Here is a 72089-nt window from a genome sequence, read left to right on the forward strand (position 1 = left end):
GCAATTGTCTTGTGACAGCCAGAGCGAGAGCACCAGCAGCAGCGAGTACTGTTTGTATAAAGCGTTTTTGTACTTATTTGCTGCGCTTAGCTTTTAAATAGTTTTTCTGGGAAAACCTAGCGTAGTTTTCGCGTCTCGTATTTCAGTGAGTGTTTCTTGATTATCAGAGTAGCTCATCAGAAGATTATCTTGGGAATTTGTCACCGTATAGAGTAGGGTAAACATAGTCATGTGTAGGGACTGTGGTTGTTGTGAGCGGACGCAAGGAGAATTGGCCACTCTTCGGGGGCAGGTGGAGGCTTTGTCTGTTAGGCTCATCGAGCTCGAGGCGCAGGCGTCGGCTCGTAGTGGCGTTGGGGCAACTGTGGTGAGACCTATGCCTACTTCGGTGGCCTTGGAATCACATGGAACCCCTGATGTCGCTGCGTCTTCCGGCAGTGAGCATCTTACCGGTCAGCCATCACTCCAGGGTGAATGGCGGACAGTGGTGGGCTCGCGCGTGCCTGGCCGAAAGGCGAAGGTGGGATCTGGCCGCGTGGCAGCTGCCTTACCCCTTTCCAACAGGTACGGGGTGCTTCCTAGTGGTGATGACATCGTTTCCGAGCCACCACAGGATGCCTCGCCTGTTGGGCCAGTGGCCGATTCTCCGGCAAGGTCCCGACAGTCACAGAGGGCGGGCGTATTAGTTATAGGGAGCTCCAACGTTAGGCGGGTTATGCAGCCCCTCAGGAAAATAGCGGGTAGGTCGGGGAAGAATGCCAGTGTGCACTCGGTGTGCTTGCCGGGGGGTCTCGTCCGTAATGTGGAGGAGGCCCTTCCGGCAGCTATTGAACGCACTGGGTGTGACCGGCTGCAGATAGTAGCACATGTCGGAACGAATGACGCCTGCCGCTTGGGTTCTGAGGCCATCCTTGGTTCCTTCCGGCGGCTGGCTGATTTGGTGAAGACAACCAGCATCGCACGCGGAGTGCAAGCTGAGCTTAATATCTGCAGCATAGTGCCCAGAGTCGATCGCGGTCCTCTGGTTTGGAGCCGTGTGGAGGGTCTAAACCAGAGGCTCAGACGACTCTGCGACTATAATGGTTGCAAATTCATCGACCTCTGTTATTGGGTGGAGAACTGTAGGGCCCCCCCTAGACAGGTCAGGCGTGCACTACACACCGGAAGCAGCTACTAGGGTAGCAGAGTACGTGTGGCGTGCACACGGGGGTTTTTTAGGTTAGAGGGACCCCCCCCTTGGGCGAAACGATAAAATACCTGACGGCTTACCAGAGAGGACATTATCATCGTTGATAAAGAACGTCCGTCCTCAGAGACCAAAAACAGGAAAAGTTAACGTAATATTGGTAAACTGCAGGAGTATCCAGGGCAAGGTTCCTGAATTAGTATCTCTTATTGAAGGAAATAGTGCGCATATAGTATTAGGAACGGAAAGTTGGTTAAAACCGGAAGTGAACAGTAACGAAATCCTAGACACAGAATGGAATATATACCGCAAGGATAGGATAAACGCCAATGGTGGAGGAGTATTTATAGCAGTAAAGAATTCAATAATATCCAATGAAGTTATTAACGAATGTGAATGTGAAATAATCTGGGTTAAGTATCAAAGGTGGGTCAGATATGATAGTCGGATGCTTCTATAGACCACCTGCATCAGCAACCGTTATAGTTGAGCGCCTCAGAGAGAACCTGCAGAACGTCGTCAAGAAGTTTCGTGATCATACTATTGTAATAGGGGGAGACTTCAATCTACCAGGTATAGAATGGGATAGTCACACAATCAGAACTGGAGCCAGGGACAGAGACTCTTGTGACATTATCCTGACTGCCTTGTCCGAGAATTACTTCGAGCAGATAGAGAACCAACTCGTGAAGCTAACGTTTTAGACCTCATAGCAACAAATAGACCGGAACTTTTCGACTCCGTGAATGTAGAAGAGGGTATCAGTGATCATAAGTCAGTGGTTGCATCAATGACTACAAGTGTAATAAGAAATGCCAAGAAAGGAAGGAAAATATATTTGCTTAACAAGAGTGATAGGGCACAAATCGCAGAATATCTGAGTGACCACCATCAAACGTTCATTTCTGAGGAAGAGGATGTGGAACAAAAATGGAAAAAATTCAGAAACATCGTCCAGTACGCCTTAGATAAGTTCGTACCGACTAAGGTCCAAAGCGAGGGGAAAGATCCACCGTGGTATAACAATCATGTACGAAAGGTATTACGGAAACAAGGAAAGCTTCATCATAGGTTTAAGAGTAGTCGAATCATAGCTGATAAGGAAAAGCTGAATGAAGCGAAAAAGAGCGTAAAGAGAGCAATGAGAGACGCATTCAACGAATTCGAACATAAAACATTGGCAAACAATCTAAACAAGAACCCTAAAAAGTTTTGGTCATATGTAAAATCGGTAAGCGGATCTAAATCCCCTATTCAGTCACTCGTTGACCACGATGGCACCGAAACAGAGGACGACCGAAGAAAGGCAGAAATACTGAATTCAGTGTTCCGAAACTGTTTCACTGCGGAAAATCGTAACACGGTCCCTGACTTCAGCCGTCGCACGGACGCCAAAATGGAAAATATTGAAATAAACGATATCGGAATTGAAAAACAACTGCTATCACTTAGTAGCGGAAAAGCATCCGGACCAGACGAGATACCCTTAAGATTCTACAGTGATTATGCTAAAGAACTTGCCCCCTTTCTATCAGCAATTTATCGTAGATCGCTGGAAGAACGTAAAGTACCTAGCGACTGGAAGAAAGCGCAGGTCGTTCCCATTTTCAAGAAGGGTCATAAATCAGATGCGAATAATTATAGGCCTATTTCGCTTACGTCAATCTGTTGTAGAATAATGGAACATGTTTTGTGTTCTCGTATTATGACGTTCTTAGATAATACAAATCTCCTTCATCATAACCAACATGGATTCCGCAAACAGAGATCATGTGAAACTCAGCTCGCCCTATTTGCCCAAGAAATTCACAGTGCCGTAGACACTGGCGAGCAGATTGAGGCCGTATTCCTGGACTTCAGGAAGGCATTTGATACGGTTCCGCACTTACGTTTAGTGAAAAAAATACGAGCTTACGGAATATCGGACCAGGTTTGTGATTGGATTCAGGATTTCCTAGAAGAAAGAACACAACATGTCATTCTTAACGGTTCAAAATCTGCAGATGTAGAGGTAATTTCGGGAGTACCGCAGGGAAGCGTGATAGGACCTTTATTGTTTACAATATACATAAATGACTTAGTTGACAACATCGGTAGCTCCGTGAGGCTATTTGCAGATGACACGGTTGTCTACAAGAAAGTAGCAACATCAGAAGACTCGTACGTACTCCAGGAGGACCTGCAGAGGATTAATGCATGGTGCGACAGCTGGTAGCTTTCCCTAAACGTAGATAAATGTAATATAATGCGCATACATAGGGGCAGAAATCCACTCCACTACGATTATGCCATAGGTGGTAAATCATTGGAAGCGGTAACGACCGTAAAATACTTAGGAGTTACTATCCGGAGCGATCTGAAGTGGAATGATCACATAAAACAAATAGTGGGAAAAGCAGGCGCCAGGTTGAGATTCATAGGAAGAATTCTAAGAAAATGTGACTCATCGACGAAAGAAGTAGCTTACAAAACGCTTGTTCGTCCGATTCTTGAGTATTGCTCATCAGTATGGGACCCTTACCAGGTTGGACTGATAGAGGAGATAGACATGATCCAGCGAAAAGCAGCGCGATTCGTCATGGGGACATTTAGTCAGCGCGAGAGCGTTACGGAGATGCTGAACAAGCTCCATTGGCGGACACTTCAAGAAAGGCGTTACGCAATACGGAGAGGTTTATTATCGAAATTACGAGAGAGCACATTCCGGGAAGAGATGGGCAACATATTACTACCGCCCACATATATCTCGCGTAATGATCACAACGAAAAGATCCGAGAAATTAGAGCAAATACGGAGACTTACAAGCAGTCGTTCTTCCCACGCACAATTCGTGAATGGAACAGGGAAGGGGGGATCAGATAGTGGTACAATAAGTACCCTCCGCCACACACCGTAAGGTGGCTCACGGAGTATAGATGTAGATGTAGATGTAGAAGAAGAAACACGAGTCTGTGTAGAAGAGAAAGGGAATCAGTATTAGAAGGAGAATTGAAGAGAGCTTTATAGGACGTAACATCAAATAAGGCACGAGGGATGGAAATAGCGAGAAAATGACTCTTCACATTCGTGTGTGAAATGTATGAGTATGGTGATGTACCATCTGACCTTCGGAAAAATTGTCATCTACACAAAGCAGAAGACTGCAAAACCGACAAGCGCCAGAGTTGTCGTACAATCAGCTTAACAGCTCAAGCACCCAAGTTGCTGACAAGAATAATATACAGAAGAAGGCACCAGTGAGGTAATTCTGACTTTGTGGTTGAGAATGGCAGCAAGACTAAAGAAAAATCAAGACACGTTCATAGGCTCTGTCGACCTGGAAAAAACGTTCGACAGTGTAAAATGGTGCAAGATGTTCGAAATTCCGAGAAACATAGGGATAAGCTATAATGAGTGATGTGTAATATACAATATGTTATAATAAGAGTGGACGACAAAGAACGAAGTGCTCGTATTAAAAATGGGGTAAGACAGAGATGTAGTCTTTCGCCCATAATATTCAGTCTGTACGTCGAAGAAGCAATGATGGATATAAAAGAAGGCTATCGGAGTGGAATTAAAAATCCAGATGAATGAATATCAACGATACGATTCGCTGATGATATTGTCATCCGGAGTGAAAGTGAAGAAGAATTACATGGTCTGGTGAATGGAATTAATAGTGCAATGAGTACATTATGTGGATTGAGAGTAAATTGAAGAAAGACGAAAGTAATGAGAAGTAGCAGAAATGCGAATAGCGAGAAACTTAACATTAGGTTGATGGTCGGGAGGTAGATGAAGTAAAGGAATTCTGCTACCTAGGCAACAAAATAACCAGTGACGGACGGAGCAAGGACCACATCAAAATCAGACAAGCACTGGGGAAAAGGACATTCTTGGCGAAGATAAGTCTACTTGCATCAAACACAGGCCTTAATTTGAGGAAGAAATTTCTGAGAATGTACGTCTGGAGCACAGTATTGTACGAGAGTGAAACATGTACTTTGGGAAAAACAGAACAGAGGAGAATCGAAGCATTTGAGATGTGGTGCTATAGACGAATGCTAAACATTAGATGGTCTGATAAGTTGAGGATTGAGGAGGTTTTACACAGATTCGGAGAGGGAAGGAATATGTGAGAAACACTGACAAGGAGAAGGGACAGAAATATAGCACGTCTCTTAAGACATCAGTGAATGACTTCCATGGTATTAGAAGGGAGCTGTAGAGGGCAAAAACCGTAGAGGAAGACGGAGAGTGTATACATCCAGCAAATAATTAAGGACGTAGGTTGCAAGTCCTACTCTCAGATGAAGAGGTTGGCACAGGACAGGAATTCGTGGCGATCCACATGAAATCAGCGAGAAAAGTGATGACTCAGAAACCAAGAAAGCATGTTGCTAAAAGTTTACAGATGGTTCTGTTTACAGCTAAACACTATAAAAAATTTCATTGCAAGACAAATGCTAATCACTACTAAAAGCTTCGCGCGCCTTATTGTAACTACTTCTTGTGGCCTTCTTTGCAATATGAGGAAAAATTGAACAATAATTACAAATGTTTCATATTTATTCTTTCACTGCAAATTTCTGAGAAAAGAGATTTTACTGCTACGAGAACCGGGCCAAATTCTACTATTGAATGAGTAATGTATTGTCTTACTTCATGCTATCGCCGCTAACAATATTTTCTTTAAAAATATCAGTTATAATTCTTCCTTATTTCATACAATATTCTTTAATTTGATTACTTTTAAATTAATTGCGCTTTCTTTTTGAAATGAATTTTTCACTCTCTCAGAACTCACAGATCAGATTAACACCGCACGTTGTGTCTTTGGCATACGTCAACATAGAGAAAGGATGAGACAATAATGAAAAACACATGTTTTGAAGTAGAACTGCATGTACATCATATTAATTATACATTTTAACACCCCTACGAGAGGTCACCAGTTTCATTGTACTGGAAAGTTAAAAAAATGGCTCAAATGGCTCTGAGCACTATGGGACTCAACTGCTGAGGTCATTAGTCCCCTAGAACTTAGAACTAGTTAAACCTAACTAACCTAAGGACATCACAAACATCCATGCCCGAGGCAGGATTCGAACCTGCGTTCTTGCGGTCCCAGACTGCAGCGCCTTCAACCGCACGGCCAATTCGGCCAGCCTGGAAAGTTAAACTGACGATGAATTGAAATATTCAATTAACTCGAAACATTATATGTTTCGGCAATAACTGACTTGGCTTCGTATTTTAGAGTAAGTGGAAGTTTGAAATATTTCAAAATCGATGATTTAATTCGAACTGGGCAATCAAACGTTTTAGTTAAATGAAGAGCAAACTCTAAACAATAATTACGACAATTCGTGGTTATCTAGTTGAGATGGCCATAATGGCTGCTGTGCAAACTTGGCCCAAGCCAGTTATTGCGATTTATACAACACCACTCATCCGGTTTTCCACTTGACAAACTGCTAATAACACGAGAGTGAGTAATGTCGAGGAATAATAAAGCAAAATACATTTCTGGTAGGCCTATAAAACAGGTAATTATTCGTACCAACACTAAGACGATGAGGACGAAAGGTGAAAAGGAAAATGACAGGTGAAGAATGTCAGACAAAATATGAATATTAATTTTACAAAGATGGTCCTATCACTCATTCAATTCCTGGGATGTTTAAATGACACGAATTTTATGATTTCACTTTTTACAGCCGTACGTTATTTCCTTATTATACCTAATATGCGGTCAGGCTTATATATCTGTTCTAGAAAGAAAGAAATTTCGTTTAAACCAGGCAACTAAGGAGAAAAACTACTATGTCTCTTTAATTTTGCAGTGACATTCAGTACTTTCAATCTTCGTTCCGAAACTTGCTTGCAGTGAGCGGTACAACGAGCTTTCAACTGTGGCAATAACTGCGCACGCATCAGTAGTATTTTCTAGCTTTATGCACTAAGCTTCGGCAAATGCGGTACAGCTTTCACGAGACGTAAACCTTTCTCCAGATGCACGTCCTTTCGAGTAACATTTCAGATATCCTGTCCACATTGCCAAGACATTAGTGTATTACTTTCAATGATTGTTTATTGCGAATCTAAATACGTACATGTGTAATGAACTGAGCTCACTATTATCCTTGTCTAATTTTATGGTAATCTGAACTGCTTTATCATTGCTTCGTTGGGTAGTGGTTTACTGATATCAGGTATACATGGCCAAGTGAAGATAATTAAGTAAAGATTCCAATCAAAGTACGTAATTCACACTTTCAAAATGGGGTGTACATTTACTAACCGAAGATCTGCTCGGGATACGATTACTTTCGGCCTTCTGACGGCAAAGTTAGATCTGAAATCTCTTTTCCGATTAAAAAGTGAAATTTTAATGAAGGATTGGCTTTTGTCATCCGAGTAATAAATAAGATAACAGAAATAAATTACTTTCAAGTGTCTGGGAAGTAAATGTTCCATCTGTTTTATTTCAAACATTGGAGGTTGGTATATGTTGATCGTTGTCCAGTTGAAGATCATTGTTGAACTTTTTGAGGGGATTTTATTATTTTTGTGTAATTTGTTTTTTTTTGTGTTAGGAAGACACTAAACAATAGTAGTGTGTATTAGAGAAGCGAGCACTTTAATGCAGGTTTATTACTTCGTTTAAATGTTGGAGGTATTCTAGTATAGAAATTATGTAAGGTATGCCCGAACAGAATTTGTTACTGGTTTATTATTAATTTTAAATATTAGAGGTACTGGAGTCTAGGTAGTCTGCGAGGCTGTGCAGAAAATTACATGAGCACGAGCTGGAAGTTCAGCGAGAGTTAACAAGGTAGAGCGAGAGCTTCCACTTAACTCGGAATGAGTAGACAGTGGATCAGATATGAAGGTTCACCAAGAGATTGTTCAACGTTTGGATTTCAGTGAGCCATATGGTGAAGAATCGGAAAGTGTAACGAATGTAGGAAACAAACAAAGTCATGCACAGATTAACGAGTAAACATCAGAAGTTTATCTTAGGAAGGAATCTGGTAGAAGAATTTCACGAGTAATGGAGATTTCACAAGTAAAAGGCCACGAAAACACAGAACACAGTGATGTAACTCATGAGCCCACATCTCATCAGACCGCAACATAACATCAGTAGAAGTTTCTAACTGCACAGATCAAGAAAAACTGAAAAATGTTAAGAAAAACGACGAGAAAAATGACGTGCAAATGAGGAAAACGGAAAATATGTATTAGAAAAGCGAGGAAAAAATAAACGACAAGTTTAAAAAATAGAACAATAATTCAAGACAAACGAATATTTAGTCAAGATTAGTGAAAAGTTACATATAAAGATAAAATTACATGTTGTGGAAATAAATAAGATAATCGACGAAAACGCACAGAAATGCGAAGAGCAAATTAAATTAAAAGCCGAGACAAAGAGACTGATAACCAGCTCATGAAGAAGGTAGTTGGGCGGCACAATATTTTAAAACGAAAATAGATACGTTGACATAGCATACAAAAGGGCTACAGATGGATTAAAGAAACTTATAGATTCAACGCACAGAAAACTGAATCGATCAAACCATGGAAAGAGGAGTATAAAAACACAAGAAACAGTAATTTAGGCAAAGTGATAGAACAAGTCGGGGTATTAGCCACCTCTGTCAAGCATTTGTCGACGCACGAAGAAACCACTTCTAATTGGGTAGCATCAGTAAGCATACGCAAGAATGAAGAGATTAAAGATGTAGTACAATTTAAGGAGACGTGCGCACACACCATCCGAAGGAACAAGAAAAGGTTAGATGTGCTGATGATACAGAAAGAAAGTAGTAGAAACTCGAGCGGTAACGGAGGACGGCATGAGGCGAACCAAATGAAGAACGGATATATCGGGAGGAAGAGGAAATAAGAGACATTACGGACGGGTTATGTCTCATCAACGTATTACTGAGGAAGGCCCGCTCATGTAAGTTAACACCATAAAAGGGACCGATGACCATAGCAGTCTGGTCCCTTTAATCCCACAAACCAACCAACCAACACCATAAAATGTCTAGGTGTTTCGTTCCACACGGATGTGCAGCGAGCAGCAGTGAATAACTACCGACGCATATTGAAGCTGATGCGGACAATGGTGCTACTATAGATGTTAAGAGCGTTGGATATGATTCAGAGGGTGACCTATGTTAACGTATACCTAGCCCCGAGACTCACTCACGCAGCGTATGTCCTGCCTTTAACGCGCACAATGGCATCACGGATACAAGCAACTTTCGGAACATCTGTTTAAGATCCAATACACAACGCTTACGCTACCACCTGGAGAGGCAAGATTAGTGAGAAGTTACATACGTATATGAAAAGGCACGGGCGTTATTCGTCAGTACGATTTTACGACAGTGGCGCGGTCAAGTTCGCAATATCTCGGGTGCGTTGGCCGATGTACTAGCGCCCACTTCAATGCTGCCCCCCAGTCAATGTGGGCCATATTTTACGGAAGATGTCACACTTCCAGTGTTTTTATTTATTTATTTATTTATTTATTTATTTATTTATTTTTTTGATCTTAGCTATGTCAGAGAATCCTTCCCAACAACACGACTACCGATGACGCGGGATGTATACCAACTCTTACCGCGCCTGTGCTCCAGGAATACCCTGGAAAAGAAGTACCCAGACAAGAACTGACGACAGATATGGCGCATTGTACGGAACGTTTACATTCCAACGTCGGTACGTCCAGCATGGTATGTAGTGGTAAATAGGAAGTTCGCAACGAATGAACGGCGGCACGCGATTTATTTGGCAGACACTCCATTATGTTTAAGTTGTGCAACAGTGGACACTGACGAACTTCGTTTAGCATGAGGTGGGGCGGCTCCGGTGTGGCACTTGGCACGACAGATATTGGCGTTCCTGTTACGCTCCGCCCCTCACACAATCATCAGACACAGTTTCTTTCCCCCAAGAATCTTATTTTCCGGTCCAAAAAAAAAAAAAAAAAAAAAAAAAAGAACAATGCAGTGACATGGGTACGGGGAATGGTTGTGGGCTACGTCTATAACGAATCGGAACAGTGGAATATGGATTTTTGGCAATTTCTCCTGGATGGACACACGAAACTGCAACAACATAAGAAACATAGGCAAGACTTCGCTAATTACCTGCGACTTACATTTACCGACCCGCCGGCCAGATGGGGTGTGACGGGTGAGAGATGAGATAGACGAAGAAGCTGAGATAGACATCGATCACACTTACGGACCCTTCGTTAATTTCGAGAAGACGACCCAGTCTTACACCAACGTCTGGAGAACGGGTCGATAGATGGCTTTCTTGCTCTATCCAACGTCGGGTCGTGAGCAGGTGTCGCCCCCGACACGAATTTCATTTCATTGCTAGAGGAGCATGTTTCTTTTGTATTTGTACTATCCGTGTTGTCCTCATGTCTTTTTCATTTAGACATTTTCAGTTTTATTCATTTCTTCACTTAATTCATTTTCTAATTAGCCACTATCTGTCAACATTTGGACATTGTAGACACTATTTACGCGGTAGTATAACAAAATGTATGTCAGCAAAGGTTGCAAGTCTAACATTGAAAAAAAAAAGTTGGTAGAGCACTTGCCTGCGAAAGGCAACAGTCCCGAGTTCGAGTCTCGGTTCGCCACTCAGTTTTAATCTGCCAGAAAGTTTCAGCGCACACTCTGCTGCAGAGTGAAAATCTCATTCTAGTAATTGTTTTGTCCGACTTGTTGCTTGAACTATGATCTTATATGAGGAATATGTACTTGCTTTAATGTTTGACTTCTCAATTCTGTAGCACTATTGACTTAATGTTTGACCTCCCTATCCTTTTATCCATATTTACAAATTATTACACCACTTTTGATGCCCAGTGACACAAGTGTCAAATCTTTATGAACAATCGGATTTTTGCATTACATATGCTTGGAGTTTAGTACATGTTCTGTCCTGTGTATGTTATTGTATATATGTCTATAGTTTCATAGAACTTGTGCTATGTACATTATTAGATGATAAATTACTTGCAGGCGTGTTTTATTATCTTTAACGTAACTAAGATATATTTGAAAAAAGAATTACTGATTAAATTTAGAAATTAGATTTTCGTGAGGGTAAATATTAACTGATGTTTAAACGATGAAAAATCGTAAGCTACCATTTCGTGCAGTCCTCTCATTCTCATTAGTGGATAATTAAATTCTCCAAACTCGCGTGTCGTGAGCTATACTTGTTTTTCACCTCCACCCGTTTGATAGGTATGTGGTTCTTGCCCCAATGCTAGAGACAGTAAGTAATAAGTAGCCCACGACGCATAATTATGTCATTGTATGATACATAGTACATAAGATATGACGTTATAAACACTGAGAGGCACGAAAGCTGTCGCATCATTCATTACACTTAAATTCATTACTTGTTTGCCACTAATTACATTGTCAACGCATTTTGGCTTAAGTATTCACATATGCCGGCGAATCTACAAATAGGGTTATCTGTTCTATAAGTTCTGTAAATAATTATTCTTTGTGTTGAGTTTATTTCCCATTGAAAACAAATGACATTACGAAATAAATAGATTAAAGTGTATTCACTGTTTTGTTTAGTGTATGATATTCGCCGCGAAACAAATCAAAATTTCCAAATAATATTTTCGAGTCTGGGACACTGTGTTTCATGATTCATTACATAAGAAGACGAAAAACTGGTGATTCCGACGTGAACATGACTACAGTTAGAGAGAACAGCAATAGCGCGAACAGTGACACGAAAATAGAAGTTGACAAAGCTAGTGTGAAAATCCCTCCGTTCTGGACCGACTGACATATATACAGGGCTATTACAAATGATTGAAGCGATTTCATAAATTCACTGTAGCTCTATTCATTGACATATGGTCACGACATACTACAGATACGTAGAAAAACTCATAAAGTTTTGTTCGACTGAAGCCGCACTTCAGGTTTCTGCCGCCAGAGCGCTCGAGAGCGCAGTGAGACAAAATGGCGACAGGAGCCGAGAAAGCGTATGTCGTGCTTGAAATGCACTCACATCAGTCAGTCATAACAGTGCAACGACACTTCAGGACGAAGCTCAGCAAAGATCCACCAACTGCTAACTCCATTCGGCGATGGTATGGCTGTTGAAAGCTTCTGGATGCCTCTGTAAGGGGAAATCAACGGGTCGGCCTGCTGTGAGCGAAGAAACGGTTGAACGCGTGCGGACAAGTTTCTCGCGTAGCCCGCGGAAGTCGACGAATAAAGCAAGCAGGGAGCTAAACGTACCACAGCCGACGGTTTGGAAAATCTTACGGAAAAGGCTAAAGCAGAAGCCTTACCGTTTACAATTGATACAAGCCCTGATACCGGATGACAAAGTCAAACGCTTTGAATTTTCGGCGCGGTTGCAACTGCTCACGGCAGAGGATGCCTTCAGTGCGAAACTTGTTTTCAGTGATGAAGCAACATTTTTTCTTAATGGTGAAGTGAACAGACACAATGTGCGAATCTGGGCGGTAGAGAATCCTCACGCATTCGTGCAGCAAATTCGCAATTCACGAAAGGTTAACGCGTTTTGTGCAATCTCACGGTTTAAAGTTTACGGCCCGTTTTTCTTCTGCGACAAAAACGTTACAGGACACGTGTATCTGGACATGCTGGAAAATTGGCTCATGCCACAACTGGAGACCGACAGCGCCGACTTATTCTTTCAACAGGATGGTGCTCCACCGCACTTCCATCGTGATGTTCGGCATTTCTTAAACAGGAGATTGGAAAACCGATGGATCAGTCGTGGTGGAGATCATGATCAGCAATTCATGTCATAGCCTCTACGCTCTCCCGACTTAACCCCATGCGATTTCTTTCTGTGGGGGTATGTGAAAGATTCAGTGTTTAAACCTCCTCTACCAAGAAACGTGCCAGAACTGCGAGCTCGCATCAACGATGCTTTCGAACTCATTGATGGGGACATGCTGCGCCGAGTGTGGGAGGAACTTGATTATCGGCTTGATATCTGCCGAATCACTAAAGGGGCAGATATCGAACATTTGTGAATGCCTAAAAAAACTTTTTGAGTTTTTGTATGTGTGTGCAAATCATTGTGAAAATATCTCAAATAATAAAGTTATTGTAGAGCTGTGAAATCGCTTCAATCATTTGTAATAACCCTGTATAGTTTCCTCAAGCTGAAGCATAATTTACAATCGGGTGAATACAGGCTGAAGCAAACAAATTCAATTTATTTTTAGCATAGAGCCCCGATTTGTAGATAGTATGTGGAATCTCTGGAACAACGAAGAAAGCAACAAATATTCCTTATCTGAAAATAGACTGATAATGCTTGTTAAGAAGAGTGAGGAACGTCAAATCAAGAAATTAGTTAGTGAATTAGAAATTGGTGATATAAAACCCAGTCAATAGCTTCCGAAAATGAAAGGTTATAGAGGAACGAACACTTCAGATAAAATTTTAAATACTCTCTGGCTAGACAATTTTCTGGTAGCGTGAACAAATTAGCGCAATTTGTTGATCGGATGACGGGAACGCGAAGCACGCAGAAACCTAACTCAACTGCAACGAAAGTGTCTCCTTTGGCGTATGATTCTTCTGTATCAGTCAAAACTCTTCTGGTAAGGATCAAAGCACTTGAAACTGACATCCGAAAATCCAGATCTAGGGAACAACAGTATCAATCACGGCGCGTCCATCCTGGTCAATAGAAACTGAGGGAAACTCAAATCGGCAGACATAGTAGATGCTGAGTTTCCTGCTGCAACGGTTGTATCATGTCGCTAGTATCGCTTGTCTGAGATAAAACTTCATGGTTATTTTTCCTGGTTGACAACGGTGCTTATGTTTCTTTTATACGAGTGTCTCCCAAGGACAAAGGTAGACCCCAGACTTCATGCTGCAAAGGGATCTGAGATTAAAACTCAAGTACCAAAGTTACTGAATCTTTATTTAGGGGTTAAAACACCTTTTTCAGTGGCCTTTCATTGTAACCAACACAAGAAAAGATATAATTAGTTTGACTTATCAACAGACCAGAAACTAAAATTATTAATTGACAATAGTAATCCGTTACTTGTGGATACTGTACAGTGTGCAGTTGATTTATTTTATTCTGTTAGTTCAGTCCGTGCTAACCGTAAGTGCTCTGAAATGCTTAAAAGCTTTCCTGATCTGACGAAGACAGCCTTATGCTGGGAGACATAATGCATTACAAACATTGTATTGAAACCAACAGTGTGGTGCCAGCGTACTTAAAATCCCTCAGGTTAGATCTACAGAAAATAAATTTGGGTAAACAAGAATTCCAGTTCCTAATGGATCGTAATAAAATTCACTCCACTAAATCTCAGTGGGCTAGTCCTCTGATCGTGGTAGAAAGCCCAATGATCAGTGGCGCGTTTGCGCAGACTACCGACGTCTTACTGGCTGCACCTTTCCTAATGCTACCTAGTTCTTCATATAAATTCTTTAAGACTCGTCCTTGTGCGCAAGAAAATATTTACTGAAGTCGACCTCCTCAAAGTGTAATACCAAATTCCACAAACTGAAAGCGATAAGGAAAAGAGTGCTGTTATCACATGAATTCAGTTTCACACTGTTTGACCTCAGGAATGCACCTAGGACGTTTCAGAGATTTATTAATGACTTTTGATGGATTTTGATTTCTGTACTGCATATTTAGTTTGTATACTGATACATTGTAGCCCTCCAAAACAACACACTGAAAATTTACCTACTCTGAACGACTGAAAAATTATGGTTTCAGGATTAATGTTGGAAAATATTTCATGTTTAATGTTGGAAAATATTCTTTTGGCGTTCAATGTAATAAACTTGTTAGGTCATGTGATTACTCCAGATTGCACTAAACTAGACCCAATCCGAGTGCAAGTCATAATTACTTTCAAATCTCCTTGAGCTCTTTTAGAATTAGGTCGTTTCCTGGGCATGGTCTTGTGTTATTTTTAGACGCTTCAGATTTTGCATCCGGTGCACTGCCACACGAAGGGACATGGAAACCAATTGGCCTTTACTCAAAAATGGTCTTTCCATCCCAGAAGGTATATTCTACGTACGATAGGGAACTTCTCAGCATGTACATGCCAATAAGAAGTTTTAAGTACCTCCTTGAAGAACGTTCATTTGCAATCTGTACTGACGATGCTACTTTCACATATGCTTTTAAACAATGAGACGATGAAGCAACCACTATTTAATTGTGTCAAATACATTTATATCACAATAAACAACAGATTTCAGACAGATTTCAGATAAAGGTAGTATGGCTGACAACATATCCAGAATGGAAGAAGCAGTACCAGTTCATTAACACAAGAAACGCAGATGCTCAAATGATTTACGAAGAACTCGAGAAATTTCGCTGTAGCCCTCATACCTGATTCAGCTTTAAACGGCATGTGAACCATGGTTGAGGATTATTATGGTGCGATGTACAAACAAATAACATCAATCCTTACACTCTTCAACAATTTACATACTCAGTTTTTCAGCATTACCACAGGGTGACACATACTGGTGTAAACCCTTTTGTGAAATTATTCAAGTCCAGATTGATTTGGTCGAACATCAAACAAGATATCAAAAGAATGTGCGATATAATGAATGCCGTGCGAAAGAATAATGTGATTAGACATACTAAATCTACTAATCATAAGTTTTCGAGCACAGATGGACTGTTTAAGGTGGTAAAGATCGATCTGATTGGCCCACTGCCTCCCACAGATAAATTCACATACTGTTTAACGTGCATCGATCGGTTCAGTAAGTGGACAGAAGTCATTCCACTACGTGATATTCGAGCAAAATTAGTGACATGAGCGTTTTGTAACCCCTGGAACACTATATTTGGAGCACCTAGCAAATAGTGACTGACGAAAGAGCACACTTCCACAGCTATTCCGTGCATTAGCTAAGATTCTTGGTTCAAAATTAAAACAAACTACGGCGTATCACTCACAATCAAAGGGCAAAACAGAGAAATTCCATGGAACTTTGATGGCAGCCATCAGACGACATGGTAAAAATAAATGGAGTTCACCCATTCCTATAGTTCTCCAGGACTGCGTTGCTGAGCGAGAGAAGAAAATACAAGCTGCGGAGATACCATAAGGCACATCTCTAACTTCTTCTGGTGATTTCACTGTGAGGTCGGAAAACAAGCAAGAAGTACATCTACCAGCAATCACCTTTCAATTACGTCAACATATGGATAAACTACTGCCTTCTGAATGTTACTACATGGTAGAAAAAACGTTCGTTCGTAAGTAAAGATCTGCATAACACGATTCACGAATTAGTGGGGAATGACAATGCTAAGCTACTTCCTCCCTACGAAGGCCCCTGGTGACACAATCCAGCTAGCTTCGGCTGTTACTGCTGTGCCGTGCGGCGTCAACAGGAACGGCTGGCCCACCTTGCAATCCTTTTGCGTATCTATTTTGTGACAGATATGTAGCCACACACTGCTTACTGGCTCACGGTTGCTACTAATACACTTTGTGGTAGTTTACTTACTAATTTCTCTCAAAATCTAGAAATGAAACTACACTGTCTAGACTAAAAGGCGGGAGTGCGAAGTGGGTAGACAGAGCGATAGAGTAGATGAACACAGATGAGTGGGAGGCAGAGATGGACAGACAGAGAGGCAGAAGGAAATGGAGAGTGCCGGTTGCTGTGACCGAGCGGTTCTAGGCGCTTTAGTCTGGAACTGCGCGACCGGTACGGTCGCAGGTTCCAATCCTGCCTCGGGCATGGATGTGTGTGATGTCCTTAGGCTAGTCATGTTTAAGTAGTTCTAACATCCAGGGGATAGATGGACTGGGGAAGTAAAGAGAAAGAGATGAACGGATAGAGCAGGAGGAGATGATGTACGGACACAGGGGGAGGAACAAATGGGCATACAGACAGGACATGAACAAATAGAGAAGATTGACAGACTTGAGAGGAGGAGCGGAACAGAGGGGAAAGGAGGAGTGGCTGGAGATAGGAAAGAGGAGGAGATGGACAGAGACAGCGGAGAGGAGAAGATGGGCAGAGAAACGGGGTGTGGGAAATGGAGAGAATGAGTGGTAGGAGGAGGCATAAAGATAGGGGGAAGAGGAGCTTAACACAGAATGGGGTAAGAGGCGGTAGAGTGGGTGGAGGAAACTGATTTAGATGGTGTGACGGTACGTCACATAAATGGACGTTTGGAGAAAGGGAAAAGAAGTTTTTGCTATGAGACGTGGGAACCATCAATTATCTAAAGGTTAAGTGCGGCTGCGCGATGTATAACAAATAATAAAGGTTGTATATTATTATTATAAAAGACACAAGTATCGATGTAATAAACAAAACACAGTTTTTTTGGTATAATCGTTGTGTAACATATGCCATGAAGATTAGAGACAATGCTTTGATTGAAACTGCTCTCCTGTTTTTGTTTCGTCTAGAGGTAGGCTGCCATTGTAGCGCTGGACGTTTTTCTGTATTTTTGCAAAATATAATAGAAATTGTTATAAGAAAGTGTGTGTTATTGACTTAGTTGTCACCTCTCATGATAGCAACCATTAATTATTATTAACAAAATTTTTGCAGAATTTCGTAGTGCAGGGAGATCATCTCCCCTAGCTGGATTTAGTCGGCCATTACGCTGACAGTATTATTAAGTAAAAATTACATTTTATAATATTAAATTAAATGCGAGAGACTTCTCAATTTTGATCTTTAATTAATTTCAAAGATAAAGACAGTGGTGATAAATTTCATTTACTAAACTTCACAGCACTGAAAGTGTTCAGTATGTCTTATTTTGGCCGCCTAACGGCAGATGAGATTCTCTCCAGTTTTGCCTTGCAAATAATGATCAAGAAATATTGAAAATATTTTCATTCAATAAGCTCCGCAATATCTCAGTTTATCTTTATGTAGTTTGGTACACAAATAACCAGTAGCCTCTGAGACCCATATTAATAATCACAGTTTGCGTAAGAATACGCATATTTTCTTTTCTAGAGAGCAGCGCTCACGCAAACTATTAATTAGAAGGCTGTGAGTCGCGTGTTCTGTTTACAAAATACTAAATCGTACATACTTCGGGGCAGCCGATGTTCGTAAGAGTGTTATGGCGGTATAAGTTAATTAAAAGTCTCATGCTAGCCCACAATATTTAAAGCTACCCCAGCCAGAATCATAAAATATAAGTATAAAAACAAAAATATATAATTATCCCGTGACAAAGTGCTGCCACATACATATAAACATATACCGTGATAAGTGGCGCTCAAGAACGTGAATCTAGAATTTTTATGTACCAACACTATGTACAGGAATATTGAGTACAGTAAATTAACTGAGGTAGTCGTATTTATCAAAAATTTTACAAAAATAGTCGGAAATATTTATATGTATGCAATGATGTTTATTATGCAAGAACTAATACCATGTATGTAACATTGTTCCATGTACCCAATATAAAAACTTTCACCTGTACGAGACTGAGGCAGTGCGGATTTATGGACCTGAATATGAATCAATATATATAATTGTCTCAACCGAAATATACTCAGCAGCAAGCAATACTAATTAGTAAAGGTAAGGGTGTAGCTACATGTGCTTCTGGGCTGGAAACGAGAAGAGGAAGGAATCCGGGGGCCATGCACTGTGCTGACTTTCTTAGCACAAATTTGCCATAATTTTGAATCACGTTCTTTTGCCACAGTGAGAGTTTGGTTAGATTCATTTACTATAACTTAGTACTAGTTAGTGAATCAGTGCTAGAATTTGCTAGACAGTGAGTAGTATTTGAAATAGAGGTCACACAATCAGCTGTGTGTATTTCAGATAAACTCAAGTGCAATTAACGATAGGTCCACTTGAGTGTACTGACACCAAAACAATATTTCAGTAGAGATAGATTTTTGCAGTACACGAGAAGTATTGAAATGAAAGATGATAGCTTCATTTGTAGTAAAATAGTAAGATATCACTAGATTATTTCAGTTTTTTTGTGTGTGTTTTGTATATATTGTGTATTTCTTGTGGGTTATATTTTGGGGGAAACAGATTTCTGTGTATACGTGTGTCCAGTTAGTGAGTTTAATGTATTCAAAGACGGTTAAGACACAGAAGGAAAAGCTAGTAGAGAGCGAGAATATGTCTGGGTATGATACAGACGATAATGTACAGGAATTTCCTACTCGAAATGTCAGGCTCTCAAACTCCTGGACAGGAAGGTGGGCAACCTGTGATAGATAACGTATCAGGCAATACTGAGGATCAGGCACAGATGAGGAGAGAAGTTCACTCAGCTGCTGGGACAGGGAAAGATGGTGCTACTGCACAACAGCTAATGTTGTGCAAATATCTGCACCAACAGCTGATTTCTTGACCGTACTTACGGCACCATTAGATCTGTGAGAGAAGCAGCGTGAAGAGAAAGAAAGACAAGAACGACTTGAACGCAAACGCGGGGAACAGGAGCGTGATACTCCGTTCCTGGGAAAAATGAAAGAAATGTTTGAAGAACTTGACGGGGTGCTGATGTCTTATTTGTCACAAGAGATCGATGTGGTAAATCCCCCAACAGGTAATTTGACGAAAACGTAGATAAATTTGACAAGGCTCATAGTATCTCATAAAATCAAGTGAAGTGTATGGTTAAACCTCTAATCGAATTTACAAACAATCTAACGCAAAGGATACACGATCATTACCTCAACTGCAGTTCAAGCCACAGTTTTCGAAATTTGCATCACCCAATACTAAAACCACGTATCTAAAGATACCACTTAATATATGCGGGGTAGAAAAATCTGACTGCGAGAGAATGCAACCGCTCTCGTCAACGAATAACACAGATATTGTCGCTGCAAACGAGGCCGGAATGCTACAAACCGTTGCATAAGTAAAACATGAAGAATCGTTATTCAAACAACGACAGTTTCAAACATTTAACGATGAAAAGAAAAGCGCACATCCCGTGATTTTCGTAAAGAGTTTTCGAAATGTGTTACCGGTGTCATGGACTGAACATCAAGAAATTCATTTCGTGATTTAATTTATTGCGGGAGACGCGCCACTGTTGGCGATGGAGATCGCGGAATAGTGTCCAATGTTCTTGGAATTTGAAAGCAAATTCTTAGCCAGGTACTGGTCTAGATCTCTACAGGAGAGTCTACGTAAACAAGTGTACAGCCCCGAACTCTTTAACCCTCGCTGTGGTAACCAAAGGAAATAATTTGAGCGATATCTGAACAAGCCATGATATTGGGATGAATCCATGCCGCGAGAGATGTTTTACGAATACTAAAAGGCAAATTATCAATACCGATTACGGGAAAATTAGTGCCCTTACCCGATACCGACCTGGAACTGTTCATGGCAACAACAGATTCTTTGGACTTAATACATGAGGATGCCCGGCAGAACGAGCAAGGGAACCCAAATAACGGTCAAAATAATAATAAAGCAAGAAATCAGGGTAATGATTTCCCGTAAAAATGGTTATGGCCAAAATAACGAATATTCGCATAGAGAGAACCTCGATTAGTAGGCGAACTCAGTATATTATGGGCCGCCTGCGAATAACAAGGGGAGTAGCAATGGTTATAATGCGAATCAGTATGCCAGCATGAACCAGTCTCTACCAAAAAGTGGTGGGGGGATATAGTTATAACTGATGGAGACGGAGCGAAGAGCGAGGAAACTCCAACTTCGTAATCAAAAATATTAGAAGAGACGATGAACAGTGGCAATGGACACGGCCAGCGAATTGGCAGTCACAACAAGCCATGCAAACTGTTCATGTGCCTGTCAATCATTTTAACGTTATTCCGATGCCACCGCCCCCACCTCAGCCACCGAATAGTCAGCCACATGTGTATGTCGCATAAAGTACATCGCAAACTGGGACTGACGGGGTGAAAATCACAGACGTGACAGACCAAGTATCGGCAGGGAGCGACAGAACGTCAAACTCCGATCGACCTCTGTAAGCCCTTCCCAGACGGTCGGCAAAGTTGAAGAGGGGGAGGGGCGGGGGTCTGGCAGAATGTGGGTGTGTACTTACTCCGTTATAATGACAATACGAGATGAAAGAAGAATTGATAGTTGATCGGCGATTTGCGGAGCAACATGAGGTAGAACATGTTCAGGCAGCATTCAGAGCAAAAATAAATTGAAAAGAAGTGACAGTAATACTTGATACAGGTGCGAGTGCCTCTTGCATAGATGAGCAATTATAAAAAAAATGTATAGATCATGTAAAGAAGTTACACAGTTTGCCAGTGGAAAATTGTGAGGTCGTAGGTGGTCTACAGGATAGAGTGCAAGTGATAAGGAATCAGGCGCAGACTGAGATTGCCACGGAAAAGGAAGCCACATTATGCTAATTCCTTGTGGTTAAGAATCTTACAGTGCCTTGCATACTGTGACTTGATGCGCTGCGGGAAATGAAGGCTAGAATTGACCTCTCCCAAGCCAACTGCACATTATCCTGTCGCAACCGGCAAATTGACATGACACTGATAAGGACTCCGGACGCGTATATAAATTACTATCGGAATGTGCGAGTAACTGTAAATGATACAGATAAATAGAATATCAATAACTGTATCATTAACAAAAATAGTAATGAACAGGAACCCGATTAGGAGTCGGAAGCCTTCATTACAAGCAACATATTGAAGAAAAAGTAGCCGAATCTTCTTACTTAAGCCTGTCACAACAAGCTTACTTCAGTCAAGTATTAAATCAATCATTAAAAGTGTTCTCAGAGAAACCTGGAATCATTAAGGGATATGAAATTGACATGCGGGTTAAGCACCTTCAAACATTATGTCGTGCGACCCACACTACACCGTGGTCGGAAAGACCAACCGTGGGAAGAGAGATCCAAAGGATGTTGCGTTGGCAGACAATCGAACCTTCGATGTCACCGTATAGTAGTCCGCTCTTAGCAGTCATGAAAAAAGACGGTATTAGACGCAAGGGACATTAACAACAAAATAATACCCGTTGGATCAGGCCCGAAAATATAGAAGAACGAATACAGAAATTACAAGGTGTTAAGTATTTGACAATCCTTGATTTAAAAAGTTGGTACTGGCAGGTGCCTTTGACACAAGCTTCGAGGAAATATACCGCGTTTGTATTCACCAGCATGAGTTACCAGTTTCGAGTTCTGCCATTTGCGCTGAATGTTAGTGCGCGCGTGTTCATTACGGCACTGGATACAGTAATAGAGCCCGACGTTTTAGAAAAGGTAACGGTATATGTGGATGATATTCTCATAGCAACGGAAACCTGGTCTGAACATACGGAAATTTTGTACCGTGTGTTAACAAGATTTGCAACAGCAGGAGTTACGGCCAACCTGGCAAAATCTAAGTTTGGTCGTGAGGAAATAAAATTTCTAGGACACATCATTTCTCCAGTGCGAATTTTACCTAATCCCAAGAAATGAAAGGCTATAGAGGAGATGCCATACCCTAAGACCAAAAAGTAACTGAAGGAATTTCTAGGTATGGCTCACTTTTTTAGACGATTTTTACCAGGTCAGTTATTGAATAATGAGGACTTATTAAGTCTACTCAGGAAAAATCGACCTTGGATTTATGCTGAGGAATTGAAGACGGCATATGATCGAATTAAATAAGCACTAGTAATGGCGGAGATATTGCACCATCCAGACACGTCGCAAGATTTTTACATTGCGACGGACGCATCTTTTTGTGGGTTGGGATGTTGTCTGTTCCAAGCCGACAACGCCAAGACAACAAACCGAAATTAAAATAACAGGATTTGTTAGCCGTGTGCGAAATTCCTTCAGCGGTCCTATTCCGTAACAGAACTTGAGGTACTCACAGTGATTTGGGCACCAAAGAAATTTCATTATTACGTTTATAGAAAAAGGGTCATAATATTTTGCGACCACCAGGCGCTCAGCTATGTGCTGGCGTGCTGCTTACTGCAAAAGCGTCTTACAAGGTGGATTTTGGCTTTGCAGGATTACGTCTTCCAAATCAGACACGTAAAGGGAATTGACGAAGTGGTTGCAGACGCATTGTCTAGATTACCTAGAGGATTACCAGAGTTTGCGGGCTTAGTAGAACAGTCAACGAAATTTAAAATCTTGTTACTTAACACGGAACAAATATCTACGTATGTGCCAGGAGATCGTACACATGCAGCGTGACTATCCGTTATGGTGCAGGATAATTGATTCACTAAGCACCAATCCAAATGGAGAATTTTGCAAGTTATATAAGATACAAAATGACACTTTGTATCACAGAATAACAGAAACTTCGGAAAAATGGTGTGTTTGTATATCGAAACAGTCAGTTAACAATCTGATAAGGTACATTCACGATTGTTGAGGACATTTCGGTGGCAAGAATCCGCCGATCTGTTGATTAGGTACTGTTATTTTTCGAACTTGCACCAGAAGGTCAAAACACTGGTGAGATGCTGCCTCATTTGTCAAAAAACAAAACCACGTACTCGCAGTACGAAGAATGAACTACACCCCATAGTTCCCACAGCTCCGTCACAGATCGTTGCTGTTGATGTTACCGGACCCTTGCCGATAGCAAGAGGCGGGCAAAAGTATGTGGCAGCTGTGTTTGATATTTTCTCAAAACATCTGAAATTGTACCCCACAAGAACTTCCACTACAAAAGCAATAGTCCAAAAAATTGTATCAGATTATATACCAAGCGTCGGGAAACCGACGACCTTGCTGACAGACAATGCCAGCTAGTTAAAAAGTTAGGACTGGAAAATGTTTATACGGGAACAGGACATGAAACATATTCTTGTATCATTTTTTAATCCAAGCGCAAACCCCGCGGAACGATGTTTTCGCGATTTCAATCGATTTGTCCGGACATATGCGGCAAATCAAAAAACTAAATGGGTTAAGCTGGTCCCACAATTTGAGAAAATTCATAACAATATTGCCTCATGAATCTTCTAGGTGCACGCCCTGTGAAATCATAATGCCAAATGTACGTGAATGCGAGTGGCTAAAGCCTTTGCCACTTATTCCAAAAGTCATAAATAGAGAGCAGAAGTTTACAACAAGCTCTGCGCGCTATGCAACATAATGCAGCAATCAGAAAGGGAAAATATGATAGGAGGCTGAATAGACTCTACAATTACAACAGAGGAGACTTGGTGATGTTAAAGAACCATCCCAAGTTTTCGAGTATTAAAAAGGTCAACAAGAAGTGGCAACTACTATACTCAGGGCCACACTCAGGGCCCATGTTTCGGTACGTCACATAAATTGACCTTTGGAGAAAGGGAAAAGAAGTTTTTGCTATGAGATGTGTGAAACATAAATTATCTAAAGACTAAGTACGCCAACGCGTTGTATAACAAATAATAAAGGTTGTATATTATTATTATAAAAGACACAAGTATCGATGTAATTAACAAAACACAGTTTTTTTGGTATAATCTCTGTGTAACATATGCCATGAAGATCAGAGACAATGCTCTGATTGAAACAGCTCTCCTGTTTTTGTTTCGTCTAGAGGTATGCTGCCATTGTAGCTCTGGATAATAATTAACGTACGTTTTTCTGTATTTTTGCTAAATATAATAGAAATTGTTATTAGAAAGTGTGTATTATTGACTTAGTTGGCACCTCTCAAGATCGCAACCATTAATTATAATTAACAAAATTTTTGCAGAACTTCGTAGTGCAGGGAGCTCATCTCTCCTAGCAGAATTTAGTCGGCCATTTCGCTGACTGTATTATTAAATTAAAATTTCATGTCATAATATTAAATGTAAATGCGAGAGACTTCTCAATTTTGATCTTTCGTTCATTTCAAAGTTAAAGACAGTAGTAATAAATTTCATTTGCTAAAATCCACAGCACTTAAAGAGTTTAGTATGTTTCATTTTGGCCGCCCCCAACGGCAGATGAGATTCACTCCACTTTTGCCTTGCAAGTAATGAACACGAAATATTAAAAATATTTTCATTCAATAAGCTCCGCAATCTCTCAGTTAATCTTTATGTAGTTTGGTACATAAATAACCAGTAGCCCCTGAGACCCATTTTAATAATTACAGTTTGCGTAAGAATAAGCATATTTTCTTTTCTAAATTGCAGCGCTCACACAAACTATTGATTAGAAGGCTGTGAGTGGCGCGTTGTGTTTAAAAAAACTAAATCGTACATACTTCGGGGCAGTTGATGTCCGTACGAGTGTTATCGCGATATAAGTTGATTAAAAGTCTCATGCTAGCCCACAATATTTAAAGCAACTCCAACCAAAATAATAAAAACAAAAATATATAATTATCCCGTGATAAAGTGCACCCACATACAAATAGATATATACTGCCATAAGAAAAAAATTTATAAATGACAGTGCTGGAAAACCTCTTACATTATTTGATTTTCAAACAGCTGAGCAAAACTGGACGTACTCAGACAGTTCTTTCTTTAGTTATTCTGATCATCACTGAACTGAAATACAATAATTTTTAGGACAACGCACTCCGACTTCCAATAATCCATACAAAAGAATGGCTCTGACTAACAATAACCTATAACTTTCATGAATCACTTACATCAAAAAAATCTTCGTTACTCGAACTACTTCAATACAGCGAGCGCAGATACTGCCAGCTAAATAAAAGATTCTAACTACTGAAGGCACTAACTCCTGGTAGGCATTTTTAGCAAATGAAAGATTTTCATAGAACAAACAGTTGCGGCACCACAGTTCAAGACAGGGAAGTTAGATTTGGTGCTATATTTCGGAGCGAACAAGTTACAGCCAGGTGCGGGTTGGATTGCAATAAGTTACGCTGACCAGAGGCTGCGAAGTGGAACGAAAGCCACTAGGTCCATCGAAGCGCTGAACTGTGTAAACGCAGCGGTTCGCATGTCGCAAGCTATAGGCAGAAAGGGCCCACTGGCGCAACCGGGACATGGGGCGTACATGACTCGGAGAAATATGTTAGCAAAATAGACCCGCGAAGCCGAGTATAAGTAGGTGTTGTTTTCTAACGAGTTTCATTGGAGTGTGGCGCCTCTCCTGGACGGCAGGGCATGTTGCACCACCAGCTACATGTGTCAACAGATGGGGCGACAGCGTCCCAATCCACAGCGGGTCGTTGGTTCGACCCTTTGAAGCCAACGCGGGGCATTAGAGTGTGGCAGCTCTCCTGCGGCGCATGTCACACTGCCAGGCTACACGCAGCAACAGAGAGGGCGAGAGCGTCCCAGTCCATGGCGGGTCGTTGGTTCGACCCTCTGAGGCCGACGCGGCGTCCGCAGCCAGCTAGGACTGGCCACTCCTCAGGTCACTTCCGTGGGCAGTCGTCTCGCCTCCTGACACACGCCGGAGACTTACAAAGCGAGGGCCGCAGGTTTGGACGCCGGAAAGGTGGCGGTTGTTGCCGCTGCCTTCCCAGCTACGCCAGCCGAGGAAGAAGCCACAGTGCGGCTGGCCCACGGCTCCTGGTGGAGCAGCGTGGAGTAAACGGGGACAGTGGCCGCTGAGTCGGCTGAAGGCACAGCCATCCTGACGTAATCGGAACTTTACGGCTGGCGAACAAGGCCGGCACGACACAGCATTGAGTTGCACAGCTCGCTGGGGTAGTGGCCTCAGTATTGCAGGGGCTATGCACAAAGCTCTCTAATGGAAACGAATAAGTCATTTGGAAAGCTCTCTCCGAGTTTTAATACGGCAACTCCTGGCACCAACCAATTACGTTTGGTGTCTTCACGTCACATTCTGACATCTGCCACAATATTTGGAGTCAGAATAGCTGACGTCGTCTGTCCAGTTCGACGTTCTAGCCCACAGCCTGCAGTACAGTCACACGATGTGGTGAGTGCTGTCAAAATTGTTCTTCTGAGTGTTGGATATTCTCTTTCTTGTTGGTGTTTTGAATATGGCTTGCCACAAGCCACATTTTAGATGTTTTGCACATGCATATTATTTATTTTGCGAGAATAAGTGTTAATGTATTTGGGACAGTAATATGTTGTTTTTCGTGACATTTGATTACTTTGTATAGGTTTATAATGTTACTGAGTATGATAATACGGAGTTGTAGGAAGTCAGATTATTCTTGTACTTAGTCCCTAAACAAAACGACTAACTGAGAACGAAAGCAACACAATGACAGGGTCAAGGACGCAAGGTGTGTCGGAACCAGAAGCGGTGCGGATTTTGTTGGAAAAAGTAGCACAACTGACAGCAGACAATATGCAGCTGAGAAATGAATTAACATCTAGAAGTGAAACGTCTCCTTAGAAAAATTAATGAATTACTGTGCTGATAAATCTCTTACATTATTTGATTTTCAAACAGCTGAGCAAAACTGAACGTACTCAGACATTACTCTCTTTACTTATTCTGATCAACACTAAACTGACACACAATATTTTTTAGCGCAACGCAATCTGACTTTCAAAAATCCCTACAAAAGAAAGACCTTGACTTACATTAACCTATACGTTTCACAAATCACTTACCTCACAAATATCTTCGTTACTCGACCTACTTCAATACAGCGAGCGCAGATACTGCCAGCTAAATAAAAGGTTCTGAACTACTGAAGGCACTAACTACTGATAGGCATAGTTAGCAAATGAAAGATTTTGATAGAGAACAAACAATGTATTTACCTTAACAGTGTTCAAAAGTGATAATAATATATCAGTCCATGATATCCAATATTACAAATTTACTCTTTCTGATGGACACACGTCCAGATCGTCCGCTCTCTAAATTCCGCTATCTCTCTCCCCACATCCACTACTGCTGATGGGTCAAATCCAACTGCGCAACGCTACGCGCTGTTAACAGTCAACAGCCCAACACTACAATAGCGAATATTACAACAATGCCACCCATCCACAGACTGCACACAGCACAGCCAGTGATTTTCATACAGTGCGCTACGTGGTGTTACCAATATAGAAACCTAAACAGCCTACTTACAGAAGTAGGTGGGAAACCGCATCTGATCAGTCGCTGTTGCCTAGGGTGCGGGAGATTGATCCAGCCGCCGCAAGTTTGATTATTCCGTTTTCTGGTAAGGCATCTGGGGATGTGCGTTCGTTTGTGAGGGATTTGGAGACTTCAGCTGCGATGAATGGTTGGTCTGATGAGCAGTTATTACACGTAGCCAAGATTAGACTAACGGGTGAAAACATACGTAAGGTGTACTAAGGCCCTAAGGAAGGCGGGACAGTTTAAGCAGTTAAAGGAAGGGCTTTTACAAATGTACAAGAAACAGTAAAGCGCTTGGTACTTTGGGGAGAGGTGAAGTACAATGACAAAGAGGCAAGAGGAGACGGTGGAGAAATTTGTGAACTGGATAAGGGAAATAAATGAGAACACATACGAGTGCGGTCAGAGCGATGAGGCGAATAGCGTTCTGTTGCAGGAGGCCGAGCAAAAGGCACTTGATCTATTTTTGAGAGGGTTACCGGCGCATATGTCACGGAAAGTGCGTGAAGGAACTCCGGAAGATTTGTATTCGGTCATTGAGCTGCCAATTCAATGCGAGGAAATAGATCAACAGGGGTACGCGAGAGGCAAACGGTATTTGCAGCGGGTATAAAATGTTTTAAGTGTGGTCTTACGGGACATGTGCAGAGGCAATGTACCCAGTCATCAAGGAATAGGGGAAGGGGTGGGAATCAGCAGCGTGTAGGATGGAGAAATGTAGATAGGAGAGGTTGACAAGCGTTAAACGACAGAGGGGGCCCAAGAACCATTTAAAGGAGCTCGCGTTTAATTTCAATGCTACGAATACTTATGCAGAGGTGGAATGTTCAGTGGTAGGATCCGTAGGAACTAAAAAGTTTAAGATTTTGTTGGACACAGGGGCGCCAGTGTCAGTGGCTACTAAGAATATAACGCGACGAAGTAAGGTAGACCCACAACGTTATAGGTTGCGTGGAGTGGGGGATAAGTAAGGTCACGCCTTTGGGGTCGGCGTCAATTGACTTTCGGATAGAGAAAGTCCGATTTAATGCATGGTTCAAATGGCTCTGAGCACTATGGGACTTAACTGCTGAGGTCATCAGTCCCCTAGATCTTAGAACTACTTAAACCTAACTAACCTAAGGACATCACACACATCCATGCCCAGGGCAGGATTCGAAACTGCGACCATAGCGGTCGCACGGTTCCAGACTGTAGCGCCTAGAACCGCTCGGCTACACCGGCCGGCGATTTAATGCATGCATGGAGGCGGTTCCATGGGTAAGCGAGGGCTACGATATGATCCTAGGAGTAGATTTCTTGCATCTACATCATGCCAAAGTTGACCTTGGACAACGAACTGTGGAACTTGGTGGAATATTATTTCCGCTAGGGGAAAAAACTGGTTCAAATGGCTCTGAGCACTATGGGACTTAACATCGGTGGTCATCAGTCCCCTAGAACTTAGAACTACTTAAACCTAATTAACCTAAGGACATCACACACATCCATGCCCGAGGCAGGATTCGAACCCGCGACCGTAGCAGTCGCGTCCGCTAGGGGAAACTATTGTCAGTGCAGAGCTGTCGCAAGGGGCGTTCAACGTAATGAACAAACCAATTGAACCGCTTACATTAGCGTTAAGCCTTAATTCACATGAGGGTGTGTCTAGTGCCATCGGGAAATCGCTTTGGGTAAATGTAGAGTCGAATCTACCTGTGGGTACAGTATGTGTTATTTAACCAGGATAATGAAGATTTGGGTTCACTTGTTTTGTTAAACGTAGTGTTGTACGTGTACGGGAGGGGAACGACGGACGAGTAGTTCCCGTGAATTTGAGGAAAGGAGTTTTAGTAGCAAATCTTGATGTGCCAGATGACGAAGACTGGTATTCGAGGACTAAGCGATAAACCACTAACTACCGGTAAAACTGCATTGCGTGACAAAATTAAGCATTTGGGAGGAGAAGAGAGAGAGCATATGGAAGAATTATTGTGCAAATTTAAGGGTTTGTTTTTTCCACAAGTGCCGTTACCAGCAACTCCATTGCTTCAACATAGGATACCAAGAGGGAATGAAGCACCGGTTTACCGTAAACCATACAGAATACCGAGGTAATTGCAGCCGAATGTGGAGGATTTCATTGATCAGCAGCTTGCGGACGGTATTTTAGAGCATAGTAATATTTGCTGGGAAGCCGGCATTGTCGTTGTGCCTAAAAAATCTGTGGAAGGAACTAAGAATTACAGGTTCTGTTGTGACTACCGACTCCACAATAATAAGGCAGTAACGGATGCATACCCCATTCCAAACATATCGGAGACTTAGAATCACTTAGGACAGTGCCAGTACTTTTCTACGATGGATTTGACAAGTGGTTATCATCAATTAGAGGTTGCTCCAGAGGATCGTCCAAAAACTGCTTTCCCTACACCTGGAGGCCATTAACAGTACATTAGAATGCCATTCGGTTTGAAAAACGCCCCGGTAACGTTTTAGAGGTTGCTAGACAGTGTCTTGAGGGGTTTGAAACCACGGCAGTGTCTTGTCTATTCGGATGACATTATAGTGTTTTCAGGTAGTATGGAGCAACATAGACAGCGATTAAGGGAAGTCTTTATGAGGTTAAGAGCAGCTCGTTTGGCGTTGAGCCAGGAGAAACTTCATTTCGCAATAGAAGAAGTAAAATATTTGGGTCATATTATCAGTAAGGACGGAGTGCGAACAGATCCGACGTTGGTACAGGCTGTAAGGGATTTTCGGGAACCGAAAACAGATAAGGAAGTGCAGTCATTAATCAAAATTGGCAATTTCTATCGAAAGTTCGTGAAGGGTTTTGCAAATTTAGCACAGCTGTTGACGCGATTGTTACGGAAGGGTGTGAAATTTGAGTGGACAGAAGAGTGTCAGTAAGCGTTTGACAAAATGAAGGAAGCATTAACATCAAGTCCGGTTATTGTGTTTCCAGATTTTGAAAAGGAGTTTATACTATCATGCGATGCATCGAATGAATCATTAGGGTGTGTTCTTAGACAGGAAACTGATGGGAAATAACATCCTGTAGCCTATGCGTTTATGCAGTTGAATACAGCTGAGAAGAATTACTCAACATCAGAGGGAGATGCTTAGCGTAATCTATGGAATCACATATTTTAAATGTTACTTATATGGGAGAAGATTTCGGGTAGTGACAGATCATGCTGCATTGAAGTGGTTGTTAGGGATGAAGGATCCGTCCACTAGACTCGAACGATGGCCTCTGATGCTTAGTGAATTCGACTACGAGGTAGTGCACAAGACTGGGAAGAAGCACGGTAATGCGGATGCACTAAGTAGGAATGTGGCTAAAGTGGAAGTCAGGTTATGACCTAGCAGCACGGCCAAAATTACAGGACGCGGACAACGATTGTAAATTGTATCGGACAGAGCCACAGTTTAATGTGTACGATTGTCTTCTGTGCAGGGAAACGAAGTTAGGGCCAAGGGTAGTAGTGCCAGCGAAGTTGAGGGATGAGGTTTTAAAGGAAGCACATAATCACGCATTATCCAGTCATGGAGGGTGTAGAGCGACGAATACGAGAGTGGCGGAGAGGTATTGGTGGAGAGGTAGGATATGAGATGTGGATCACTATGTCAAGAATTGTATACCATGTGCTGAGAGAGCAGATTTGAGTCGGAAACAGATACAGCTACAACGATTACCGGAAGCAACATGTCCATTCTGTTTGCTGGTGACTGATGTCTTAGGACCTTTTAGGCGAACACAGTCGGGGAACAGATTCGTTCTGACAATAACAGACCGTTTTTAAAGGTATGTGGAGATGGTGGCCATGTCAAATCAACAGGCAGACATGGTCGCTCAAGCGTTAGTAAATAACTGGATTTTGAAGTGTGGTGTACCAAGGACAATAATTACTGACCAAGGGACCAACTTCATGTCGGATTTAATGAAGGAACTATGCAAATTGTTGCACGTAAAGAAGTTGAGGACGAGCGCGTTGTATCCGCAGGCCAACGGATGGACAGAGCTGGTAGGCAGAACAATCGGGAAGATGCTCAGTTTTTATAAGGATTCTCATCTCCATTAATGGGACGAGTATTAGAAGCATATTGGATGCGCATACAATGCAAAAGTCCATACAAATACCGGTTTGTCTCCATATAAGGTAGTGTACGGGCGAAAAATGCTGTCACCGTTTGATTTAGTGAAGCTACAGAAAGGAAGGACTGGTGAATCTGTACGTCAATTGGCAAGGACTGTTCGGGATGGATAATACAAAGGCTTTGGAAAAGCAGGAAGACGCAGTAAAGTGGAAAGGAAGTTTACTGCAGTATAGGGTGTGGCAGTGGGTAATGCTGTCCAGCCCCTATACGCAAAAAGGGAAAACGAAGAAGTTTTCCACGAGATATCAAGGGCCATACCAAGTTGTTGAAACCACATCTCCCGTTAATGTTAAGCTTCAGCTGCCAACTAGCACGACGATAGTACACGTTGGGCGATTACGGCCATTTAAGGTTTGCCCGGATGTGATTCCAGGAGTGTCACAGGAAGGAAAGAGGAAGGAAGAGAGAGCGAAGTGAGATGCTGAGCGCAGAGAAAACCAGGAAGATAGAGTACAGCATGAAGTACCGTATGCTTTGCGATCTAGAAAGTAGTAGAGTATTTGTAGTTTTGTTTTTTATTTTCTTGTCATGTATCATTGGGTTTGTGTATATTAATCAGGTATTGTATTTTATATGTGGTTTCAAGTACTGTGAGCCTGATAGGGGCAGCAGTCTTTTTGAAGAGGGAGGAAGGGTGATGGTTATCCCTGTCTCAGGTCACTGAAAAGGGAAGTGTAGCGTCTGACGCATGTGGAGCGTTGTTGGAGTAGAAATCAAACGCAGTTCTGGAGAAATAAATGCGTCGGAGTGAATTTTGCGGAAAAGCCGTAATAAATATGTCTTGAACGATGTCAGAGTCTTACGATTTCCTGTTTAAATTTTTGGTTATCGACAGTGCTATGTCGGAAAATTCGTATTTATATAATGTAAATTTTGGGATGAAAGTAGTCACACAATCGGTGTTGAGTTTGAATAAAAAACAGTGAATGATGGAGGAAAATCTGTGAAGCTACAGATATGGGACACATGCACGGTGCAGTTCTTTTTAGCAAAGGGGAATGGAATAGACTGTCCAAGGGACATCTTGGAACCAAAATTGAACTTCCTACGAGTCGGGATCCATTGAATCTTCCCCACCTACGAGAATTTGATAGTAGTAGCAAGTTGTTTTGAGCAAGGAGTGTTTACGGAAGCGAAACGTGTAGAGAGAGAAGGAATTGGAATTTTAATCAATGGAACTAAGTGTAACATTATAGGACCAACCTTCCATCTGCCAGCGTCTTTTCAGGAGTCACGCAATTGAATGTTACGAAGCCACAGCTGTACTGGACAGAAACCACTTTAGAGTTTTTGCCAAGGCAGAATCTGACCGTGTTAAATCAAACTCTGGAGCCAGGTCTGTTGAGATCCGCAAACCAGTGCGTTATAATACAAGAGGGGCGCGTATCAGCTCCGGGCGCGTATATAAATTACTCCCGGAATATCCGAGTACCTGTAAATGATACAGATACATTGAATATCAATAACTGTATCATTAATATAAATAGTAATGACCAGGAACCCGACTGGGAGACGGGAGCCGTCACTATAAACATCAAATTGAGGAAAGAGTAGCCGAATCTTCTTACTTAAGCCTGTCACAACAAGCTTAGTTCAGTCTAGTATTAAATCAATTTGTAGAAGTATTCTCAGAGAAACCTGGAATCATCAAGGGATATGAATTTGACATGCAAGTTAAGCACATTCAAACATTCTGTCGTGCGACTTACTCTATACCGTGGTCGAAAAGAAAAACCGTGGGAATAGAGATCCAAAGAATGTTGCGCTAGCAGATAATCGAACCTTCGATGTCACCGTATAGTAGTCCGTTGTTAGCAGTCATGAAATCAGTCGGCAGCGTTCGGTTAGTATTGGACCAAGGGAGTTTAACAACATAATAATAACCGTTCGCACCAGGCCCGAAAATATTGAACAGCAAATACAGATATTCCGAGGTGTCAAGTATTTGCCAAGCCTTGATTTAAAAAGTTCGTACTGGAAGGTACCCTTGACACAAGCTTCGAGGAAATATACCGCGTTTATATTCGACGGTATGAGTTACCAGGTCCGAGTTTCACCGTTTGGGCTGAATGTATGTGCAGGCGTGTTCATTGCGGCACTGGATGCAGTATTAAGGCCGGCCTTTTAGAAAAGGTAACGGTATATGTGGATGATATTCTGACAGCAACTGAAACCATAGGTAGTAAATGAAAGATTTTCATGGAGAACAAACAATGCTTTTACCTAAATAGTGTTCAAAAGTCATAATACATATATCAGTTCATGACATGTAGTCTTCCATAATTCCTTTTTCTGACGGACACACGTCCAGATCGTCCGCTCTCGAAACTCAGGCTTCTCTGTCTGCACATCCACCACTGCTGGCGGCACACCTCCAACTGCGCAACGCTACACGCATTTCCCATCCAACTGCGCAGTACTACAATGGCGAATATATCAACAACGCCAACCAGCCATAGACTGCACACAGCACAGTCATTGGTCTTCATACACAGCGCTACGTGGCGTTACCAACATAAAAACCTAAACAGCCTACTTACAATAGGAACGAGGAGCTGATGGACAAATAGGATATACAGGAGGAAATGGATAGAGACGTGGTAGGAGATGAATAAATACACACCTGTGCAATGTCCAGTATTCGACTGGCATTTTATAAAGTCAGTAAGTGTGACGTAAGTTATAAAAAACAGCAGCTGTAATATACATCTTAAGAGACATATTAATGAGTTTGAAAGTTGGTACCATAGATGAATATCAGGCATGAAATAAAGCGGGGAAAACCTTTTACACCAATAAGACAAAGAGTGAGAGTCTGATAGCTGAGTAGATGATAATTAACAGAGAAATAATTATATGTACCTATAGCAAGATCCTATCCTTCGGCAAACCATTGTTGTTGTTGTTGTAGTCTTCTGTCCTGAGACTGGTTTGATGCAGCTCTCCATGCTACTCTATCCTGTGCAAGCTTCTCCATCTCCCAGATTCTACTGCAGCCCACATCCTTCTGAATCTGTTTAGTGTATTCATCTCTTGGTCTCCCTCTACGATCTTTACCCTCCACGCCGCCCTCCAGTACTAAATTGGTGATCTCTTAATGCCTCAGAACATGTCCTACTAACCGATCCCTTCTTCTAGTCAAGTTGTGCCACAAACTCCTCCCCAATTCTATTCAATACCTCCTCATTAGTTATGTGATCTACCCATCTAATCTTCAGCATTCTTCTGTAGCACCACTTTTCGAAAGCTTCTATTCTCTTCTAGTCCAAACTATTTATCGTCTATGTTTCACTTCCATACATGGCTACACTCCATACAAATACTTTCAGAAACGACTTCCTGACACTTAAATTAATACTCGATGTTAACATATTTCTCTTCCTCAGAAAGGCTTTCCTTGCCATTGCCAGTCTACAGTTTATATCTTCTCTACATCGACCATCATCAGTTATTTTGCTCCCCAAATAGCAAAACTTCCTTTACTACTTTAAGTATCTCATTTCCCAATCTAATTCCCTCAGCATCACTCGATTTAATTCGACTACATTCCATTACCCTCGTTTTGCTTTTGTTGATGTTCACCTTATACCCTCCTTTCAAGACACTGTCCATTCTGTTCAACTGCTCTTCCCAGTCCTTTGCTGTCTCTGACACAATTACAATGTCATCGGCGAACGTCAAAGTTTATATTCCTTCTCCATGGATTTTAATACCTACTCCGAACTTTTCTTTTGTTTCCTCTACTGCTTGCTTTATATACAGATGGAATAGCATTGGGGAGAGGCTACAACCCTGTCTCGCTCCCTTCCCTACCACTGCTTCCCTTTCATGTCCCTCGACTCTCATAACTGCCATCTGGTTTCTGTACAAATTGTAAATAGCTTTTCGCCCCTTTCTCCAAAGGTCTCTTTTATTTTCCTGTAGGCAGTATCTAACTTACCCTCGTGAGATAAGCCTCTACATCCCTACATTTGTCCTGTAGCCGTCCCTGCTTAGCCATTTTGCACTTCCTGTTGATATCATTTTTGAGACGTTTGTATTCCTTTTTGCCTGCTTCATGTACTGCATTTTTAATATATTTTCTCCTTTCATCAATTAAATTCAATATTTCTTCTGTTACCCTAGGATTTCTACTAGCCGTCGTCTTTTTACCTATTTGATCCTCTGCTGCCTTCACTAGTTCATTCCTCGAAGCTACCCATTCTTCTAACGTATTTCTTTCCCCCATTCCTGTCAATTGTTCCCTTATGCTCTCCCTGAAACTCTGTACAACCTCTGGTTCTTTCAGTTTATCCAGGTCCCATCTCTTTAAATTCCCACCTTTTTGCAGTTTGTTCTGTTTCAATCTACATTTCATACCCAATAGATTGTGTTCAGAGTCCACATCTGCCCCTGGAAATGTCTTACAATTTAAAATCTGGTTCCTAAATCTCAGTCTTACCATTATATAATCTATCTGAAACCATCTAGTATCTCCAGGGGTCTACCATGTATACAACCTTCTTTCATGATTCTTGAACCAAGTGTCAGCTATGATTAAGTTATGCTCTGTGCAAAATTCTACCAGGCGGCACTCTCTTTCATTTCTTAGCCTCAATCCATATTCCCCTACTACGTTTCCTTCTGTTCCTTTTCCTACTGTCGATTTTTAGTCACCCATGACTATTAAATTTTCGTCTCCCTTCACTACCTGAATAATTTCTTTTATCTCATCATACATTTTTTCAATTTCGTCATCATCTGCAGAGCTAGTTGGCATATAAACTTGTACTACTGTAGTAGGCGTTGGCTTCGTGTCTATCTTGGCCACAATAATGCGTTCACTATGTTGTTTGTAGTACCTTACCCGCACTCCTATTTTTTATTCATTATTAATCCTACTCCTACATTACCCCTATTTGATTTTGTATTTATAATGCTGTATTCGCCTGACCTAAAATCTTGTTCCTCCTGCTACCGAACTTCTCTAAATTTCACTATAAATAACTTTAACCTATCCATTTCCCTTTTTAAATTTTCTAACATACCTGCCCAACTGAGGGATATGACATTCCACGATCCGATCCGTAGAACGCCTGTTTTCTTTCTCCTGATAACGATGTCCTCTTGAGTAGTCCCCGCCCAAAGATCCGAATGGGGGACTATTTTACATCCGGAATATTTTACCCAGGAGGACGCCATAATCATTTAATCATACAGTAAAGCTGCATGCCCTCGGGAAAACAATTAGTGTCAACACAATCCCAGCAGATGTATCAGTACGTATAATAATTGTCTCAACCGAGATATACTCAGCAGCAAGCAATACTAATTAGTCAGGTAAGGGTGTTGCTACACGTGCTTCTGGGCTGGAAACGAAAAGTGGAAGGAATCCGGAGGCCATGCACTGTGCTGACTTTCTTAGCACAAATTTGTCCTAATTGTGAATCACGTTCTTTTGCCACAGTGAGAGTTTGGTTAGATTCATTTACTATAAATTGGTACTAGTGAGTGAATCAGTGCTAGAATTTGCTAGACAGTGAGTAGTATTTGAAATAGATGTCATACAGTCAGCTGTATGTATTTCAAATACAGGCAAGTGCAATTAACGATAGGATCACTTATGTCTCTACTGACACCAAAACAAAATTTCATTAGAGACAGATTTTTGCAGTACACAAGAAGTATTGAAAAGGAAAGGTGATGGCTCCATTCGTAGTAATTAGTAAGATTTCATTAGATTATTTCAGTATTTGTATGTGTGTTTTGTATAATTTATGTATTTCTTGTGTTTGATATTTTGGGGGAATCAAATTTCTGTGTATATTTGTGTCCAGTTAGTGAGTTTAATTTATGCAAACATAGTTCAGACATGGAAGGAAAAACTAGTAAAGAGTGAGAATATATCTGCGTAAGATACAGATGATAATGTACAGGAATTTCCAGTAAAGAATCAACTCGGAATGTCAGCCTCCCAATTTCCTGGACAGGAAGGTGGGCAGCCTGTGATAGATAACGTATCAGGCAAAACTGAGAATCAGGCTCAGATGAGCAGAGAAGTTGATGCTACTGAATCAACAGCTAATGTTGTGCAAGTATCTGCACCAACAGCTGATTTCTTGACTGTACTTATGGCACTATTAGATGTAAGAGAGAAGCAACGTGAAGAGGAAGAAAGACAGGAACGTCTTGAACGCAAACGCGGGGAACAGGAGCGTGATGCTCCGTTCCTGGCAAAAATGAGTGAACTGTTTGAAGCCGGCCGAAGTGGCCGTGCGGTTAAAGGCGCTGCAGTCTGGAACCGTAAGACCGCTACGGTCGCAGGTTCGAATCCTGCCTCGGGCATGGATGTTTGTGATGTCCTTAGGTTAGTTAGGTTTAACTAGTTCTAAGTTCTAGGGGACTAATGACCTCAGCAGTTGAGTCCCATAATGCTCAGAGCCATTTGAACCATTTTTGAACTGTTTGAAGAACGAGACGGGGTGCTAATGTCTTATTTGTCACAGAAGATCGATGTGGTAAAAGAACAAAACGCAGAATTGGTTGAACAAAACAAAGACATTCCACAAAAGGCAACACAATTAGACAAACGCGTAGATAAATTACACAAGGTGCACAGCGTCCTATTAAATCGAGAGATAAATAATGCTAACCCCGTGGACGAAATTTCGTACAATTTAGATCACAGGGAAAACGATTAAATCACACAGGCTCTGCCTCGATTGCAGCTCGAGTCACAGTTTTACACGTTAATAAACAAAATGAAATAAGAAATGAACCACTTAATTACGCGGGGTGGAAAAATTAGACTGCGGGAGAACGCAACCGCTCTCGTCAACCAATTATACCTGTATTGTCGCTTAAAACGAGGCCGGAATGCTACCAACCGTAGCACAAGTAAAACATGAAGAATCGAGAATCAAACACAGGCAATCTCAAACATTTAACGATGAAAAGAAAAGTGTACATCCCGTGATTTTCGTAAAGAGTATTCGAAACGTGTTTGGTGTCATGGACTGAACAACAAAATATTCAGTTCATGATTTAATTTATTACGGGAGACTCGGCACTGTGGGTGATGGAGATCGTGGAATAGTGTCTGATGTTCTAGGACTCTGAAAAAAATTTGTTAGCCAGGTACTGGTCTAGATTTGTACAGGAGAGGCTACGTAAACAAGTATACAACCCTGAACCCTTTAACCCTCGCTGTGGTAACCTAAGGAAATTATTTGTGCGATAACTGAACAAGACGAGATATTGGGATGAACCCATGCCCGCGAGAAATGTTTTACGAATACTAAAAGGCAAATTACCAATAGAGATTACGGAAAAATTAGTCCCTTACCTGATACCGACCAGGAACTGTTCATGGCAATAACAGATTCTTTGGACTTAATACACGACGATGCCCGGCAGAACGAGCAAGGATACTCAAATAACGGTCAAAGTAATAATTAAGCGAGAAATCAGGGTGTGATAGCCCTCGTAAAAATGGTTATGGCAAAAATAACGAATATTCGCATGAAGAGAACCTCGATTAGAAGGCGAACCCAATGTATAATGGGACGCCTGCGAATAACAACTGCAGTGGCAATGGTTATAATGCGAATCAGTATGCCAGCATGAACCAGTCTCCACCAAAATGTGGTGTGTGTGGGGGGGGGGGGGATATAATTATAACTGATGGAGACGGAGCGAAGAGCGAGGAAACTCCGTAATCAAAAATATTAGAAGAGACAATGAGCAGTGGCAATGGACAGGGCCAGCGAATTGGCCGGCACAACAAGCCATCAAAACAGGTCATATGCCTGTGAACCATATTATCGTTATTCCGATGCCACCGCCCCCACCTCAGCCACCGAATAGTCAGCCACATGTGTAAGTTGCATATGGGACATCGCAAACTGGGACAGACGGGGTGAAAATCACATACGTGACAGACGAAGTATCGGCAGGAGTGACAGAACGTAACTCCGACCGACCTCTGTAAGCCCTTCCTTAAAAATGATGGAGGGAGGGCAGAATGTGGGTGTGCATTTACTCCGTTATAATGACGGATGCGATATGAAAGAAGAATTAATAGTTGATCCGCGATCCGTGGAGCAATAGGAGGTAGAACATGTACAGGCTGCATTCAGAGCAAAAGTAAATGGCATAATACCTGATACTGGGGCGAGTGCCTCTTGCATAGATGAGCAGCTATTTGAATGTATTGATCGGGTAAAGAAGTTACACAGTTTGCCAGTGGAGAATTGTAAAGTCGTAGGTGGTCTACAGGACAGAGTGCAAGTGATAAGGAATCAGGTGCAGGCTGAGACTGCCACGGAAAAGGAAGCCATATTATGCTCATTCCTTGTGGTTAAGAACCTTACAATGCCTTGCATACTGAGACTTCATGCGCAGCGGGAAATGTAGGCTTGAATCGACGTCTACCGGGCCAAATGCACATTATCCCGTCGCAACTGGCAAATTGACCTGGCACTGATAAGGACCCCGGACAAGTATACAGGGTGTCACAAAAAGGTACGGCAAAACTTTCAGGAAACATTCATCACACACAAAGAAAGAAAATATGTTATGTGGACATGTTTCCGGAAACGCTTACTTTCCATGTTAGAGCTCATTTTACTACTTCTCTTCAAATCACATTAATCATGGAATGGAAACACACAGTAACAGAACGTACCAGCGTGACTTCAAACACTTTGTTACAGGAAATGTTCAAAATGTCCTCTGTTAGCGAGGATACATGCATCCACCCTCCGTCGCATGGCATCCGTGATGCGCTGATGCAGCCCTGGAGAACGGCGTATTGTATCACAGCCGTCCACAATACGAACACGAAGAGTCTCTACATTTGGTACCAGGGTTGAGTAGACAAGAGCTTTCAAATGCCCCCATGAATGAAAGTCAAGACGGTTGAGGTCAGGAGAGCGTGGAGGCCAAGGAATTGGTCCGCCTCTACCAATCCGTCGGTCACCGAATCCGTTGTGAAGCGTACGAGCACTTCGACTGAAATGTGCAGGAGCTCCATCGTGCATGTACCACATGTTGTGTCGTACTTGTAAAGGCACACGATCTAGCAGCACAGGTTGAGTATCCCATATGAAATCATGATAACGTGCTCCACCGAGCGTAGGTGGACGAAACTAAAATGAGCTCTAACATGGAAATTAAGGGTTTCCGGACACATGTCCACATAACATTTCTTCTTTATTTGCGTGTGAGGAATGTTTCCTGAAAGTTTGGCCGTACCTTTTTGCAACACCCTGTATAAATTACTGCCGGAATGTCCAAGTAACTGTAAATGATAAGATACATTTATTATCAATGTCTGTATCATTAATAAAAGTAATAATGAACGGGAACCCGATTGGGACTCGGAAGCTGTCACTATAAACAACAGATTGAAGAAAAAGCAGCCGAATCTTCTTACTTAAGCCTGTCACAACAAGATTACTTAAGTAAAGTATTATATCAATTTGTAGAAGTATTCTCAGAGAAATGTGGAATTAACAAGGGATATGAATTTGAAATGCAAGTTAAGCACATTCAAACATTCTGTCGTGCGACCTACTCTATACCGTGGTCGAAAAGAAAAACAGTGGGAATAGAGATCCAAAGAATGTTGCGCTAGCAGATAATCGAACCTTCGATGTCACCGCATAGTAGTCTGTTGTTAGCAGTCATGAAATCAGACGGCAGCGTTCGATTAGTATTAGACCAAGGGACATTAACAACATAATAATAACCGTTCGGACCAGGTCGGAAAATTTTGAAGAGTAAATACAGAAATTCCAAGGTGTCAAGCATTTGACAGGCCTTGATTTAAAAAATTTGTACTGGCAGTTACCCTTGACACAAGCTTTGAAGAAATATACCGCGTTTATATTCGCCGGTATGAGTTACCAGGTTCGAGTTCTACCGTTTGGGCTGGATGTATGTGCAGGCGTGTTCATTGCGGCACTGGATGCAGTATAAAGGCCCGCCTTTTAGAAAAGGTAATGGTATATGTGGATGATATCCTGACAGCACCTGAAACCATAGTTAGCAAATGATAGATTTTCATGAAGAACAAACAATGTTTTTACCTTAATAGTGTTTAAAAGTCATAACACATATATCAGTTCATGACACGCAGTCTTCCAAATTTCCTTTTTCTAACGGACACACGTCCAGATCGTTCGCTCTCGAAACTCTGGCTTCTCTGTCTGCACATCCACATCCACATCCACATCCACTGCTGGTGGCTCACCTCCAACTGCGCAACGCTACGCGCATTTCCCATCCAACTGCGCAATACCACAATGGCGAATATTTCAACAATGCCAACCAGCCACAGACTGCGCACAGCACAGTCATTGGTTTTCATACACAGCGCTACGTGGCGTTACCAACATAAAAACCTAAACAGCCTACTTACAATAGGAACGAGGAGCTGATGGGCAAATAGGATATAGAGGAGGAAATGGATGGAGACGTGGTAGGAGATGAATAGATACATACCTCGGCAATGTCCGGTATTCGACTAGCATTTTATAAAGTCAGTAAGTGTGAACGTAGGTTAAGAAAAAATAGGGACTGCAATGTACATTTTAAAAGATGTATCAGTGAGTTTGAAAGCTGGTACCCTAGATGAATATCAGGCGTGAAATAAAACGGGGAAAACCTTTTACACCAATAATACGAAGAGTGAGAGTGTGATAGCTGATTAGATGATACGAAACATAGAAGTAATGATATGTTCCCTTGGCAAGATCCTATCCTTCAGCAAACATTTACTGTCAAAAATGACCGCACAATCCTGTAGTCACTTAGGACGATTTCTTTGACTTACCTATACTATAACTCCATATGCACAAATTTAAAAACAGCACAGAGCGATAATGTTAAGGTAAATCTTTTTCTGAACTGTCGAGTAACTTGCGTTTGACGTCTAATAAAGAGTCAAATCTATTCGTATTAAATTAATCATCACTGGATAACGAAATGTGCATCAGTACCAGTTACTGTCAACCCTCTGCTACATAGATTACCATTTGCTATATTAAATCGAATGCACAGCAACAGGAGAAGCCACTAAAGAAGCAACCAGGGCTCCCCAATAGACGAGGGGAGTGCAGTAGCTCCATAAACTGCAGTTAATCAGCCCCAAGCTAATTTGCAGACCACTCCCACGCGCATGGACCCAAGAGGCCTGGTATCAGAGCGCGTCTGGTCTGTGTTTTGAAAGGTGGCTGCCTGGCACTGACTGAAAAAAGTCATACCAGGAAGATTACCTCTGCAGGATGTATAGGGGGAGAGGGGGGTGGGTTGTTTTGGGGGAGGAGACCAGACAGCAAGGTCATCGGTCTTATCATCGGATTAGGGGAGGATGGGGAAGGAAGTCGGCCATGCCCTTTATTCAAAGGAACCATACAGGCATTTGCCTGGTGCGATATAGGGAAATCACGGAAAACCTAAATGAGGATGGCCGGACGCGGGATTCAACCGTCGTCCTCCCGAAAGCGAGTCCAGTGAGCCAACCGCTTCGCTACCTCTGCTCGGTATCAGGATGTATAGGGGCTACAGAGACTATTCTCAGAAATTAGTGTGTTCACAGGCTCCGTGCTAATTATTGGTAGACTCGTGGAAGGACTTCTATTGTGGCCAGTCAAAAGTCGGGCTATTGATATAACATCTTAGAAAGATGAGTAAGTACGGAAGGTTTATGGTCCCCATTGAAGATCGATGGATGCTGACACCTCGCCCTGGTTAAGCAAAACCAGAGAAACAAATGTAAACTCGGCTACAGTCGGTCTACATAAATAATTCAGACTACGGTGTAAAGAAGGTGTCTGGGATTACTGAGGCCCCTCCAGGTTCGCCAGCGTACGAAAGTAGCAGAGAGGGAGAGTAATTTGGACACATTTTGGAGCACCAGGACGAACGAGTTTCTTAACTTCACGAAATGTGTTCAGAGTTGCAAATATGAACAACCATCATCCGTATGATGGAATCAACAATGAAAATGTGAGCCGGACCAGGACTCGGACCCGTAATTCCAGCTTATACTGAGCGTCTCACCATTTGTCTATCCGAACGATTCACAGCCAGACCCAAACTTCTATGCGTCGTCCTCCATGTGTTTTTAACTGTTTAACTAAGAAACATGAGTTAGGCATGGAGAGCACCTTCTACGACGCCGGAAAGGGCAGAATACAGAGTTTTCATTGTCCGAAGCGCTCTGCAGAAGTTACTGTTTAGGCTGGGGGTTATAGACTATTTTGGCGGCCAACTTCTTCCCACGCTGGCGTCATGATGTGCAGAATCCACTTGAAGATGACTTCTCCAGGTTCGTGTGGAACGAAACACTCGAATCTAGCTGAGTTGAAGACGATTTGTAAATTCATAGACAATGGTTGAAGTCTCAGGGAGAAGGCCGAAATACTTAATTCAGTCTTCCGAAATTGCTCATCACTTCAATCGTAGTGCGATATTGAGATAACCGTTCCCGGAATAGAAAAACAACTACAATCGCTTGGTGGTCGTAGGCGTCAGGACAAGAAGAGGTACCCAGTATTACGCAAAAGAACTTACTCCCCGTGTGACAGCAACTTATCGTAGCTCGCTTGAGCAACGATGGGTACCTAGCGACTGGGAGAAAGCGGAGGACATTCCAATTTTTAAGAAGGGCCTTAGGACAGATGTACACAATTATGACTTACATTGAAAAGCCAAAGAAACTGGTACACCTGCCTAATATTGTTTAGGGGGCCCGCGAACACCCAGAACTGCCGCAACACGACTTGTAATGGACTCGACTAATGTGTAAAGTGGTGCTGGAGGAAATAGTTCTGGAGGAAACTGACAACATGAACCCGTGAGAATGGGGGGTGGAGATATCTTCTGAACAGCACTTTCAAAGCCATCCCAGGTATGCTTGATAATGATCATGCTTTGATGACAACCTGCTGGAAACTGTATCTGTCGTCGATTTCATGACCACATAAAACAAATAGCGGGAAAAGCAGATTCCAGACTCAGATTCATCGGAAGAATCTTAAGGAAATTTATCATCAATTGAAGTGACTTATAAGGCACTTGTTCGATCGGTTTTTGAGTGTTGTTCATGTGTCTGGGATCCTCTACCAGATGAGACTGATAGGAGAGATAAGATCCATCGAAGAGCTGCACGTTTCGTCACCAGATTGACTAGGCTGCACGAGAGCTATATGGAAACGATCAACAAATTCCGTTGGCAGACGTTACAAGAGAGAGGCGCTGTGCATCACGAAGAGATTTGCTGTTGAATTTTCGAGAGAGCACTTTCCGGGAAGAGCTGGACAATATCTTACTGCTGTCCACACACTCTTCGTGTAATGACAATGAGGAGAAAACTCGAGAATTTAGAGCCAACACAGAGGCTTGCCCTCAATCATTCCTCCAACGCGCTATTCGCGAGTGAAGCAGTGTTGGAGGGCTCAGTCAGTGGTACAAAAATTAGCCTCCATCACACACCAGTAGATGGCTTGTGTAGCATGATGTAGACGTAGCTGTTGCATCAGCCACCATTTGCTGATTATAGTTATAGTGAGATTCAGTCGAAACAGCAATGGGAACTGGAGGGAAAGATAAATCATTTGTGATCTCATTCAGTCATTTCAGTCTTCAATCTAAAGGGTTCTTTGCAGTTAGACGTTCAACCTGGTTTCAACTCCAGCTAAAGATCGACGTGAATATCCTTCTGTAGTATTGTCTGTCTTTATGCGCTAACCTTTGGCAAATACGGTACGCCTTTCGCAAATGTAAATGTTTGTTCAGATAGATGTTCGTCTGAATCACATTCCAGATCTCCTATCCACGTCGAAAACACTTTACCTTATTACTTTCAACGATTGTTAAATCATTTGCTTATCATGAATTCATATACAGTGTGTGATCCAAAGTATCCTGACACCCCGAAATACATACGTTTTTCATATTAGGTGGTTTGTGCTGCCACCTATGGCTAGGTACTCCATATCAGTGACCTCAGTAGTCATTAGACATCGTGAGAGAGCAGAATGGGGCACTCAGCGGAACTCAAGGGCTTCGAAGGTGGTCAGGTGATTGGGTGTCACTTGCGTTATACGCCTGTACACGAGATTTACACACTCCTAAACACCCTTAGGTCCACTGTTTCCGATATGGTAGTGAAGTGGAAACGTGAAGGGATACATACAGCACAAAAGCGTACTGGCCGACCCCGTCTGTTGACTGACAGAGGCCGCCGACAGTTGAAGAGGGTCGTAACGTGTAATGGGCAGACTTCTATCCAGACCATCACACAGGAGTTGCAAAGTGCATCAGAATCCACTGCAGGTACTATGAGAGTTAGGCGGGAGGTGAGAAATCTTGGGTTTTATGGTCGAGCGTCTGCTCAAAAGCCACACATCACTCCCGTAAATGCCAAACGACGCCACGCTTGGTGTAAGGAGCGTAAACATTGGACGATTGATCAGTGGAAGAACGTTGTGTGGACTGACGAATCACGGTACACAATGTGGCGTTCCGACGGCAGGCTGTGGGTATGGCGAATGACCAGTGAACGTCATCTCCAGCGTGTGCAGTGCCAACAGTAAAATTCGGAGGCAGTTGTGATATGGTGTGATAGTGTTTGTCATGGAGGCGGCTTGCACCCTTTCTTGTTTTGCGTGGCACTACTCAGCACAGGCCTACATGATGTTTTAGGCACCTTCCTTCTTCCCACTGTTGACGAGCAATTCGGGGATGGCGATAGCATCTTACAACACGATCGAGAACCTGTCCATAATGGACGGCCTGTGGCGGAGGCGTTACACGACAATAACGTCCCTGTAATGCACTGACCTTCACAGAGTCCTACCTGAATCCTATAGAAAACCTTTGGGATGTTTTGGAACGACGACTTTATGCCAAGCCTCACCGACCGACATAGATACCACTCCTAAGCGCAGCACCCAGTGAAGAATGGGCTGCCATTCCCCACGAAACCTTCAGCACGTGGTCGAACGTATGGCTGCGAGAGTGGAAGCTGTCATCAAGGCTATGGGTGGGCCAACACTATACTGAATTCCAGCATTACCGATCGAGTTCACCACTAACTTGTAAGTCATTTTCACTGAGGTGTTTGGATACTTTTGATTACACAGTATGTGTGAATGTGCAATGAACTGAGTTCGTTGAGATGCTTGTCTTATTTTGTAGTCAGCTGAATTGCTTTATCATTGTTTCGATGGGTGATGATTTACTTATGTCGGATATAACAGGACCAATTTAAGATATTTAATTGCAGATGCCAATGAAACTTCTGGACGGTCACTTTCAGGATAGGGCGTAGGTTTACCCTATGCCACAGACAACAGAGCCAGTATTTTGGGACAACGTACTGTATTCTGTGAGTGTTCGTGCATTTGGAGGTTAGAGCACATTGTGGTGTTGATGGTTGACATAACTTACGACTGGAATGGAGTCAGTATTTAATATGCATTACGTAACGTCCAGATTAACAGAGTTTGATGTATATCGTACTGATAATTGTTGATTTGACGATCTCCATATCCCCCAGTACAAAATCGAAGTGGATAAAGTAATACCAAAAGGATAAGGAAAATTAAAGAGAAATACCATAATAGAGAAAAAATTATGTGTAGTAGAAAATTAGTTTAAAAAATGAAAAATACCTCAGCGAATAACATTAATCTGTCGAGAAATCGAAGAATATTTTCCACAGAAAACTGCGGACCTTGTACACAAGACTTCTCTTCAGATGACGAGGTGAGGCACAGAATAAATGGTAACACGGAATAGTAAGTAGCATCGGATAAATATCCTTTTATTCAGTCATCCACTATCAGCTTTCACAACCACTATTCGTATCCTAAGTGATTTTTGTTTTATAGGAGTTAGGCCTAATGCCGACGAAGAAATGCTTCAGTTTGTATTGCCTTTTCCTATCACGCTGTCAAGGCAGTATATGTTTCTACAGCAGGAAACGACGCAATCATTCTGTAATAATTCACTTCCCACAATACAGTTTTTTCTTTGATGTTTTAAATATGCGCCGTTACCGGTCCTGATCTATGAAACGGATAAAGACATTAAAAGGTCAGCATGCCACGGGAAGCCTGGTTGCCACACGAATGCTGTTAACATCACTGGTAATGCGTCGCACCGGATGTTCAACGGGAATGATCAGTTACAATCGCTGATACGCAATGGTCTTTGGCTATACAAAATTCTTCGAAAAATATCATTAGATATAATAAATCACAACCGAATTCGTTCCCCGTCATTTAAAACTTAGCCACATTTCACTATGTTGTAATTTTATCTTGTGTGTTGTGTGAAAAATCGTCTTTCTCTAAATCGCCTCATATTCAATGTTTAGTACATAAATCGCTTTTAAACAGTATTACCTCCATAAAAAAGCAAGTAAGTATGAGACTCAGTTAAAAGTCAAAACAAATATATGCAGCTTATTGCTGTCAGTTCGGTGTCGTCTCATATTCTGGTTACGTGTGTGAACACCATTCATCATATCTCGTACTTTCTACAAATAGAATACGAAAAATACCAAGGTTATTCTAAAATGACACAATCATTGTTAAATCTAAGCTTGCCAGTATAGTCTTCGAAGTGACATCTCTTTACACCTTCAGTAAAGAATGTGCAAGCTCCAGCAGTCAACAGTAATGCAGCCAGGTAACGTTCTCCACAATCACCGAAATTCACACAGATGAATACACCGTTATTTTCATGACATGAGAGAAACCAGATGTGTTTGTGTATGGCAGTACATATTCTACATGGTTGCGTTGCGTTAAATGTTGGCTTATGAACCGTAAACAACTAGCGCCCTCACGCAACCAAAGAAGAAAACTGACACCCTAGGTTATCTGTTGTGATACACGATTAACAACGGATAAGAAATTAGCTCCCTCTCCCTCGTCTGTTCGACAGGGATAAAGCAGGTTTCCAAGTACAACCTAAACAAATATCTCTGCCTCTGCAGGGAGTAAATGACAAAAGTGGTTCAAATGGCTCCGAGCACTATGGGACTTAATTTCTGAGATCATCAGTCCCCTAAAACGTAGAACTACTTAAACCTAACTAACCTAAGGACGTCACACACATCCATGCCCGAGGCAGGATTCGAACCTGCGACCGTAGCGGTCGCGCGGTTCCAGACTGTATCGCCTAGAACCGCTTGGCCAATCCGGCCGGCAGTAAACGACAGTTTCTTACAACAGGGATAGTGGTGTACAGGAAGTCGAGACGAACAATTTGATGTAGGGCATTTGTCATCTACCAAGTCGGGAAATTACCACAAAATGACCTACAATAACCATCGACAACCAAGGTTTTCCATATTTTCTCCCGCTTTGCTCCTAAAGAAATCATTAGTGAGACACTTTTGTAGGACATTTAATGCAGTTTTATCTTGTATAGCGATACGTTTCCGGGTCATACAATAAAAACATATAAAGGTGCCTTTCAGACACATCCTCGCACTCATCCTCGATGGGTCAGAATTATTAGCGCGTTGTACATAGCACTCCCTCCCTGCCATGTGCAGACATTTGCAACTACACAAATTATTTCCCACATTTGAACTTTTTTCGTCATCATTTACTGGTCTGCAACGCCAGCTGCATTTTCAGCTGCTGCGATAACATTATTAATTTAAGTTCCCCGTAAAGTTAATGAAAGGAAAAAGACTTCTGTGAAAAGTAATGAAATACCTGATTACGTTTAGAATTCGATCAAAACATAACCATTGCAAGTACAGTATTGTCATAGTAAGAAGTCAGACAAACAAAACGATACAACTGTTAATTTTATGTTGTTAAATTTCACAAAATTGAGGCATAACATTTACTCAAAGGTCAAGTTTGCAAACAATAGGTAAAGAACTACGCCGGTGGCGTAACGTTTACCCAGTGAATTGAGACTAAAAACGGCCGAATGTCGAAAATAATCTGTATCGTTGAAATTTTTCTACAGTGGAAGGAGGGACTGGCATGAACAGCAATCTTATAGTCCTGAGCGCTGGTACCTGAGTAGAGAGGAGGCTGAGATGGTAGTCAACTTTCTCAGTTTTTCTAGAACAGCCCGAAAACCGCGGTTCCCAATAAAAACGTGTCCCAGTACATAAAGCCCTCCATTTTCCTCTAGGGCCACTTTATAGGTGTTCATAATTGGAGCAATGGTTCTTAGAGGTGCGCATATCAGGAGAAATGATTATGAGAAGTGTACATTGTAGAAGAAATGGTTGTGAAGGATTTATATGTCGTGAGAAACGGCAATGTGTTTGGTATGTCTGCCAGTTTATTTAGAATGTTTACCGCGTTGAGCTCATTTGTATCTCGGACGCATGATTGATACGTATTTTTTGCTACCATAGGTTGTAGGATTATTGAGTAGAGCTTAGGCGAGCGAAGGAGTCGGTAGCAGTTGTCGGCCGCAGTGGGGGAGTGTGTATGGGTTGTATAATGGCGCAGCGACAAGTTTGTACGTCTGAGGTGTCGCACAGAACGCAAATTTAAGGTGCTCCCAGATATGACTGAGAATGGAAAACGATTTTCACGTGATTTCATAGAGAGAAGAGAGTTTAGTAAGTACGTAAGATACGTTAACTTTTACTTGCTGCAAGCGCAAATCACGAAGTATTGTACTGTTGCGATTTCATTGTGTCTAATAATATTTACATGTTGGTATCTAGAGTGGATTATCAGTCAAGTGTTTAGCACTGTAATTAGCTTTCTCCCTACACTGTTGGTTAAAGTACTTTATTAATAAAGACAAAGAGTGAACGCTATGATTTTAAAAATTGAGTGCAAAACTAATTTTACGGTGTGTGACAATGCTAACGAATAGTTATAATTTATATTAGTTCCAGTCATTTCTGTTTCATTAAAAAGATGCCTATTCCTTTATAAATTTTTCATGAAGCTTATCCAGACTCTCAGATGGAAATTGTATCTGATAAGATCTGCAGTGTCACGTCTTGCATTGCTGAATAGACAGTGAATCATATTTTCGGAAATAGAGCAAAATGTAATTTGCTTCTGCACTCTGATAAAGAAAAAGAAAATAAGAGATGGCGGTCTGCCTCGAAGTGATTTACTACAGCTCATCATTCGTGCTGTACAAACAGAGCAGATTCGAGTTATCCGTTACCATTGAAAGAAACGATTGTAGGACCTAAAGGAACCTTTGAGAGAATATGAGGAACAATTTTCATTGTCAAAAGTCCATTCAAATTCCATAAACGCGTCTTTAATACAGGGTACATTTTTGTTACGCAACAGTTACTCATTTCGTGTGATTGTTTAATGAGAAAGTCATTCTGAGTAATACTGATAAACGTTCTTCCTTTTTAATATCAGGTTAGTTAAGGCAGTTCTAGATCTGACACCACAACCAGAATTTAAAAGCACGATTACTTTATTTCACATTGCTTGCGAAAGGTTTTGGCAAACACAGTTTCCAATTGCTGAAAGTAATAGCATGTTAGTTTCACCTGTCAACTTTTGGCAGATTAGTGATTCTGCGGTTAAATGAAAAGGATATACTCTGCAACTACATTTATAATATATTGTTACTGATGCACTATGACCTTCTGCTTCTTTATTCAAGTGCTATTAATAAGTGATACTTTAACTGTAATGATACATAGTTAGTGATCTATTGTGGGTGCAGTATTGAATGCGCATTTTTGTAGAACAAGAGTTTTGGAGATAATCTTTAAATTATTTTTAACTTGTATTTTGAGATGGAGGTACTGTTAACATTTTTCTTTGCTCTTGTTGACTCTTGGATTTACTGTCAAGTTAGTGTGAGGATTTTTTTGTAATTTTTAGTTTATGTGTTTGTTATCTTCTACTTGGTATTCTTTTCTTGCTATTATGTGTTCGTCTGCTGACTTAGAAATGGAAATCATGCAGTCTATGCGTAGTGTTTCGAAACAGAATAGCCACACATCGAAGGAAAGGAATCGAGAAACTTATGGGATCATAATTATAGTGAGAAAGATGCCGACATTGTGAGGAGAAGACAGTGAACTGTGGATGGCGATTACTAACTGCAGCCAGAAGCTTAATGAGGTAAATCAAGAAATTACTGGAGTAGCTCTCCCAGATAGTTTGATTGATGCTGAAATGAAACAGGTGCTAGATACATACAGTACAGCAAACACAAAGATACTTCGTAGTGAAGGGCTGGTTAAGCAGAGTAATCTAAATTAAGAAGAGAGTAATATGGGGCAGGAGGATAATATTGTTATCAAAAAGGAAAAGTGTATTGTCATAGATGAGACTGAAGGGTATAATGAAGATTTTAGGAGAATAATATATGTAAATTGTAAGAGTCAAGAAGAGGGTGTTGAGAATCAGGAAGAGAATATGTGAAGTATTATTGATTTTACTGAGAAGCATATATATTCAGAAACGACTCCAGGAGAGATAGAAAATGTCGATTCACTGACTTGCCAGGAAGTCTTACATAATGGGAACACTGAGTGCAGTTGACAGATAATGACTAAAAACAAATGAGATAGTGAAAAAGTTGTTACACTAATATGTCTGGAGGTTGCAACCAATGAAAATATTGGTCCCAGCTTTCATGTAACGGTAGAACAGCAGTTAGATATCACTCCAGTAGTAAATGTAACTAACGATGCAACAGTAAATCAAAATGCAGCACACAGTGAAGTAACTAATGGAAAAAGAAACGTAAAGTGCAATAACAGAAAGTACACTTTTACCGATTTGTCAAGAGTTGTGTGTAGATTTGGAAGCTAAAGCAAGTAGTATTGAGACAAGACCTGAAAGCACAGAGGTAGTACTAGTTAGGCCAAATACAGCGTTCTGGAATGGTGACGAGTGATGGTAGGTACTTTCATAGACGTAATGAATACACACGAAACAGGTAAGGAAGCTATTTTTGTGAAACCCAGTGCTGTGTTACCATTTAAACAGTAAGATCAGCTAGGTTCTGCGATCCAGGAATTAAGGTGTCAAGCACTATTTCTTGTAGGCTGTTCTAACAATCATACAGTAGATAACAAGGGGCAGTTGAGTAAGGTTACAGAAATACCTAAGCTAGTTACGAACTTCGTACAGTTCACTAACTATTCTGAAAAATATACTGACTCTAGGTATAAGAAGTACTGGTCGTTACAATTTCTTGACTTGGTAAGCATTATATTGGCGTTAGGAATTTGTTCCAACTTTTTCATACAGTTTCAGAACATAGTTAATACATACACCGTACTAATTCAAGTTACATAGCAACTCTGTCTCTTAGTCTGTTGTCATAATGCTGAGAATACTGTAATTTTTTGTTTTGGCTGTGAAGTTACTCTAATGAAACGTGAGAGGCTGGTGGAAGGAAAGCTGCAATACAGCACGTCTGCAGGCATGAAGAGAGCCAGGAGAATGATGTAGAAGCTATAAAAGTAATGGTAATTCGAGACAAAACATTTTTGTTGTTACAGGAGTAATGAAGCAACAGTTTGTGGTGCACTTACAGCTATTAAAAGAGGCAGTATAGTTGATGAATTGCTGCAGGGTAAGAGTTGATGTACATATAGTGTGATCCAAAGGACAGTTAACATTTGAAAATTTATGGAATAATGTAGACAGAAAGGAAAACTTGACACACATGCATGAAGTGACATGGAATTTTATTGAAACAAAGAACGACTGCGAAAACGGGCTAACAGTAGTTGTTGAATAATGGAGTGCTGTTTTTGACATTGTCAGCATGATGGGTGCGAAGTTTGCTGATACATTTGTAATCGCATCATCCCTATTTTGGGAAAAACGACATTTGGTCTATGGAGTGCGTGATTGATTTGTAAAAACTTTTTTTCGTTTGTTTATAGACACAATCACAAGTTTATGACACAGTCATAACCGGTTTCGTCCATATAATGACCATCTTCAGATACAAATGGCGTCATACACTGAACACAGGTTCATGCCTGGCTGACACACTCCACTGGCAGGTACGACCCTTATGCGTGATGGAGGTCCACCCCACATCACTACATGCGTGAAAGGTCTCTCGTGTAGATCGTTTGACGAGAATGGCGTGCTGAGTCCACTTCCGCCATGCTTGGCCTCCCAGTTCCCCAGACCTCAACCTGTGTCCTTACTGTATCTGAGGCTACCTGAAGTCACAAGTCATTCGGTAGCGTCCGACCTCATTAGCCGTGCTGAAAGACAACACCCGATGGCAGTTTCTAACCAGAACTACTGATATGCTGTACAACAATGTCCCTCGACTACAGGTTTTGTTGATGATTGACGGCCTTCGTGTTGAGAATTTGCTATGAAGAATGTCATTTTCGCTAAAAATCAATTGTTATGTTAATTACGGCCTTTGTGTCATATGAACTACCATAGGTTGATTATTTTGTGCTCCTTTTATGCTTTCGCTAAAGTCACATATAATTCCAAGCATATGGGTCAATTGGTACATCTCTCCCTACGTTGTTCCAAGAAGTGTTCTATTTTTAAATGTCAACGTGCTTTTGGGAAACGCTGCGTTATGAACTGGAGTGTGTATAGTGAGCTGGTGAAGAGTAATGAGATGTTTGTTGTAAAGCGTAAGATAGGATTAGAAAGAGTGGAATGAATGATTGTTTTGATATAAGTAATGAAATAATGGTAAAATGATGATCTATTAGATTGTAGTTTCACTGTTTTGATCCGTATCGCACAGTAAATTCCACAAAAAGAGTGAGAACCAAGCTACCATAGAGCTCATAGCAATACTAATGTCACAAAATAAAAGGATTTACAGTTCAGAGTTTCTCTTAGTTATAGTAATAAGTTGTCACATTTGAGCAGTAACATAACATTAATTTGGCAAATAATAATATGGTTGTGACTGACATTTGTCCGACCTTTTCTGCAAATACGATATTTGTTCTGATGACGTGCAGATAGTAGTTACCTAAGGCAAAGTGATCACCTTTGCCTTTGCTTACCCCTGTGTCATATGTGTTGCAATCTGGGTTGTGGGTTAGAATGTCTTTGTTAGGAGATGTACTGAATAGAAGAGTACGTTGTAGGACGTTCTTTATCATTTGACAACACAATATAATGCACACAATATATATAAAAAAATACGTACTAATGTACATATTTTATATGTATATGCAATGTTCATATCATTTACTACATCTGTTGTACACCTGTGATGCAAATTTCAGATGCCACTGTAAAAAATGATTTCTTCACACATAGAAACTCTGTTACTACTTACAGGGTGACAATTATTGAACTATATGAAAGAAATGTAAATTAGTTAAAAACTACAGCGCGCACACACTTTATTGAACATGTAAAGACACTCCAAATAATCGGATTTGTATTACGACATATTCGCTATGCCAGCCTTCGTTGACAATGATATGGCACAGACGAGTAGCGAAATTCTGCATGACCCGTTGAAGTGTCGGAACATCGCTGCTGTCGACGACCTCCTCAATGGCTGTTTTCTGCTCGCATTGGTTTTGGGTTTATTACCGTACACCTTGTCTTTAATATAACCCCATAAAAAGGAGTCCCATGTATTTAGATCCGGATAAAATGGCTGCCAATCGAGGCCCATGCCAGTGACCTCTGGCTACCCCAGAGCCAGAATGCTGTCTCCAGAGTGCTCCTCCAGGACATTAAACACTCTCCTGCTTCGATGGGGTCGTGTACCGTCTTGAAAGAACCACATATTGTTGAAATCAGAGTCACTTCAAGTAATGGGTATGAAATCCTCTTCCAAAATTTTCACCGTTCGCTAGTTACCGTACCATGAAGGAATGCCGCAGAGATTGCAGATTATTCCACGAAAGTACATTGCACAGTAACCCGTTGAAGTTGAAGAGACTATTCGATCGCGAAATTCGGATTCTCAGTCCCCCAAAGACGCCAATTTTGCTTATTGACGAACTCATCCGAATGAAAGTGGGCTTCGTCGCTAAACCGAACGATGCATGCGCATACTAATTCCTATCAATTTTGCATTTGGAACGTCCTAAAGCAAACCACCCAGAAGATATGACGATTTTATTTCATATAGGCCAGTAATCCTTGCCATGTATGTAATATACGCAAAACTCTAGGTTTAACAAAAATTCTTTAATACACCTAGAAGTAATTCTTCTGGTTTTCCCGGTCATCAGTTGACATTTTGAAGAAACGGGATTTCTGCCGGAAGTTCGCTTCGTTCTCGCACGGTATTTCGACAACGTAGCTCGGTGTCCTCTTCAGGTGCTACCCGAGATGGTCCTCGGGCTGTTCGAGACCAGTATATATGCCAGTAAGGTGCTGGGCGCTCCCTATTCGGTCCGTGCCGCATCTGGTAATCCCTCCGCGGCCAGCGCCCGCCAGACGCGGCTCCCATGGTCCTTTCTGGACGCTGGTGTTCCGACCGACGTCCGCGCCCGACTTGAACGTACTCTAGAGCCGTGGTCGTCATCTCGGGAGTGTCAGAACAAATCTGTAGTGTCTGGTGCTGTGTCTCGTGGATGTTTTCTTCGTACCCACTCCTGTTCCTTGTGAAATCTCGTTGCGCTATGCGTTGAGTTTTCAGAAGTTCAAGATCCACATCCCAAGCCGTGCTGAGCTGGTATACAGTACCATAGTTGATGAGATTCACCACGATATTGATCGGGTTGGGCTCTTTATGACACCGTGGTCTAGGGGTAGCGTCTTTGATTCGTAATCAAAACGTCTTCGGTCCCGGGTTCGATCCCCGCCACTGCGTAAATTTTGATAAATAATCCGCATTGGCGGCCGAAGACTTCCGGCATAAGAAGTCAGCCTCATTCTGCCAACGGCCTTGTCAAAGAGGGCGGAGGAGCGGATAGAGGCTCAGGGCACTCTCTTGTCCTAGGGGTGGGAAACTGCCCCTAAAGGCGGAAGAATCATCTATGATCAAAGACAAGAGGATGCAGAAGGCAATGGAAACCACAGCATTAAAGACACGTAACGTGTATCCACAGGACATGTGGCGTCTAATTGAAGAAGTGTCATGATGATCTCTCCATTGGCAAAAGATTCCGGAATAGTCCCTCATTCGGATCTCCGGGAGGGGACTGCCAAGGGGGAGGTTACCATGAGAAAAAGATTGAATAATAAACGAAAGGATAACGTTCTACGAGTCGAGGAGTGGAATGTCAGAAGTTTGAACGTGGTAGGGAAACTAGAAATTCTGAAAAGGGAAATGCAAAGGCTCAATCTAGATATAGTAGGGGTCAGTGAAGTGAAGTGGAAGGAAGACAAGGATTTCTGGTCAGATGAGTATCGGGTAATATCAACAGCAGCAGAAAATGGTATAACAGGTGTAGGATTCGTTATGAATAGGAAGGTAGGGCAGAGGGTGTGTTACTGTGAACAGTTCAGTGACCGGGTTGTTCTAATCAGCATCGACAGCAGACCAACACCGACAACGATAGTTCAGGTATACATGCCGACGTCACCAGCTGAAGATGAACAGATAGAGAAAGGTATGAGGATATTGAAAGGGTAATGCAGTATGTAAAGGGGGACGATAATCTAATAGTCATGGGCGACTGGAATGCAGTTGTAGGGGAAGGAGTAGAAGAAAAAGTTACAGGAGAATATGGGCTTGGGACAAGGATTGAAAGAGGAGAAAGACTAATTGAGTTCTGTAACAAGTTTCAGCTAGTATTACCGAATACCCTGTTCAAGTATCACAAGAGGAGGAGGTATACTTGGAAAAGGCCGGGAGATACGGGTAGATTTCAATTAGATTACATCATAGTCAGACAGAGATTCCGAAATCAGACGCTGGATTGTAAGGCATACCCAAGAGCAGATATAGACTCAGATCACAATATAGTAGTGATAAAGAGTAGGCTGAAGTTCAAGACATTAGTCAGGAAGAATCAATACGCAAAGAAGTGGGATACGGAAGTACTAAGGAATGACGAGATACGTTTGAAGTTCTCTAACGCTATAGATACAGCAATAAGGAATAGCGCCGTAGGCAGTACAGTTGAAGGGGAATGGACATCTCTTAAAAAGGCCATCACAGAAGTTGGGAAGGGAAACATAGGTACAAAGAAGGTAGCTGCGAAGAAACCATGGGTAACAGAAGAAATACTTCAGTTGATTGATGAAAGGAGGAAGTACCAACATGTTCCGGGAAAATCAGGAATACAGAAATACAAGTCGCTGAGGAATGAAATAAATAGGAAGTGCAGGGAAGCTAAGACGAAATGGCTGCAGGAAAAATGTGAAGACATCGAAAAAGATATGATTGTCGGAAGGACAGACTCAGCATACAGGAAAGTCAAAACAACCTTTGGTGACATTAAAAGCTACAGTGGTAAGATTAAGAGTGCAACGGAAATTCCACTGTTAAATGCAGAGGAGAGAACAGGTAGGTAGAAAGAATACATTGAAAGCCTCTATGAGGGTGAAGATTTGTCTGATGTGATAGAAGAAGAAACAGGAGTCGATTTAGAAGAGATAGGGGATTTAGTATTAGAATCGGAATTTAAAAGAGCTTAGGAGGACTTACGGTCAAATAAGGCAGACGGGATGGATAACATTCCATCAGAATTTCTAAAATCATTGGGGGAAGTGGCAACAAAACGACTATTCACGTTGGTGTGTAGAATATATGAGTCTGGCGACATACCATCTGACTTTCGGAAAAGCATCATCCACACAATTCCGAAGACGGCAAGAGCTGACAAGTGCGAGAATTATCGCACAATCAGCTTAACAGCTTATGCATCGAAGCAGCTTACAAGAATAATTTACAGATGAATGGAATAGAAAATCGAGAATGTGTTAGGTGACGATCAGTTTGGCTTTAGGAAAAATAAAGGGACGAGAGAGGAAATTCTGACTTTACAGCTATTAATGGAAGCAAGGTTAAAGATAAGTCAAGATAACTTCATAGGATTTGTCGACCTGGAAAAAGCGTTCGACAATATAAAATGGTGCAAGCTGTTCGAGGTTCTGAAAAAAGTAGGGGTAAGCTATAGGGAGAGACGGGTGATATACAATATGTACAACAACCAAGAGGGAATAATAAGAGTGCACGATCAAGGACGAAGTGCTCGTATTAAGAAGGGTGTAAGACAAGGCTGTAGCCTTTCGCCCCTACTCTTCAATCTGTACATCGAGGAAGCCCTTAAAGCCCTAATCTGTTCAGGCTAAATAAGCAAATACATAAATAAATAAAATAAAATAACCAATGGCACACGGAGCAAGGAGAACATCAAAAGCAGACTTGCTATGGCAAAAAAGGCATTTCTGGCTAAGAGAAGTCTACTAATATCAAATACCGGCCTTCATGTGAGGAAGAAATTTCTGAGGATGTACGTATGGAGTACAGCATTGTATGGTAGTGAAACATGGACTGTGGGAAAACCGGAACAGAAGAGAATCGAAGCATTTGAGATGTGGTGCTATAGACGAGTGTTGATAATTAGGTGGACTGATATGGTAAGGAGTGAGGAGGTTCTATGCAGAATCGGAGAGGAAAGGAATATGTGGAAAACACTGATAAGGAGAAGGGACAGGATGATAGGACATCTGCTAAGACATGAGGGAATGACTTCCATGGTACTAGAGGGAGCTGTAGAGGGCAAAAACTGTAGAGGAAGACAGAGATTGGAATACGTCAAGCAAATAATTGATAACGTAGGTTGCAAGTGCTACTCTGAGATGAAGAGGTTAGCACAGGAAAGGAATTCCTGGCAGGCCGCATCAAACCAGTCGACTGGCCGAGCTCAAGACATTGTTCTGCTACGGCTGATTTCGTGGCCTGTGTAAGTCTGGATTGCCTTTGATATTCTCTACACCCGATCTCCACAGTCCTGGTGGTCTGACCGATGTACGACATGCCACACTCGCATGTTATGTTGTAAATGCCTTGCTTCCGTACCCCAGGTCATTCTTTACATCCCCCAACATTTTCCCAATCTTAGTGGGTGGGCGAAATCGCTCCTGATGACATGTTTCATAAGAATTCTGCTGATCTGAGCAGAGATCGGTCCAGCATAAGGCAAGTAAGACACCATCTTCACCGCTTCTGGTTCTTCTACTGGATCCTGTGGTTGTCTGGCATGTGGAAGTGCCTTCTCGATGTCTCCGGATTAGAATCAGTCCATGGTGAAGACCGACTGTAGGTATTCTATTTCCATCGCCAAACTCTCAGGGTCTGATAGAGTATGTGCTCTTTGGACTAGAGTTCTGAGCACTACGTTCTTGTGTGCTGGATGGTGACAGCCTTTGCATGCAGATAAAAGTCACCCTTCTCCAGTTTGATTGTCAATGTTATATTCGGGTGGTGTGAATTCAGATGTTCAAGAAAAGCATCTAGCTTCTCCCTGTCATTGGGCCAAATGACAAAGGTATCATAAAAATATCTAAAAAAGCACTTGGGTTGATATGTGTCCAATGTAAGTACCTCCTCTTCAAATCTTCCCATGAATAGGTTGGCAACCACCGGTGATAGAGGCTGCCTAATACCACCCCTTCCGTTTGCTCATAAAATTTACTCTGATTGAGGAAGTATGTGGAGGGTAGTACATGCCTCAATAAGTCGAGAAGAGCTGCATCGGACCTCTCTCCATTAAGATCGAGTGAGTCACTCAGTGGTAGTCATGTGAAGAGAGACACCACATCCAAATTGAGCATTATGTCGGAGTCCACAATGTGCAGTTGCCTCAGCCATAGTAGGATGCCCTCTGAATTCTGAATGTGGTGCCACCATTTGCCCAATTGTGGTGCCAGCATCTTCTTTTCGTATTTTGCAGTAGGATAGGTGGCAGCGCCTATATTACTAACAATAGGTTGAAGAGGAACCTCATTCTTGTGAACTTGGGGAGACCATAGAGTCTAGGTGGTACTGGCAGTTTGGAACACAGCTGTTTGATGACTTATTCAGGCAGGCCGTCCACTTTAGCAGAGCTCTGGCCTTTTTGTCCGTGGGGTCACTTTCTATTGGTTTGTGTGCAGGATCCTTCAAAAGTTGTGGCACCCTAGTGACACACTTTGTCTTCTTTAGGACGACTGTGGAGCTCCCCTTCTTTGCTGGCATCACCACAATGACGTCTCACTCCCAGAGTGGCCTGGGTGCCATCCTTTCATCGCTTGAGATATTTGATTTGGGAAGCTTCGTCTTCGTGAACGTCCTGCACGAAGCATTTCGAAGCACCCAGCAACAGACAGAAGGAAACGGCCAGGATACAGAGCACCAGACGCTACAGATGACGACCGCAACACCAGAGAGCTGCCGACCTGGACGCGGACAGCAGTGGGAAGAACTACAACCAGAGAGAAGCATGAGAGCCGCATCAGGTGGCCGTGGACCGCGGAGGGAGCACCCGATGTGGCTCGGGCCGAGTAGGGAGAGCCCAGCACGTTACAGGCATATATACTTGACTCATTTCGCCCAAGGACCTTTCTCAGGTAGAACCTCAAGAAGACACCGAGTTACGCCGTCGAAATATCGTGCGAGAACGGCGCGAACATCCGGCAGAAGGCCCATTTTTTTTCAAAATGTCTGCCTACAAGTAGACATGATTCATGAGGCAACTTGTTCTCAGTAGACTTAACTGTTGTTGTTGTTGTTGTGGTCTTCAGTCCTGCGACTGGTTTGACGCAGCTCTCCATGCTACTCTACCCTGTGCAAGTTGCTTCATCTCCCAGTATGTACTGCAGCCTACATCCTTCTGAATCCGCTTAGTGTATTCATCTCTTGGTCTCCCTCTACAATATTTACCCTCCACGCTGCCCTCCAATACTAAATTGGTGATCCCTTGATGCCTCAGAACATGTCCTACCAACCGATCCCTTCTTCTAGTCAAGTTGTGCCACAAACTCCTCTTCTCCCCGATTCTATTCAATATTACAATGTCATCGGCGAACCTCGAGGTTTTTATTTCTTCTCCATGGATTTTAATATCTACTCAGAATTTTTCTTTTGTTTCCTTCACTGCTTGCTCAACATACAGATTGAATAACTACGGGGAGAGGCTACAACCCCGTCCATTCCCTTCCCAACCACTGCTTCCCTTTCTTGTTCCTCGAGTCAAATAACTGCCATCTGTTTTCTGTACAAATTGTAAATAGCTTTTACTCCCTAAATTTTACCCCTGCCATCTTCAGAATTTAAAAGAGAGTGTTCCAGTCAACATCGTCAAAGGCTTTCTCTAAGCCTACAAATGCTAGAAACGTAGGTTTGCCTTTTCTTAATCTAGCTGCTAAGATAACTAGTAGGGTCAGTATTGCTTCACGTGTTCCAATATTTCTACATAATCCAAATTCATCTTCCCAGAGGTCGGCTTCTACCAGTTTTTCCATTCGCCTGTATAGAATTCGCGTTAGTATTTTGCGGCAGTGACTTATTAAACTGATAGTTTGGTAATTTCCACATTTGTCAACACCCCCATTCTTTGGGATTGGAATTATTATATTTTTCTTGAAGTCTGACGCTATTTCACCTGTCTCATACATTTTGCTCATCAGATGGTAGAGTTTTGTCAGGAGTGGCTCTCCCAAGGCTGTCAGTAGTTCTAATGTAACGTTGTCTACTCCCGGGGCTTTGTTTTGACTTCGGTCTTTCAGTGGTCTATCAAACTCTTCACACGGTATCATATCTCCCATTTCATCTTCATCTATATTCTCTTCCATTTTCATAATATTGTCCTCAAGTACATCAACCTTGCATAGACCCTCTATATACTCCTCCCACCTTTCTGCTTCCCCCTCTTTGCTTAGAACTGGGTTTCCATCTGAGCTCTTCATATTCTTACAAGTGGTTCTCATTTCTCCAAAGGTCTCTTTAATTTTCTTCTTACCCCTAGAGAGATAAGCCTCTACATCCTTACATTTGTCCTCTATCCATCCTTGCTTAGCCATTTTGCACTTCCTGTAGACCTCATTTTTGAGACGATTGTTGTCCCTTTCACCTGCTTCATTTGCCGCATTTTTATATTTTCTCCTTTCATCAATTTAATTCAATATTTCTTCTGTTACCCGAGGATTTCTACTAGCCGTCGTCTTTTTACATACTTGATCCTCTGCTGCCTTCGTTACTTCATCCCTCAAAGCTACCCATTCTTCTTCTACTGCATTTATTTCCCCCATTCTTGTCAGTTGTTCCCTTACGCTCTCCCTGAAACTCTGTACTACCTCTGGTTTAGTCAGTTAATCCAGGTTCGATATACATACAGTAATAATTACACTATTAATCTTTTGTTCGAGATCGTAATATAAATGTACTTCACAAATGTCTAATTTTGGTTCATTTGTGTTACTCCTATTAATGAAAAGCGTATAGAGGTATTCATTACTGTAAAAACATGCTCACACACATATTAAAGTGAGGGTAATTCCCACGTCGATGGTTTTACGATTGAGATGTCTACTTGTGCATCATTTACTGGAGGTACAGTACACCGTCATTTCAAGAGGAGTCCGCGGCGCGCTCAGCGTGACACCAAAGCAGAGCCCACCAGGCTTGGCGAGGTGCTGTGCTGACAGAATTAGGGCGGTCACCCTGCAATCTTTGTCCAACGATTTTACAGAATCTACCCTGCAAGAAATACCATTGTACGTTACTTGTAGCTTTACATGTGAGCTTCGTGGTGCAGCGCCCATCACTGCGTTAAAGATCATAGTTATTCCAATATTTTACATATAAGTAAGAAATTCCAGTGGAAACTAAGGGTCACCATGAATTTGGGTATCGCACACATTAGACCATACGATGCTGTCTATGAAATGTAACTAACTTTCCGAATTTTTCTTTAAAACTTAGAAGGGGACCGTTTTCGCCTTCAGTCTCAAGAAACGGTTCAAACGGCTCTGAGCACTATGGGACTTAACGTCTTAGGTCATCAGTCCCCTAGAACCTACAACTACTTAAACCTAACTAACCTAAGTACATTACACACATACATACCCGAGGCAGGATTCGAACCTGCGCCCGTAGCAGTCGGGCGGTTCCTGACTGAACCGCCTAGAACCGCTTGGCCGCTCAAGAAATGGATTTTACGTATTTCATTCCCACGCGCATGTGACGTAAAATATGAGAATGAAATATTCATAACATCCCTCAAGTCTCGTCAGCTGTTCAAGATGTAGAAACGAGATTTGGTAAATGAGTGCGAGCCAAGAGGAGAGTATATTGCCATTTGGTTAACATGCAAAACTTTATCTGTAGCGATATAACATAAGATACAGCTTTTTTATCTAAACAGTACTGTAATTTGTTAAAGTCATCTACACATAGTGGAAAGAGAATTTTCTAGTACGAGATACATGAAATTTCATCTTTTATGTTTTTGAATATCGATGCAATGAAACTAACCAAAGGATTTTATTTCTAACTCCAGTTATCTCTGAAATGTGTAAAATGACACATATCGTACCATCCTTCATTTCCTAGACCGGTACAGAGAGAAGGAGTGATTCTCCTTACTAAAAATATTTCTTGATTCGTCAGTCTTCAGGTCGTTAGTTTGTTCACCGGTTCAGAGGCATGAAGGAGTTTTATCGGATCACTTCTCGTCTGCAGCAAAGATTCAGCATTTTTCTATTACAAATAACAGATTTTACGCCTGTTTATCTGGGTTTAAGACGATTCCAAAAATATGATATACATTACTTTATGAATTACTTGGGACAACCGATAAGGGTTGAAAAGGATTATAAATACATATAATTATCTTCAACACATGAGAAAGGAAAGGTGAAAATCTTCACCACTTCACTCTGATTGGGGATAGGTAAGAAAACATGGTACACTGTTTTCTACGAATTATTTCATGCTTCCCAGATGAAGAGCAGTATGAAAATCCTTTGGTACGTTTCAGTCCGAGTGGTTCATTACCAGATATACGGTGGATTACGCGATCCCGCCAAAACTGCAATCGAAATAGCTATTTCTTTTTTGTCTGAAATGTTGGTTTCTCCTCATTTGAAGATGCACCACCATTTATGAATCAAGGCTACATTTCTTTTGTTGGCGGCTTCAGTTTTGCCTCTTTAGCCAAAACTATAATTTGCTCAAACACGCCTTTCAGTAACTTTTGTGATACAATCTTGAAACAGAATGTCTTATTAAAAAGCAATTGGTGGCTATAGAGGTCGACGGTTTAAGGGAAATCTCTATGTGTCAGTTTACAGTAACATAGGCTAACAACCTTCATATTTTTCGTACTTGCTAACGATGACTGAAAAAATTACCGTACTGATTTGAAAAGGAACAAAGAAATCCATTGAAGGTTCCGCTGTATCTCCGTAGATCAAGTTCTGTGCTATCGCTTGCCAAAACCTCGATTCTGCACAGGTGTCTCGAACGGTTGACGAGATGTGACGAATGATGTGAATATATCGTGCCTGTGCGGGTGCTACCCTAAGTGAACGTGCTAAATAAAATCCATTCTCTCAAGACTGGAGGCAGTTGTTGATCCCCTCCAAAACTTTTAAAAAAGGTCAAAATGATTGCTAAATTTCATACACAGCAACATATGATCTAATATTCACCAAACACCAATTCATAGCAACCCCTATTTTTCATCGCAACATTTTCGAATTTCTTACTTATATATGAAAATTTGAAATAATTTTTACCATTGAGGAAGTGATGGACATTTCACAGTGTAGCTGACGTATGAAGCTGCAAGTAACGTAGAAATCAAATTTCTTTACCTTACTAAGCCTGGTCCGCCCTGTGTAACTTCACACCGTGCACGCCGCGGTCTTCGCTTTAGTTGGTAGTGAACAGAGACGCTAGGGTGGCAATCCTGTCAAGTGTAACATTATACAAACATTACTACAATGTTGATTCACTGCTTTGTCAATGACTGGGTTGTCAAGGGAGAAACTGACCCAGCTTTGACACTCGCTGAATCTGCCCTTATCTACACTACTGCTATCTCGTGGATATCTTCGGATAATTAGTGGAGAACTTGATCACTTTACTTACTGCCTGAGTTCTCTCTTTGGCCTATATATACTTACCCTCCTCTGTAACTGTTAATATGTGAAGTAGATACTCTGTCCTTGTAAAAACAATCTGTGCTGCAAATAACATTTTTTCCATTAGTCAAATATTTCAACCGCTCCCATCCCGTCCTCCCTCAGTGCATGATAATTTTCGACATGTATTTAGTATGTCAACTGAGAAAGCCAATTTACCTGTTACCAGAGAAATCTAACTTTTTGTGTCAACATTATGCCTTGCTATTAGAAAGAAACATTCTGCAGGATTCTTGCCGGGTATAGTGGCGGTTCTGAAAGGTGTACATATTACGAGACATATCTATGAAAGGTGTACATATTAAGAGAGGTGGTTATCAAAGGTTTACACTGTAGGGAGACGTGCTTATGAACTACGTACACATATCCTGACATAATGACTGTCTGGTTTATTTGACATTTTATTTGGAATATTAACCTTTCTGATCCCCTTAGCGTGCCAAACACATGAGTGATATGTGTTCTTTGACTACCAGAGGCTGTAGGACTACTGAGTAAATTTCAGGCCAGGTAGAGAGAGAGTGAGAGAGTGTATGTGTTATATCATGTCACAGTGAGGAGCTTGCATGGCAGAGGAGCTGCGCAGAGAGGAAATATTTTTGAGAAACTCCCTGATTGGGGATAGAATAGAGAGACGACACTTTTGGAAGTAGGTAACATGCATGAAGTTTCATTCTCTGCCTCGTGATGACTGGGTGTTGTGTGCTGTCCTTAGGTTAGTTAGGTTTAAGTAGTTCTAAGGTCTAGGGGACAGATGACCATAGATGTTAAGTCCCGTGGTGTTCAGAGCCTTTTGAACTATGAAGTTTTATTTGCTGCAACCGTTACCCACCAAGTACTGTGGTTAAGATTTCACTGTATCTACCAATATCCAAATGTTGTTATCCAGGGTGATTATCACTCAAGTGTTAAATATTCTAGTTACCTTTCTCCCTCCCTTGTTAGTTAAAGTACTTCATTGAGAGTATCAAAAGTGAATGTTATGTATGTAGAGAATGAGCAAAAAATTAAATTTTATAACGTGTGGCAAAGAAGAGTTATAATTTATATTAGTACGAGGCATTTCAGCGTCATTAAAAGGACTCGGTGTAATTTCAAAGTACTGTCCAGTCACTTATTAACGTTTCATGAAGCTTATCCTCACTGTTAGATGAAAGTGTATGTGTTAAAAGCCCACACCGTCACGCCCTGCGCTACTGCCAGGACGGTGAATCATATTTTCGGGAAGAGAACAAGAGTGTAATTTGCTAATGCACTATGATAAAGAAAAATAGGGTAAGATAAGGCAGTTCACCGCGCTGTGATTTATTACACCTCATTATTTCTGCAGTACAACGCTGCAGAGCGGAGTTGTTCTTTTCCAAGGTAAGAAACAATAGCAGGGGCCGAAACGAACCTTTGAGAGAATATCAAGAACAGTTTTCAGTACCCAAACTTATGTAGCATCAACAGCTGCGTTTTTATAACACAGTACACTTTCGTTAAGTAACAGTTATCCACTTTTCGTGATTATTTTATGCGAAAGTCACTCTAAATATTACTGATAATGATGCTTTACATTCATTTGTAGATAGTCAGTTGCAATTTAGATTATGTAGTATCACGTACATCAAAAGTTATTTGCACAGTTATGTTTTTGTTTAAAAGTAGGGTAGGAATAGGGATACCAGAATGGACAACATAATCGGAATTTAAAAGTACTTGATCGCACATTGCTCGCGAGAGCATGACTTTTGCAGCATTTTGCTCGAAGAAAGGTAGAGTATACTGAAAATCTTGACTGAAGCGCATGCGCTGTAGCGTTGGGGGTTATTTTAGGCAAGTTCGTGGTAGTTTCCCGGTTTGATAGACCACACGTGTCCCGCACCAAACTGCTCCTCTCGATCTCCTGTACACTCCTGTGGTGCGTTGTAAAGAACTATCGATTACAGTTTGTATAGCCCCAAGAGCACCAAGAGTGTTAAACATTATCCCAATAATGCCAGAGTCTCTGTGTTACTATTCACTTTTCAGCAAAGGAACTGATAGGTAAAGTATCATAACATAATTAGAATTTGGAAAAAAGAAATTTAATTGCGGGATCAGGTCGCGTGAGATTTCTCAGCTGTGCTCGAAAAGGTGAACTTTGGATGGCTTGACGTCAGCGTTACTGTAGTGGGGCTTGCCCCGCAACACGAGACCGTTGAAGGAATTGGAACAGACGGTATGTGTGTGTGAATCAGCGAGTTGTTACGGTGCAGTACGCCTGTTCTTCAGTGCAACTTGGCCCGAAAACGACAGTCGGATGACTACGCTCTGGAATGTATAAGCGGGAAACACGGAGCATTCCACACCACAGCACTGCTGTCAGAAGGAAGGAGGTGGCCAGCCACGGCCAACTGCAGCAGCTAACAGCTAGATTGTAAAACAGCTGAGCACTGGCATAGTGACTGCGCTTGGATGGTCTCTTTGTCCGACGATCAGTACTTTATGTTCCGTTGACATCCGCACACCGGCGCCAGCACTTAAGACAGCGTCGAGAGCGTAGGGGCTGCTTGTCGGATGAGAGCATATTCAGTATGAATAGTGACTGCGGAGTCATTCTCATTTACCGGGAGGTTAGAAACATAATGCACTCACGAATATTGTCGAACATGTTAGAGGTATTTTTCTGTGCCGAGGCATTATGTTGTATGGGCGTAATGACCTCCCGATCTTTTTAACACTTTATACTCACACATTCCGCTAATAACCATTTGCCTCCGTTTTTTATGTCCAGGGGATCATCATGAACCATAGTTCTTATTGTCTTTGAATAGAAGTGTAGTCTCTGTTCATGGCTTTACGTATCCCTTTCAGTTACAATGTAGAATTTCTTTCTATGATCGTCTACCTTTCGTCGATTTATGTTATTTGGCAGTGACACGTCACGGCAAAATTACTATCGCACTTAAGTTTTACACACCAGTGTGTGTCATCGGATGACCAGTAACAAAAAGGTGTTCAGCAGTAGCAGATTTCCTTGTCTTTTATATACGAGAGTGGTACTTACGCTGAATAAATCCGACCTCCACCGTGCCGATGGCCTGCTCAATGGATGGCAAACTATAGCTGTAAGGAATCCGGTAGACAGCAAACTTACTTACACCAAAATTGTCGTTTACATATCCCAAGAGTGACCTAATCATATATGGTGGTCAAAGCATCTCGTTTCCTCAGAATACAAACAAATCTGTTGGAAACACCAGCACATTATTCTCGTCGCTCGTCCGATTTATGGTTGCACAACATCGGAACACACTTTGATCTGTCTCTCAGATTAGATTAATACTAGTTCCATGGATCATGAATACGATATTTCGTAACGATGTAGAACGAGTCAGATTTTCCAACACATGACATAATTAAGTTAATTTAACAACATAATTAAGTTAATATAACAACTTTTTTTTTCTTTTTTTCTTGATTTACATCTAAAAATTCCTCTATGGAGTAGAAGGAGTTGTCATTCAGAAAATCTTTTCATTTCTTCTTAAATACTTGTTGGTTATCTGTCAGACTTTTGACACTATTTGGTAAGTGACCAAATTTTTAGTGGCAGTATAAGTCACCCCTTTCTGTGCCAAAGTTAGGTTTAATCTTGAATAGTGAAGATCATCCTTTCTCCTAGTATTGTAGTTATGCACACTGCTATTACTTTTGAATTGGGTTTGGTTGTTAATAACAAATTTCATAAGAGAGTATATATACTGAGAAGCTACTGTGATTATCCCTAGATCCTTAAATAAATGTCTGCAGGATGATCTTGGGTGGACTCCAGATATTATTCTGATTACACGCTTTTGTGCAATAAATACTTTATTCATCAGTGATGAATTACCCCAAAATATGATGCCATATGCAAGCAATGAGTGAAAATAGGCGTAGTAAGCTAATTTACTAAGATGTTTATCACCAAAATATGCAATGACCCTTATTCCATAAGTAGCTGAACTCAGAAGTTTCAGCAGATCTTCAATGTGTTTCTTCCTATTTTATCTCCCATCAAAGGACACACCTAAAAATTTTGAATATTCTACCTTAGCTATATGCTTCTGATTAAGGTCTATATTTATTATTGGCGTCTTACCATTTACTGTACAGAACTGTATGTACTGTGTCTTATCAAAATTCAGTGAGAGTCCGATTACAAGGAACCACTTAGTAATTTTCTGAAAGACATTATTGACCATTTCATCAGTTAATTCTTGTTTGTCAGGTGTGATTACTATACTTGTATCATCAGCAAAGAGAACTAACTTTGCCTCTTCATGAATATAGAATGGCAAGTCATTAATATATATTAAGAACAACAAAGGACCCAAGACCGACCCTTGTGGAACCACATTCTTTATAGTTGCTCAGTTTGAGGAATGTACTCATCTTTGCATAATACGTGAACTGCTTATTTCAACTTTCTGCACTCTTCCAGTTAGGTACGAATTAAACCATTTGTGCACTGCTCCACTCATGCCACAATATTTGAGCTTGTCTAGCAGAATTTCATGATTTACTCAATCAAAAGTATTTGAGAGATCACAAAAAATCCCAATGGGTGGTGTTCGGCTATTCAGATCATTCAAAATTTGATTGGTGAAAACATATACGGCATTTTCTGTTGAAAAACCTTTCTGGAAACCAAACTGACATTTTGTTAGTACTTCATTTTTACAGATATGTGAAGCTACTCTTGAATACATTACGTTCTCAAAAATTTGGGATAAAGCTGTTAGAAGGGAGATTGGACGGTAATTGCTGACATCAGATCTATCCCCTTTTTTATGCAAAGGTATAACAATAGCATATTTCAGTCTATCAGGGAAAATGCCCTATTCCAGAGAGCTATTACACAGGTGGCTGAGAATCTTACTTATTTGTTGAGAACAAGCTTTTAGTATTTTGCTGGAAATGCCATCAATTCCTTGTGAGTACACGTCTGGCTAAAGGCAACGTCAATGTCCCCTACCTCGGCGCACAACACTTCTAGCCCTTGACATGATATAGGTCAATGGCACCAATGTACGAAGTATTCTGTCACGATGAAACAGATGGAATAAAAAACTACCAGCCAGAATGTACAAATCTACGCCACTTTTCAGTGTTCTATCGGTGGGAACATCTTCCTACGTCCTGGTGGAAAAAAATTATCTTCTTGAGTATTACTGTTCCCCTAAGAAGTGAACACGATGCCTCAAATGAAAGTAGCATCGCGAAGATTAAAAACGAAATAGAATTTATACGAGCACATAGAGTCTGACTTAGGTTGTCAGATTCGTACTGTTTGGTCTAGGAATAATAATTGAAGCCTATGATTAGTAATCAAACGCTACGTTACTATACAAATAGATGTGGCGTTCTTTTGTGAGGCACATAATCTTCAATGTTTCAGTTGTATACGAACGTGACATCTCGGTGCATACATATGCGTTTACTCACGTAGCCTATTGACTGATAAGTGCCACTGATGTGACTATATACTGAGGTGTGAAAGTCATAGATTAGCGATGAGGACGTTTAAAGATGGCGGTAGTATCAGGTACACAGGTTATAAAATGGCTGCTACGCAGCCAAACGGCTCTGAGCACTATGCGACTTGGTCATCAGTCGCCTAGAACTTAGAACTAATTAAACCTAACTAACCTAAGGACATCACACACATCCATGCCCGAAGCAGGATTCGAACCTGCGACCGTAGCGGCCACGCGGT

The sequence above is a fragment of the Schistocerca piceifrons genome, chromosome 5 (assembly GCF_021461385.2).
Source record: "Schistocerca piceifrons isolate TAMUIC-IGC-003096 chromosome 5, iqSchPice1.1, whole genome shotgun sequence".
Classification (NCBI taxonomy): Eukaryota; Metazoa; Arthropoda; class Insecta; order Orthoptera; family Acrididae; genus Schistocerca; species Schistocerca piceifrons.